This window comes from Nicotiana tabacum, chromosome 2 (genome assembly GCF_000715075.1).
Source record: "Nicotiana tabacum cultivar K326 chromosome 2, ASM71507v2, whole genome shotgun sequence".
Lineage (NCBI taxonomy): Eukaryota > Viridiplantae > Streptophyta > Magnoliopsida > Solanales > Solanaceae > Nicotiana > Nicotiana tabacum.
This window is the reverse complement of record NC_134081.1, coordinates 34,766,513-34,838,601: the sequence shown is the minus strand read 5'-3', so window position 1 is coordinate 34,838,601 and position 72,089 is coordinate 34,766,513. Positions and strand designations below refer to the sequence as shown.

The window sequence follows — 72,089 nt, the reverse complement described above, 5'->3', positions numbered from 1 at the left end:
TTAGGTGCCTTGTAATTTTTTACTTTTGTACCTCTGTATTTTGTTTAGGCCGTTTGGCCTTTGTAAAAATTTGCATATATATATATATATATATATATATATATATATATATATATATATATATAAGGCTTTCTTCCCTTCGGCAATTTTCAAGATTGATTCTTTTTGCTTTTTCTTTATGATTGCAAATATTTCGGATGCCTTAGCATGTAATAATTGGATCTTATTCGGAGGTTCAAACATTGCTTGTTTTCGATACTATTTTGCTTAAGGCTGGTGGGGGGATGGGGTTCGGTATGCCCGGAAGCTTTCCCCAAAATGTTCACTTAGGATTTTTATAATTTTGCCGAGGGTAACCTTCGAACCAGTTTAGAAATTTTGAAAGCCTTATGTTTTGGTTACGTATCTCGGATGTCTCGAAGCCATTCTAGGACGACCGTAGCCTTTTAAGTTCGGGTATTACCTAATGGGCTTGTTACCTCGAGTTATCCGGGCTTGACCAGGATGATAGTTTCAAATGGGGATGGCCGTAGCCTTTATAGTTCGGGCACTACCTAATAAGCTTTGTGCCGGGCTTCGAAACCCCGGGTCGCCCGAGCCTGTCTTGGACGATGGTCCCCGAGTGAGGGTGACCTCTTGGATCTAGATAGATATTACCCTTGGGCTCAATATCTTTAGGGGACCGAATGTAGAAATTTTTAAGGGACAAAATATTTATTCGCAAGGAGAAACTTTCTTTCATTTCCATACAAGGTTACAAATTTGTACATGCTTCGTGTCAGAGCTTGGATGGTCTATGTGGGAACGGTTCATTTGACCATTTGGCCCTTACAATAAATCCTATCCACCGAGCCTAGGTAGTTCGAGCATAAAGTCTTTCTCATTGCCAAAATTATTGTCCGAGGGTGATGGCCCCCAGTATCCGAGGTCGATCATAGAGAGGCCTCGGATACTGCTGATGTGCTCCTTGACTCCGGTCTTCGGTTCTATGTTAGCACGATCCATTGTTGCCTCATTAAAATCCTTACGAGAAAACCCATTAGAGACAAAATCGGTCTAAGGAAAAAAGAGTGCAACGCGTGCTTTCGGGCCTAATAGTCGTATCGTCCCTTGATCGTTACTTGCACGTGTTAGTCTAATATGTAAAGAAAATAGATGAATGGTGTCGTACCTCAACAGTATTATCATTTTATGTGGGGCCACGTTCCAGTTGTTTGGTAGTCATTTACCATTCATTGCTTCGAGTTTGTATGATCCTTTGCTGGTGATCTCGATAATTCGATATGCGCCTTCCCAATTCAGCCCCAACTTCCCCTTGTTCGGGTTACGGGTTCTCAACGTCACTTTCCTTAACACCAAGTCCCCAATACCGAAGTGTCGAAGGTTGGCTCTTCGATTTTAATACCTTTCAATTTGTTTCTTTTTAGCGGCCACCCGAACGAGGGCGGCCTCACGCCTTTCATCTAGCAGTTTCAGGCTTGTATTCATGGCCTCATCGTTTGACTCTTCGGTTGCATAACTGATCCTAAGACTTGGTTCCCCTATTTCGACAGGCATTAAAGCTTCAGCGCCGTAAACCAACGAGAACGGGGTGGCCCCGGTACTAGACTTCGAGGTCGTACGGTATGCCCATAGGACATCAGGCAAAATTTCTTTCCATTTTCCTTTGGTGTCGGTCAATCTCTTTTTGAGGTTTTGTAGTATGGTTTTGTTGGTGGACTCTGCTTGCCCGTTCCCACTTATATTCGAGGAACTTGCTTACTTTGCTGCCAATGAACTGTTTCCCATTATCGCACAAGATCTCGGTCGGAATTCCGAACCGGCATATTATATGGTCCCAAATTAAATTGATGACTTCCTTCTCCCTGAATTTTTCATACGCCTGGACGTCCACCCACTTAGAAAAATAGTTAGTCATAAATAATATAAATTGAGCCATACCGGGTGCCCATGGAAGGGGGCTGACAATGTCCATTCCCCATTTTATGAACGTCTAGGGTGATAAGACCGAATGTAGTAGCTCCCGGGCTGATGAATCATCAGATCATGCCTTTGACATTCGTCGTATTTTCGTATGAGCTCCTTCGCTTCCCTTTCCATGTCGATCCAGTAGTAGCCGACTCTGATTATTTTCCAAACTAATAATTCGGCGCCCGAATGATTTCCGAAGGTGCCTTCGTGGACCTTTCTCAGAACATACTCGGTATCTCCCAATCCTAGAAATATTGCGAGTGGGCCATCGAATGTTCTTCTGAACAGGGTACCGTCTCCGGACAAGTTGAACCGGGCCACCTTCGTACGTAGAGCCGTCGATTCATTAGGATCTGAGGGCAGTTTTCTGGTCTTCAGATACTCTATATATTTGTTTCTCCAGTCCCAAGTTAGGATAATTGAGTTTATCTCGGCGTGAACTTCTTCCACTACCGATCTCATGAGTTGCACGACTTCCCCCCAGTTGAACTCATCGTCATCGACTGACGATCCCAAATTAGCAAGGGCATCGGCCTCGCTATTTTGATCCCGAGGTATATGTTGTAAAGTCCACTCCTTGAACCGATGTAACGTTACCTACAGCTTATCCATGTATCTTTGCATTCGTTCCTCTCTGACCTCGAACGTCCCATTAACTTGGTTCACCACAAGGAGGGACTCGCACTTAGCTTCGATCACTTCTGCCCCCAAGCTTTTGGCCAGTTCGAGACCTGCAATCACGGCCTCATATTCGGCCTCGGTGTTAGTCAATTTTACAGTCCTAATAGATTGTCTAACTACATTGCATGTTGTTGGCTTCAATACGATGCCAAGTCCGGACCCTTTTGCGTTCGAGACACCATCCGTAAAGAAGGTCCAGATTCCCGAAGAGGTCCCCGAGTTTAACAACAAATCTCTTTCCACCTCGGGTATTAGGGCTGGCGTAAAGTCGACCACAAAGTTTGCCAATTTTTGAGATTTAATGGCGGTCCGGGGCCGATATTCGATATCGTACCCGCTGATCTCTACGACCCATTTGGCCAATCGTCCCGAGAGCTCGAGTTTATGCATTATATTCCTCAATTGGTAAGTAGTTACAACACATATGGGGTGATATTGAAAGTACAGTTTCAGCTTCCTAAAGGCTCTTAGCAAAGCAAGCGCCAGTTTTGCTATGTGAGGGTATCTAGTTTCGGCCTCGCCTAGAGTCCTGCTAACATAATAGATCGGAAATTGCGAACTTTCCTCTTCCCGTACCAGGACTCCACTTACCACTATCTCGAATACTGCTAAGTGCATATATAACTGCTCGTCTGTCATCAGAGTATGAAGTAGAGGTGGGCTCGAGAGATACCGCTTGAGTTCCTCCAAGGCTCGTTGGCACTTCGGGGTCCATGAGAAGTTATTCTTTTTCTTCAACAGTGAGAACAACCGGTGGCTCTTGTCGGAGGACCTCGAGATGAAACGCCCCAGGGCGGCTATGCTTCCGGTTAACCTTTGAATGGACTTAATGTTGTCCACAACAGTGATTCTTTGATGGACTTGATCTTATCGGGATTAATCTTGATTCCCCGGTTAGATACCATGAACCAGAGGAATTTCCCGGACCCGACTTCGAATGCACATTTCTCCAGGTTCAGCTTCATATTGTACTTCTTCAATATGCTGAAGGTTTCTTACAAATGTTTCAAATGGTCCTCTGCTGGCAGGAAGTTAACCAACATATCGTCAATGTAAACCTTCATTGATTTTTATATTTGTTCTTCGAACATCCGATTTACTAGGCGTTGGTAAGTGGCACCGGCATTTTTTAGTCCGAATGCATCACGTTATAGGAGTAGGTGCCGTACTTAGTGATGAAGATTTCCTGATCACCCAGGTCCATCCGAATTTGGTTGTACCCGGAATAAGCATCGAGAAAATTGAGTATCTCGTGGCCGGCCGTTGCATCGATCATGTCGATATTAGGCAAAGGGAAAGAGTCCTTGGGACACACTTTATTCAGGTCTTTATAGTCTAGACACATTCTTAGTTTGTTTCCCTTTTAAGGGACTACTACTACGCTTGCTAACCAGTCTGGGTACTTAACCTCCTGGATGGACCCTATTTTAAGGAGTTTAGATACCTCGTCCTTGATGAACACATGCTTGACCTCGGGATGGAACTTCAGGTCCAGGCTTAGCTTGTGAGTGGTTATTTCCGGCGGGATCCCTGTCATATCAAGGTGGGACCAAGCGAAACAATCTATGTTAGCTATAAGGAATTGAATGAATTTTTTCCTAGGCTCGGGACTCAACCTCGTGCCCAGATATACATTTCAATCGGGCAAGTGCTCGATCAGTACGACTTGCTCCAATTTCTCAATTGTCGATTTGGTAGCATCAGAATCGTCGGCGGCTATAAAAGTCCTGGGAACCCCGTAATCGTCGTCTTCATTGGTCCCTTGCTTCTCCAGTTCGGCCGGGGCCGGTGTAGGTAATTGCTATTTGGCTTCTTGTTTTACGGCGGAACCCAGACCTTTTGTCATTGTAAGTGCGGATATCAGGATCACCTCGTTGATCGTGAACATCTCCTTTGCAGCCGGTTGTTCTACATAAATTGTTCTTATCCCTCCTGGCGTTGGGAATTTCATCACTTGGTGCAGAGTCGAGGGTACCTCCCTCATGTTGTGGATCCATGGCCTTCCGAATAGGGCGTTGTACCTTATGACTCCTTCGATTACATAGAACTGGTCTTCCTGAATGGTCCCAGCGACGTTCATCATTAATGTTATCTCCCCTTTAGTGGTCTCACATGTCATGTTGAATCCATTTAGAACTCGGACTGCAGGCATGATCTTATCTCGTAGACCAAGCTGTTCCACGACCCTCGATCTGATGATGTTGGCCAAGCTACCTAGATAAATTAACACACGCTTAACTAGAGATTTATTTATGAGTACATATATTACCAGTGCATCATTGTGGGGCTGCACGATCCCTTCAGCATCCTCATCATTGAAAGACAAGGTTCCCTCTGGCACGTAATCCTGAGCCTGTTTTCCCTTGTGATGGATACTTTGGGGTGCTTCGGCATCAGCCCCTGGGGAACTTCAACCCCACTAATGATCATGTTAATGACGTGCTGACGTTCCTCCTGACCGATCTGTTTATTAGAATCTCTATTCCTAGAATGATTCTTGGCTCGATTGCTCAGGAACTCTCGGAGATGTCCGTTGTTGAATAGCCGGGCTACTTCCTCTCTTAATTGTCGGCAATCTTCCTTTTTGTGGCCGTGAGTGCTATGATATTTGCATATTAGGTTAGGATCCCTTTGGGCTGGATCGGACAGTAGAGGTCGAGGCCACTTGGTGTCTCTGATGCATCCGATGGCGGTTAGGATAGCTGCAACATCGACGCTGAAGTTGTACTCTGATAACCGTGATGCTTCCTTAGGCCCGGTGGGCCTGTTAAAACCATTTTTCCTTATAAGTCCCCGATTATTTTGACTCTGATCCCTCTCTTTTCATTTATCACAGGGTTTTGTCCAGATCCGTTACTCCTACGATAACCGATATACGGCTGATATCGGCCCCTATTGACCTTGGTTCACGATCAATGTCTCTTTTAGGTCTGTCACTGGCTCAGATAGGATTAATAGACCCGGAAGGGGCCCCGAGCTGATCATTTTCTACTCTAATATTTGACTGATATCGGTTATGCACATCGGCCCAAGTTACGGTTACATATTCTACCAGATTTTGCTTCAACTGGTGCGAAGCCAATGAGCTTCGAGTATTGAGTCCTTGGGTGAAGGCCTGAACTGCCCAATCGTCCGCGTACGGAGGCAAGTCCATCCGTTCCATATGGAACCGGGAAACAAATTCTCTGAGCATCTCATTATCCCTCTGTTTCACTTTGAAAAGTTCCGACTTCCTAGTCTCGACCTTGATAGCCCCGGCGTGTGCTTTTACGAAGGAATCTGCAATCATAGCAAACAAGTCAATAGAGTTAGGAAGTAGGTTGTGATACCATATCATAGCTCCTTTTGACAAGGTCTCTCCGAATTTTTTCAGCAAGACATATTCGATCTCATCATCTTCTATGTCATTCCCCTTGATGGCACACGTGTATGAGGTCACATGTTCATTTGGGTCAGTTGTCCCGTTGTACATAGGAGTTTTAGGCATGCAGAACTCTTTAGGGATCGGCTTCGAGGATGCGCTCGAAGGGAAGGGTTTCTGAACAAACTTCTTGGAGTCTAGGACTTTCAATATCGGTGGCGCTCCGGGGATTTGGTCGACCCTGGAGTTGTAAGTCTCCACCTTCTTGTCGTTGGCTTCGATTTTCTTTTCTCCTGTTTCCACCCGCATTTTCAATTCCTCGATCGTCTTTATTATTTCGGGGTTGGTTATGGATTCAACTTCATTTGGCCTATCTGCGACTGGTTCATTTTTACGAGTATTTTCCCGGGATGATTCGGGCTCAACTCTACTGGGAGCACGACTTAGGTTCTGCAATTGGGCTATCGCTGCCTGCTGGGCCTGCGACATTTCGAAGATCACCCGTAGGCTGATTCCATCTCCTTCACCGTAACGAGCATTTTGAGCCACCGACCGGACTCCCTGCGGATGCTGTTCTTAGGGTCGGTGGCAAATTCGTATTGATGGACACATGTGAGCTGGCATCGATTGGGTCCGCGACCGAAATTTCGTTGGGATCGGTGTGGGGGGGGACCTCATTACCGGGCTCTATATTGTTGTTCTCGCCATGGTGGCCAGACTTAGCATCCGTGTTTAGAGGGGCAGATTGGGAGTTCGACATTTTAATGCAGACATGAAATCAAAGGCACTTCAAAGAACAAGTGTGAAGTAGGGTGTGTTACGAAAATTTGTATCAAATCGTCGCTATTATCCTTAGCCCCACGATGGGCGCCAAACTGTTTATCTTCAAAATCGGATAACAATTAATTTTGTAAGTGATTTTAAAGATACACGGATTAATTTGATACAAAGCGATAAATTAAGTCAAATTTGAACAAACAAAGATAAAATGGATTCAAACCACGCAAGGAGGATAGTTTCAGCCTTAATGAAGTATTCGCCCTCGATCCGAGCTCACTATAGCCAGTACTGATGAACGAGAGAAAGAGCTAATAACAAAAAAAATAATAATATATTGCTTTAGAATACATGTTACAGTGTGTCCTTTGAATAAAAATCATCTCCTTTATATAGTAGAAGAGTTTCATCCCTAGTACAATTATTAAAAAGGTAAAAATCTTCTTTTTCGTTAATCACTGATCTGTTGCAGATACGGGCCGAGATCCGCATTGTGATATCCGGTCGGACACTGATATCACGGCCCTTCGTTAGTCGTGTGCAACCGTTTGGTAAGTCTTTTCTGAGGTCTTGGAGCTTGAACCGAATCCGGGAGGTGTGGTCTCGATGGCTCTGGTGGTAAGCGATCTGTTCGAGCCTTAGCACGAGAGGTATATCCGGTCGGTCCAGGACATAACAATGCTCTGTTGGACGTGCTTTATTGCCTGACAATATTCTTCGAAGTCGTTCAAGGCTAGGACCGATTCCGAACCATGACTCGAAGAGACTTTTGCCCCGATTTCGGCCGCCTGTCATCATGTCTCGAGCTTGGCTTATTATGTCGGAGACCGGGGTATACCATGAGCTCGATTTTAACCGTATACAAAGATATTATTTAGGCGATGGAGAATTTGATAGAGAGATTACGAAATGGAAAAAGATAGGGAAAAAAAGCATTGAAAGAGAGAAATCAAAATACCTATGTTTAATATAAGACTAAGAGAACTACTATGTAGTAAAACCACGTATACACATATTACGTCCAAAAGTGACAATCTTATTTGAAGATATTTTTATATTTTTCATTTATTAAGGAAAATATAATAATGAAAGACACAATTCATCTATGCTCTAATTCCAATAATGATATTTCACAGTTGCGATTTCATCAATATTTAAAATTAACTGAAATTTTTTACATGAAATATTTTATCTCATTTGTTTTGACAAAACTTATAAAAAAAATTTTCTAAATTGACTAATAGATAGAATTAGTATTCCGTATAATATAAATTGTACTTCTTATGTCGCAATTTGCTAGGTAGTTGCATTTGTTTTAGAAACAGTATGAAATGATTGTTTTTTTAAACAACTCCCTCAATAGAGTGTTCTTCAGATAATAGTCTAACGTCTACTGGTAATTCCTTCCGAAGGTACAAAACTTCATGTTTGGTTGGTATTTGATTTCATGTATTTACATTAAATTTCTCTTTTTTCCATTTCTTTAAGTATTTGCACAGTATGTATTTAGCTTTCTTTGCCAATATTTGTTTTCTTCACTCTCATTAAAAGCAAGTGTCTCTATTCGTTTTTTGAGCCGAGAGTCTTTCAGAAACAACCTCTGTACCCTCTCGGGATAGGGGTAAGGTTTGCGTACACACTACTCTCCCCAGACTTCACTTGTGAGATTTTACTGGATCGTTGTTGTTATTGTCATCATCTTATTAAAAGCAAAATTCTTATCTTTAATGTTTATTAAGAGTAATATGAATTAATGCATGCTATTTATTATAAGGCCACCAAGAAAGATACAATATACAAAGCATGCTGCGAGCAAGGTAGGCAAAGTCATAATTTCCTACCAACTTACAAGTTTGATCATGTTGACAACATCCTTTGAGAACAAGAAGATTTTGTAGAGAAGATATATACACACACACACACACACACACACACACACACACACACACACACACACATATATATATATATATATATATATATATATATATATATATATATATATATATATATATATATAGTCTTGGAGTAGAGTAGGTGATGTGACACCTCTCCTAGGCCAAGTAATGTATTTGTCTTTTTCTCTTTTCTTTGTAAACCTTTTATCCTTATTTTTCTTTAATTAAGGATTAATCTTATTCTACCTTATTTATTATATTTTATTAAATATTAAATACAAATTATTTAATTTCATTAGCTATAAGAAATCCTTTAGTTAATTTGTTATTGAAAAACATGTTTCAATAATCTCACGTGATTATTCAAAATCTTGTAAAAAAAAACTTGGAGTACACGTGCGTAAAATAAAAGGTAACCAATCCGTGCTATTGCTACTAATTTTATTTATGAAGTAATTCATTATTTAATGGGCTGACAACTAGCTCCTGTGACTATATAGTAGCGGTGCACCAGTCTATTTTCTTAGAGTTGAGCAAAGGAAAAAGTAAGAATAGTAGGCATATTTTGGCCCCAATAAATCAGCGTTGGCAACAGAAATTTTCAGTTTGCAAATATTAAGTTAGATTTTTGTTAGTGTTTAGAAATGAGAAAAATATATATTCATAGTACCGACTATGCATAATTGGAGAATATTTAATTATCTGATCTTTTAGCTCTCAACCAAATCTGTTAATCATTAAATCAAAACTTAATTGACAGGAATTGACTTTTCGAGTAAATGGGCGCTGGATGTCGACCATCCAAACTAATACTTATTAATGGGCAACTAATGAAGTTTGAAAATTGAAACGCAGGAAATGACCCATATTGTGAGGGTTCTTCTTACAAACTTCATAGCCATAGGCTAGCAGAACGGGAATTCTGATTAAGGGTATTCAAAATATAAACAAGTAGCTATATAAAGAATTTAATATGATTCACAAACAAAAAATATATAATTTTTTTGTCTATTTATATAGTGCAAATTTTAAGCGAATAGATCTTAATTTTTATGTTGCTCGAACTCTAAAAAATTGTTATTGAACTCATATGAGATCCTCCGAAAATTTAGGCCCCGTTTGTCTTCTTTTTTTTTCAAAAATATTCTTGTCCATGAAATTTTGTAAGTTTTGGAAAAAATTTCGAAAACGAGTTTTTCAAAAACCAAAAAGTGTATCCAAAATTTTCAGAAAAACTTTTCTCCTCGCTAACAAAACTGCAATATTTTTTCAAGTATAATGCATGTCCAAAAATAATTTTAAATTCTAAATTCCAAATATTATTTTTCAATTTAACTTTAAATACTATTTTTTAAAAAAAATTATATTAATTTTTATGTCCAAATAACTACTTAATACTTTTGAAATTCCAACACGAATTCAACTGATATTTTTAAAAAGTACACACAACGTAAGTCTATTCCCTTTTAAACCGAAAAAAAAAAGTCTATTCCCTTGAACAAAAATGGCTCCGCTTCTGACCATATGTTGAGGTCCGTCCATATGTCACACAAGGACGAGCGCAGGACAATTTCATTAATGCACCTTCCAGAAAATGCTAACTAGTTGTAGTTGCTGGCCCTCTGAATAAATCAAGGCATGTCAACTTTCTAATTTAATGCTTTACGAGGACGTGGCTCTCTCAGCTAACAACTGCAAATGAATTCAATTCTGCACCACTATTAATTCATCTTTTGGGACAACATTTTTACTTTTGAATACACCTGTGCATATGTACCCAAATAAAAAAAAAGGATACACATGTGCATGTAATTTATTAATTTCTCATTTCCAAAATGAATGACGGATTACAGTACCAGCAACAATGTTATTAAGTGAATTCGATTAATATAGCACTATTTTCTGGAAACTAAAAGCTCGTTTGGACATAAGAAAATTTTCACTTTTTTCGAAATTTTTTTACTTTTTTCGAAATCAGCGTTTGGTCATAAATTTTCCAATTTTCACTTGAAGATGCATTTTGGAATTTTTGAAAAATTTGAAAAACTCCAAAAAGTTATTTTTCAAAATTTTCACTCAAATCACTCACAAAACTTCAAAAACAACCCAAAATTATATTCATGTCCAAACACAACTCTAATTTTCAAATATCATTTTCACTTGAAAATTGTTTTCCCCCTATTTTGGAATTTTACAATTCTTATGTCCAAACGCCCACTAAATATATGAATTTAGTAAATAAACAAGAATATTTTAAACCATAGTTTTCTATTTTATAGTTAGAAATGCTCAGAGATTCGAAAAAATATTCAGGAAAAGAAAAACCTATTTAGTTCTCGAATTAGACATAATATCATGTAAAATAATATACTCTTTGTGTCACGATCCAAAATCCGAACCATGGGATCGTGATAACACCTAATATTCGCTTGCTAGGCAAGCCAACATTAGCTAAACGATTAAAGCAGTTTAACAATAAAGACAAAATAATAAGGAATAAAGAGTGATATCTCATGAAATGTATAATAAATCCACAACCATCGCTATTTAAGACTATTCCCAGAATTTGGTGTCACAAGTACATGAGCCACTAAAACACTACATATAAACTCTGAAGGAAACACAACACTGTCTGATACAACATAAATAACAGAAAAGATAGGAAGGGGACTCTAGGGTCTGCAAAAGCCAAGTAACACTACCTCAGTCTCCTGAAACAGGTCCGAGACTAAACGCATCTGGGACTAATACCGGGATCTGCACAAGAAGTGTAGAAGTATAGTATGAGTACAACCGACCCTATGTACTCAGTAAGTATCGAGTCTAATCTCGACGAAGTACTGATGAGGCTATGACAAGACACTCACTGTAGACCTATACGTATAATAAGCAGAAAAGGCAATAACAACATAGAGAAACAAATAGCTACATAATAAATGGGATAAGAAAATAAATGACAGAGGGCCCGAGAATATCATTACATCACGTTCTCACAACATGATATAGTAGCGGAATATAACAACCAAGAATAACTGCAATACATTCTTTCCGTTGCGGCGTGTAACCTGATCCAAATATCAATACCAATATTGTTGCGACGCGCAACCCGATCCCAATATATATCAATAACAATATCGTTGCGGCGTGCAACCCGATCCAACTATATCAATAGCAATATAGTTACAACGTACAACACGATCCAAATATATATCAATAACAATACCATTACGGCGTACAATCCAATCTAAATATATATCAATAACAATACCATTACAACGTATAGCCCGATCCAAATATATCAACAATAATACTATTGCGGCGTGTAATCCAATCCAAATATATAGCAATAATAATACTGATGCAACGTACAACCCAATCCAAATATATAAATAACAACCACATATGCCGACTCTTACAACGTACATAAGAGATAGCTATTACAACATAATCTACCAAAGAAATACGAGCGCGAACAAAGAAGGTCCAACAATTCGATGTTCATAAACCAGTCTCACACTATATGTCAACAAAAGACTTCGACAAGCAGTAAACACGAGAACAATCCAAAGGTCACATAATCCGACATAATATAGTAGAGTAGAACAAAATGAAGTAACAACAATAAGGAAAATAAAAGCATGAAATAGTAAAAGTATCTATCTAACAACATGTGAGAGCATGTGTGACAACCCGATAGGTCGTTTTGAGTACTAGCCTTTATTTCTATATTCTAAGACCTCTATTAGCTCCATTTGATGTTCTTTATTTGTGTGCATGGTCTGTGTCATTTTCTCAAAAGTTTTTACATAAATATTTGAAGAATTTAGGCTTAAAACGGGACTTGAGTTGACCGCGGTCATCATTCTTGGTAAATAAACTCGGATCGATATTTTGACAATTTTAGTAGATTTGTATGATGTTTTAGACTTTTACGCACTTTTGGTTGGGGTCTGGGGTGACCCGAGCGCATTTCGGCGCGTTATGTGAAAAATTGTGAAAAAGAGTTTTCAAGTTGAAAATCACGAGTTTTGATGATCGATTCTTGTTATTTGATGTTATTTTGATGATTTGAGGTAGAGAGCAAGTTTGTAGGATGTTATTACACTTATGTGAATATTTATTTTGGAGCCCGACAGGCTCGGGTGAGTTTCAGGTGTGTTGCGGATGAGTTTGTTTTGAAGATAGTTGGTGCAATTCTTTTGCTGGTGTCCAGTTGCAGATTTGCATTTGTGAGGTATGGCTCACATTTTCGAACCTTGATTTTACGGTCAAGGGATCGCATTTGCGAGCATGGGCTGGGCGTTGGGTCTTTGCATTTGCGAAAAGGATGCCGCTTTTGCGAATTTCACTGTGCTCGCTTTTGCGACAAAGGCATCGAATTTACGATAAGGTGTAGAGTTGGGCCAGCTTCGCATTTGCAAAGCTAAGCTCGCATTTGCTCTGGGTGGGTCATTCGCATTTGCGATATGTTGATCGCATTTGCGACCACTACTGTCTGATGCACGGATCGCATTTGCGATCAATGTGTCACATTTGGGGGCATCGCATTTGCAAATAAGAGTTTGCAAACGCGACACCTGAAGTTGGGTAATTGAGGGGGAAAATGGGACTTAGCTCATTTTACACTATTTCTTAACCCTAAACACTCCAGAGGCGATTTTGTTGAGAGCTTTTCTTCCTAAAATAATTGGTAAGCAACTCTAATCCACTTTCTTTCAATTTTCCATTACTTTTCATGAGTTTTTAACATCAAATCTAGGAATTTCAAAGTAGAAATTAGGAATCTGGGTATATTAGGGAATTTTATAAAATTGATATTTAGACCTTAAATTGAGGTCGGATTTCGAAACAAATCACAAAAACTGGCTCGGGGGGTGAATGGGTCATCGGATTTTATCCGGATATCGAATTTTGACCATGCGAACCACGGGTCCACTTTTGTTGGCTTTTTTAATTTCATCAAAGATTTAACCTTTTTCTTCTGTGGGTAGTTTCTAAAGCTTATTTTGAATTGTTTGAACAATATTTTGCTAGATTTGGTTGGTTTAGAGGCTTGTTTGAAAAGAAAAGTCGTGGTTGATTGTTGAGTTTGTTACGCAAAGAGGTAAGTGTCGTGTCTAACTTTGACTTGAGAGAATTATGACGTGTTGGTGTATTTGTTATGTGAATTATGTGGGAAAATGGCGTATATACGAGGTGATGAGTGTATATGCGCTGTCATGTGATTAAAGCATGCGGGATTGTGCTATTTACTTCCATGTTATATCTTGATACATGTTTTTATTGCTACATGTCCTTATTTGTTATCCAGGCTTTACTTGTTATTTGTTATGTAATTGTTAATTGATTTGATTTGTTCATTTCTCACCCAATATCTGCTTACCTGCTACATGTACCTACTTGCATTAATTGTATATTTTTATTATCTCATGTTTTTACTTGCTTTTGTTGTCCTTATATTACTTGATGTACGTTATTATGTTATTCCGATTATGTGAGAGATTTAGCTATTCTTGTACTAATGAATTGTCAAGATTTAGGATTACGAGGTATTGATTATTCTGTTCTTGTATTGGTAGTCCCTTAATGTTCCGCACGTTTCATTTTCCTTTTATGTTGAGATTTCGTATATAGTGGTGTTGAGTTGTTTACGTTAATGAGTTGATATTGGGAACGTATTGCACGCCTCAACGATATTGAAATAAATTGATATTGGGATTGAGTGCCACGCTGCAATAGATAATGATACGATATGGTATTGGGATCGGGTTGCATGCCGCAATAGATATATAATAAATGTTGGGATCGGGTTGCATGTCGCAATATGGTATTGTGTTAATTGTTGGGATCGGAGTATGATGTGTTACAGTTGTTTGTAGTTGTAGAGTTTTATCTCGGTACTGTGATATGAGATTTGAGATCATGTTATTCTGGGGTCCTCTGGTAGTTGGCCTTCGGGTCTGTTTATATACTGCTTTATTTCTATTTTTGTATTCTGTTATATTATTCGTACAAGTTTATTGTGAATGTCTTGCCATAGCCTCGTCACTATTTTGTCGAGGTTAGGCTCAGCACTTATAGAGTGCATGTGATAGGTTGTACTCATGCTATACTTCTGTACTTCTTGTGCAGATCTCGGTGATGGTCCTAGCAGCGCGTAGCGGAGACTGCTTGGATTTGATTGCTATAAGAGATTTGAGGTAAGGCTACTCGACGTTAGCAGTCCTTGAAGTCCCCTTCTATCATGTTTATTATTTATCTAGTTTTAGATAGTTTTACTTCATTTTAGACCATATTTATAGTATTCTAGTTGCTCTTATATTTGTGACTCTGGATTTCTAGGAGTAGTTTAGTACCGCATTATTTTTATAGAAATACTTTATTCATTTCCGAGTTTATCAATTATCAATTATTATTACTCTATTTTAAGTTGTTAAAACTTGTTAAGTAATTAGATAACATTGGCTTGCCTAGCAAGTGGATTTTAGACACCATCATGATTTCACGGTTGGGATTTCGGGTCGTGACAAGTTGGTATCAGAGCACTAGGTTGCCTAGGTCTCATGAGTCATGAGCAGGCCTAGTTGAGTCAAGAGGATTGTTATAGAGACGTCTGTACTTATCTTCTAGAAGCTATAGGGCTTTAGGAAAATATCACTTCTTTCTTTCTCTATCGTGCGATTTTATTCTGTCATTGAAGTTTGAACCATTCTACTTTTGTTTTCTCGCAGATGGTGAGGATACACACAACATCCACAACCGGACAGGAGACAGAGCCCCAGGTTGCAGCTACTACCAGGGATAGGGGCCGCGACTGAGGTAGAGGCAGAGCTTAGCCTAGAGCGCGTGTAGCAATGCCCATTGCAGAGCCTCAGCTCGAGAAGGAGGAGGATATCCTTGTTCAGACTGCACCAGTTGGACCAGCTCAGGTCCTCGAGGGGTTTATAGCCACTCCCGTACTTCAGGACGCTCTATTATGCCTGGTTGGCCTTATGTAGAGTGAGGCCCAGGCCGGAGTATTTCCCATGGCACAAGCTGTCTCTCAGGCTGGGGGAGGGGCCCAGACTCCCGCTACTCACATTCCGGAGCAGATATCTCCCATATATCAGACTCAAGCGATTCTAGTAGTTGGAGTAGTTCAGCCCATTATTGTTACACAGTCTGGGAAGAGGCTCGCGATGTATTCTGCAGGGCTAAAGAGGTTGGATAAGTTCACCAAGCTCTTTTCTATTCATTTTGGTGGTACACCTTATGAGGACCCATATGATTATTTGGACTGTTTCCACGAGGTGTTGCGCAATATGGATATTGTGGAGTCCAATGAAGTCGAGTTCGCAGTGTTTCAGATGACCGGCTTTGCCAAGACATGGTGGCGGGATTATGTTCGAGGTAGACCAGCAGGTTCACCTCCACTCACTTGGGATCTGTTCTCACATCTATTTTTGGAGAAGTTCATTCCTTTTATGCTGAGAGAGAAGTATCGTAACCAGTTTGAGTGTCTACAGCATGGTAGCATGATTGTTACCTAGTACGAGACCAGATTTGTGGAACTAACTCGCCATGCACTTATCTTGATCTCTACTAAGAGGGAGAGGGTGAGGAGATTCATAGTTGTAGGACTTTCGTATTGTAGAGATTGCTAGACAAATTGAGATGATTTGTGGTTAGAGTAGAGAGGCGATATCTGACAAGAGGCCTCGTTATTTTGGTAGTTTCTGTGGTTCCTCATTTAGAGGTAGGGGTTCATTTGGTAGATGCCATCCTCACATGCCGATTCAGTCAGTGCTTTAGGTAGCACATAATGCTTCGGGCAGTCATAATTCTTATGGGTCTCGCCCTGAGCATCCAGTATTCAATACACCTTCAGCTCCTATCAATACAACACTGCTACAGAGTTACTACGGTGGTCATTTGGGTTATCATGGATCATTTTAGACTCAGCAGTTAGGCCAGTCGCGGGGTTGTTTTGAGTGCAGAGACGCAGGTTATATCAGGAGGTATTGTCCTAAATTGAGGAGAAGCAGACCACAACAGGGTACTCGTGCTATGACTCCAGCACTGATTTCTCCACCATCCGTACAATCGGCTAGAGGCGGGGGTAAGGCAGCTAGAGGTGGTGGTTAAGTCATTAGAGATGGATATTAGCTAGTTAGAGGTCGTCTGAGAGGCGGAGGTCGGAGTGATGGTGCTCAGCCCTATTTTTATGCATTCCTAGCTAGACCCGAGGCAGAGTCATCAGATGAGGTCATCACAGGTATTATTCCAGTTTGCCATAGAGATGCATCAGTTCTATTTAATCTGGGTTCCACTTATTCATATGTGTTATCTTATTTTGCTTCATATTTGGATATGTCTCGTGCTTCTTTGAGTTCTCCTGTTTATGTGTCTATGCCTGTCAGAGATTCTATTATGGTAGATCGAGTATCGTGTTTGTTTGGTTGCAATATAGAGCTATGATACTCAAGTAGACCTTCCACATCTTGATATGGTGGATTTTGACATGATCTTAGGCATGAATTGGTTGTCACCTTATCACGCTATTTTGGACTATCACGCCAAGATTGTGACACTAGCCATACTGGGGTCGCCTTTATTAGAGTGGAGAGGGAGTCCTGGCCATTCCATTCCACTAGCAGAGTCATTTCAAATGTAAAGGCTCGGCATATGATTCAGAAGGGGTGTCTATCATATTTGGCCTATATCCGTGATCTTAGTGTAGAGGTTCCTTCCATTGATTTAGTACTAATTGTGCGCGAGTTCCTAGAGGTATTTCCTACAGATTCGCTGGGGATGCGACTCGACCCGACAGAGATATCGATTTTTGCATTGACTTGGTTCCGAGCACTCTACCCATTTCTACTGCACCATACCTATGGCCCCAGTTGAATTGAAAGAATTGAAGGAGAAGTTGCAGGATTTGCTTAATAAGGGATTCATTAAACCTAGTGTCTCGTCTTGGGGTGCACCGGTGTTGTTTGTGAAGAAAAAGGATGGTATGATGAGGATGTGTATAGATTACATGCCGTTAAACAAAGTCATTATCAAGAATAAGTATCTGTTGCCGAGGATTGATGACTTATTTGATCAGCTTTAGGGTGCCAAGGTGGTTTCCAAGATTGAGTTGAGATCTGGATACAATCAGTTGAAGATTAGGGCATTAGATGTCCCTAAGACAGCTTTTCGGACTCGGTATGGTCACTATGAGTTCTTGATGATGTCATTTGGCTTGACTAATGCCCGAGAAACATTTATGGATTTGATGAACCGGGTGTTCAAGCCCTATCTGGATTCTCTGATGATCGTCTTCATTGATGATATTTTGGTTTACTCCCGCTATCGAGAGGAGAACGAGAAGCATCTGCGGATCGTACTTCAGGCTTTGAGGGATCGTCAGTTATATACCAAGTTTTCAAAGTGTTAGTTCTAGTTGGACTCAGTTGCCTTTTGGGCCGTGTTGTATTTTCTGAGGGCATTAATATGGATCCTAAGAAGATTGAGACAGTTCAGAACTGGCCTAGACCTACATCAGCTATAGAGATTCAGAGCTTCTTGCGTTTAACGGGTTATTATCGCCGGTTCGTTTAGGTGTTTTCATCTATCTAAGCCCTATTGGCCAAGTTGACCCAGAAGGGTGCTCTTTTCAGATGGTCCGACAAGTGTGAGGTGAGATTTCGGAAGCTCAAGATTGCATTGACTACAGCCCCAGTGTTGGTGTTGCCTACAGGTTCGGGATCTTACACCATGTATTATGATGCATCGTGTATTGAGCTTGGAACGGTGTTGATGTAGGACGGTTGGGTGATTTCCTACGTATCTCGTCAGTTGAAGGTTCATGAGAAGAATTACCCTGTGCATGACTTAGAGTTTGCAGCCATTGTTCACGCACTGAAGATTTGGAGGCACTATCTATATGGTGTTCCATGTGAGGTTTATACTGACCATCAGAGTCTCTAGCACATGTTCAAGCAGAAATATCTTAATTTGCGGTAGCAGAGATGGTTAGAGTTGTTGAAAGACTATGATATCACCATATTATATCATCTGGTGAAGGCCAAATATGGTGGTCGATGCATTGAGTAGGAAGGCGGAGAGCATGGGTAGTTTGGCATATTTACTGGTAGTAGAGAGGCCAGTAGCTATGGATGTTCTGGCTTTGGCAAATCGATTTGTGAGATTGGATGTTTCAGAGCCTAGCCGGGTTCTTGCTTGTGTTGTGGCACAGTCTTCGTTGTTGGAGCGTATCAAGGCTCGCCAGTTTGACGATCCTCACTTGTTGGTGTTGAAGGATACGATGAAATAGGGTGGTGCTAAGGAGCTTGTGATTGGTTAAGATGGTGTTATGCGGATTTTGGGCCGGATTTGTGATCCAAATATTGATGGTTTGAGAGAGTTGATCCTTGACGAGGCTCACAGTTAGCGCTATTCCATTTATCCAGGTGTCACAAAGATGTACCGTGACTTGAAACAATACTATTCGTCGCAAAGGATGAATAAAGACATCGTTGCTTATGTATCTCGGTATTTGAATTGTCAATAGGTGAAGTATGAATATCAGAAACCGGGTGGATTGACTTAGAGATTGGAGATACTAGAGTGGAAGTGGGAGAACATCACCATGGATTTTGTGGTAGGCTTACCACGAACCTTGAGGAAGTATGAAACAGTTTGGGTTATTGTGGACTGGTTGACTAAGTCTACACACTTCATTCTGGTGGTGACTTCTTATTCTTCAGAGCGACTGGCTCAGATTTACATCCAGGAGATTATCCGCTCCGCACGGTGTGTCCATTTTCATTATTTTTGACTGAGTCACACGGTTCACATTACATTTTTGGAGAGACGAGCAACGTGAGTTGGGCACGCCGGTCGAGCTGAGTACATCGTTTAATCTTCAGACGAGCAAACAGTCCGAGCTCACTATTCAGATCTTGGAGGACATGTTATGCACCTATGTTATGGATTTCAGAGGTTCATGGGACCAGTTCTTACCTTTAGCGTAGTTTGCCAACAACATCTATAAGTCAAGCATCCAGATGGCTCCGTACAAGGCCTTATATGGGAGGTGATGTCGTTCACTGATTGGTTGGTTTGAGTCCGGAGAGGCTAGATTGTTGGGCACTTATTTTGTCCGTGATGCTATGAAAATGGTTAAGGTGATATAGGAACGACTTTGTACAGCTTAGTCCAGGCAGAAGAGTTATGCGGACCGGAAGGTTCGAGATGTAGCTTACATGGTGGGTGAGAAGGTTCTTCTCTGAGTATCTCCTCTGAAGGGCATGATGCAGTTTGGGAAGAAGGGCAAGTTGAGCCTGAGGTTTATTGGCCCGTTTGAGGTCTTGGAGAAAGTTAGGGAGGTTGATTATAGGCTTGCATTGCCTCCTAGCTTAACAGGGGTACATTTAGTATTTCACGTTTCCATGCTTCATAAGTACCATGAGGACTGCTCACATGTTTTGGACTTCAACACGGTGCAACTTGATGAAATTCTGGCATCTGAGGAAGAGACGGTAGCTATTCTAGCAGGTTCACAAGTTAAGTTCCAAGAGTTTTCCTTCTATGAAAGTGCAGTGGAAAGGTTAGCCGAGCAAGGTGGTTGCGTGGATGTCTGATTTTGATATGCGGAGTAGATTCCCCCACCTTTTTACTAGTCAAGGTAATTTTGTATGTCCGTTCGAGGACGAACGTTTCTTTTAGAGGTGGAGAATGTGACGACCCGATAGGTCGTTTTGAGTACTAGCCCTTATTTCCATATTTCGAGACCTGTATTAGATCTATTTGATGTTTCTTGATTTGCATGCGTTGTCCGTGTCTTTTTCCGATAAGCTTTTACTTAAACATTTGAAGAAAAAATAATTTTAGGCCTAAAATAGGACTTGAGTTGATCACGGTCAACATTCTTGGTAAACGATATTGGATCAGTGTTTTGATAATTCCGGTAGGTTCCTATGATGTATTTGGACCTGTACGCACTTTTGGTTGGGGTCCGGGGTGACCCGAGCGCATTTCGGCACATAATGTGAAAAATTGTAAAAATGAGTTTTCAAGTTGAAATCATGAGTTTTGATGATCAATTCTTGTTATTTAATGTTATTGTGATAATTTGAGGCAGCGAGCAAGTTTGTAGGATGTTATTACACTTGTGTGCATGTTTGGTTTGGAACCCAAGGGGCTCGGGTGAGTTTTGGTATGTTGTAGATGAGTTTGGATGGTTTGAAGATAGATGGTGCAATTCTTTTGCTGGTGTTCAGTTGAAGATCTTGCATTTGCGAGGTCTGGCTCGCATTTGCGAGCCTCACATTTGCGGTCAAGGGATCATATTTTCGAGCATGGGCTGGGGGCTGGGTCTTCGCATTTGCAAAGAGGATGTCGCTTTTGCGAAGTTCATTGTGCTAGCTTTTGCGACAAAAGCATCGCATTTGCGATGAGGTATAGAGTTGTGGCAGCTTCGCATTTGCGAAGCTAAGTTCGCATCTGCGATGGGTGCATCGTTCGCATTTGCGAGATATTGGTTGCATTTGCGACCACTGGCTTTCTGATGCAATGATCGCATTTGCGTTCAGTGTGTCGCATTTGCGGGCATCACATTTGCGAACAAAGTTCACAAGTGCGAGACCTGCAGCTGGGTAAACAAAGGAAAAAAGGGACTTATCTCATTTTACACCATTTCTCAATCCTAGACACTCTTGAGGCGATTTTCTTGAGAGATTTTCTTACTAAAATCATTGGTAAGGAACTCTAATCTACTTTCTTTCAGTTCCCTATTACTTTTCATGAGTTTTTAACATCAAATCTAGGAATTTCATAGCAGAAATTAGGTATTTCGGTAGAATTTAAGGATTTTGTAGAATTGAGATTTAGACCTCAAATTGTGGTTGGATTTCGAAACCAATCACATAACCAGGCTCGGTGGATGAATGGGTAATCGGATTTTTATTCGTATCTCGAATTTTGACCAAGCGAGCATAGGGTTGACTTTTGTTGACCTTTTCAATTTTATTAAAGGTTGAATCTTTTTAATTCCTAGGTAGTTTCTAAAGCTTATTTTGAATTATTTGAACGATATTTGGCTAGATTTGAATTGTTTGGAGGTTTGTTCGAAAGGAAAAGTCGTGGTTGATTGCTAAGTTGGTTGCACAAAGAGGTAAGTGTTATGTTTAACTTTTACATGAGAGAATTATGACTTGTTGGTCTATTTGTTGTGTGAATTATGTGGGATAACGGCAGATATGCGCCATCATGGGATTAAAGCATGCGGGATTGGGCTATTTACTTCCATGTCTTCATTTATTCCATATTATTTCTTGTTATATGCTTTAACTGCTACATGTCCTTACTTTTTATCCATGCTTTACTTGTTATATGTTATGTAATTGTGACTTGTTTTCATTTGTACATTTCTCACCCGATATCTGCTTGTCTGCTATATGTTCCTACTTGCATTAATTGTATATTTTTATTGTCTCTCATTTTTACTTGGTTTTGCTGTCCTTATATTACTTGATGCACGTTATTATGTTATTCCGATCATGTGAGAGATTTAGCTATTCTTGCACTAATGAATTTTCAAGATTTAGGATTACGAGGTATTAATTATTCTGTGCTTGTATTGGTAGTCCCTTAATGTTCCGCACGTTTTATTTCCCTTTTATGTTGAGATTTCGTATATAGTGGTGTTGAGTTGTTTATGTTAATGAGTTGATATTGGAAATGAGTTGCATGCCACAACGATATTAAAATGACTTAATATTGGGATCGGGTTGAACGCCGCAATAAATAATGATATGATATGATATTGGGATCGGGTTGCACTCCGCAATAGATTTGGGTACTAAGAGACGTATTCGGCAATTCCCCTCTTCATGCTATTACTCCATTCAACTATTGTAGATTGTGATATATCTTGGTTGGCCCTAGATGAACAAAATACCGGGATTGGTGAATCTCTGCCAAGATCTGCCTTCGGAGTCCCCCGATATCGGGCACACATAAGTGGTCTTGGTATCTAAGGACTTTGTCTTCGTATAGCTCGAACAATTGTTTCTTTTGAAGGGGAATGCTTTATTTTATTTTCACCAAGGCTAGATCATCAAATTGTTGTGATTTTACATCAGCTACTAGCGAGGATTCGGCAGGAGTTCGAACTATGGCTCCTCCGCTACCGGTGTAAAACAATTGTACATTTAAATTAGCCATCCAGTACAAGTCCTTGGTCTCCTCCAATTTATCACCTTCCACATGTCGTAGACAACCCATGGATTTCCGACTTAGCGCATCGGCCACAATGTTAGCCTTCCCTGGGTGGTAAAAATATCAACATCGTAATCGTTTAACAGTTCAAGCCATCTCCGTTGTCTAAAATTTAGCTCCCTTTGTTTAAATATGTACTACAAGCTCTTGTGGTCGATGAATATGTCGACATGAAATCCGTATAGATAGTGACGCCATATCTTCAAGGCAAATATAACAGTCGCTAGCTCCAAGTTGTGAGTTGGGTAATCCTGGTCGTGTTTCCTTAGTTGCCTCAAAGCATAAACAACAACTTTCTTGTGCTGCATTAAAACTCTGTCCAACCCACTCTAGAGGCATCACAATATATAACGTATCCCTTGGACCCTTCGCGAAGAGTTAGAGCCAGTGTCGAGGTTAGCATGGCCTTTAAATCTTGGAAACTCTTCTCACAAGCATCGGTTTACCGGAATTTCACTGCATTATGCGTCAACTTCGGTAATGGAGAAGCTATGGATGAGAAATTTTCCCCAAACCTTCGGTTGTAACTGGGTAAGCCCAGGAAACTACGTACCTTTGTAGGCGTTGTTGCACCCTATTTTGCACGAGTCAAGACATGATTCAACTTGTGGTTTCTCTGTTGTTGATGAAAGAGAGTCGCCACCTAATAATTAAAGGTATACTAGGGTACCTATTACTAAGTTATGTTCATTACAGGTCTACAAACCGGTGAGATTATGGGTAATGGTTTTTGTTCTTCTAAGGGGAAGGTGTTAAGCAAACCTTAAAATCTACCTGAGGTAGCTCCATAGGACCTAGACTAATTTTAAGGACTCAGTTATTTATACTATGCTTTAATTATTACTAAGGCAGGGCTCGCTATATACGGAAGGAAATGTATGTGTAAGACTTAAGAAGGGTATGGGAATATAAAAGAGTTATTGGAGGCTATGAGAGTTTTGAAACTGATTTATATTTTAAAGCTTAAGTTATTAAGTTAAGAAAAGTGATTATATTTGAATAATAGACGCTAGAGTAATCTTTGTTTGTATAAAAGATGATTTTTAAATGTACCTTGGTTTTCAAAAAATCTAAAGAAGCGAGTCTTTGGAAATTCATTTCAGACTGTCCGTTACTGCCTTTTTATGAAAAATCTGACTTCGTTCTTTGTTAGTGAAAATCAGTGACTCTTTCCTAATTTTCTTTGAAAAAAGGCTGACGTTTTGATTAAAGACATGGGCTTCAAAACCTCAAAGAAGAGTGAGTGTATAAGATGAACAAGTTGGAATTAACAGGAGGTGAAGATCAATTGCTAGCTATTTCCTTTTAAGTCCTATATTAAGTAAGATTTTCCTAATTTTTATGTAATACTAGAGCATAAAAGAAAAACACATAATCTAATATATGAGTATTAATACATGATAATGAAAATGCGATAAGATAGCGAAGGCAAGAAGCGAAAATAAGTAAGGCAGTAAACTAAGCTAGGGAAATAATGGGCAGTAATGAAAGGAGTAAGGGAAAAGACTGGCCTCTGAAGATTGGGCCACAATAAAGTAGGCCCAGTAATTCGAGAGTCGCGACTATGGCAAGACTGGACTTTTCAAAGATGCAGCAAGGCTGGTTTGGGCCTGAGTTCCTCAGGAATTTAGCAGGCCCAAATGTGTACATGTCCAAAACAGTAAAATAAAGTTATTAGAAATATACTCTATATTCTCAGCATATTCAAATACACATGACAGATATATCGAAAAAGAATTAAAACAAGAAAATAATCAACACTGTGGGAAATTATATTAATGTGATGGATTTACTTAGCAAATAATCCACATTGGAAACCTTTCATTGTCATTGAATATTAAACCCATAAAGAACTAAATGCGTCAATGAAATAAGGGCAAAGGAGGAAGCCCTACTCAAGGTCGATGCCTCCTTTGGACCCCCCTACACTTCAAAGTTCCCAATGGACTCAAGGCCAGGGCAATGCTTGTGCCGGGGAGGGCAGCCCAACTTAGGGTCGAACCCCACTCCCAAATATTCCTAAACACTAACAACATATTTTTTTACAGGTTTGAATGCCAATGAGGCCCTTTCAATGCAAATTAAATTCTAAGGTATTACTTATCACAAAATATACTTTTCTTCCTATCATTATAACATACAATCTATACCGAATTACCAAAAAAATATGTATTCACATGAATTCTAAAGATCTAATTCTGAAACTCATATAGGCCAAAATCAGAAACATCATAAACATGTTACAAAAGGCTAAGTCTATAGTGATGCAATACTCCAAGAGAAGGTAAAGCTATACATCAACAATTCTTCATATATATAGAGGTTTCACAGGTATTTATGACATGATTAACTTTCTCAGTAGGTCCACTAACTTACAGACTACAACAGGGAAGTCTGAAGCATCATTCTCCTAATGGCATTGACTTTAAGCAAATCATCAAAGCTCAGATAGTATCAGCAAAGACCCTCATGAGACTTTAGAAATTAGACTTGGTTTTGAAATTATTAAGAGAATAGAGACTAGGATAATTCTGGACAGAATGTATAACCAAGAATTAAGTAAGAACTTGCAGTAGTTAACCAGCTACTTGAACATCTTAGGTTAGTAATGACCTTATGTAGACAGAGGTATCCTTACATGTTTTGAGAGTTGGATCAGGCAAAGTTACAGATAAGGGATAGGCATTGCATCAGGACAATTTTAACTCAAACTTAATTCTAAGTTAGCACATGGATACAAAGATGATAATGCTTCCTTTTTACAAGTTATTACTTAACTAGGGCAAAGTAGCAAGGTTCTTTAAAAGAGAAAGATGCATGATAACACTAAAGATAAGAGATAGAAGATATCAAATAAGAATGCTGTTGAGAGTGTTGATTAATCAAGAAAATAGTTAAGTTCAGTTTATCCAATTACCGGTCTTTATAACAGAGGGGAAATGATAGAATCCTAATCACATTATGAGGAAAGATGAATTATCCTTAACAGGTGTGTACAGCGGGATTATAGAGAGAAGACAAGAGAGGTTTAGTTCAAATAAGATCATGTCAACAGAAGCAACAAGAAACTAAACAAAATGAAAGATCATAGCAGCAACAGTCTAACTGCCTTAAACAAAAGAGATGGCATATGAACACTTAGAATTTCTGCCCAAGGTTTAAAGGGATACATATATAAACTGAAACACCTTAAGATCCATTCAATCATAGTCATCAGAATATAGCTTCAACTTTAGAAACTCACAAGCTGCAAAAATGCAACAGGCAAGGAACAAACATGCAACATGTGAGGATAAGGGTTAATGCATGCCAACAAAGCTTATAAAGTTCATGTGAACAAGGACATATAACAACTTAAACATGTAGACTGTTGGAGCTCAGGAAATAAGATCAACAAGAGTCAATTATGGTTTAATCAACCATCATTTAAAGACTCATAGCAAGATAACTAATCACACATAGCCATTAAACTAACAGAGCATAAATACTAACATATTAAATACCATAGGACAATTGCAATATACAGAACCTAACTTGGCATATTTGTATCATTGAAAGAAACATACAAAAGAGAAAAGTGAGAGAGGTGCTGACCTTTTTGAGAGAAGCAGACCAAACGAGAGCTCTTTTCATCTGCCTAAGATCCCAGAACACTCAAGTTTAGACCAGCGATAGTACTCAGCAAAAAGGAAAAGGAAAACAGTGAGAAACCTAAGGCTAAACTTCTTAGTGTTTTTTTTGTGTGTATCTCTTCAGTGTTAGATAGTTGGCTCATGATTTTTATCTTGTTAGGTGGTGGTCAATGAGAACATTAAAGGCTTCTATTTATAGTACCATTAAGGCTCTAGAGTTCAGAGAATTCAAATCGGATAGTGGAGAGTGACTCATGGTAATGATGCTAGCAAATCGAATGAAAATCAGAAGATAGAGGGGAAAATTCAGTATTGAGTTTACCTGAGTGAAGGGTAATTGGTTGTTGAAGCTTCGAACCAACGGACAAACACTAAAACCCAGAGATCACTACGTTTGACATCCGGGCATAAGATTCCATGATGATTTTCTGAATAAGGCTTCATGCATGCTCCGATTTGACGGTGCACGAGAGGATTCAGGCGATTTGAAGTTACACCTTCATGCTAGGGTTTTCAGACTTGAAGGGTTTGAATTTTTTGATTGAAAAATGAATTTGCAGTATGATTCACGAAGTTCAGGAGACGAGAGGTGATTTCACGCTTTGATTTGAAAGATCATAACAGAGCTCAGGCGATTTGAGCTTTTATCTTTGAGAGAAGGTTTCAGAATTAGGGCGTTTGAATTTGGTGATGAAAATGGAAAGATAACAGTAGGATTCGCGGATGTAGAGAGGCAAATCGAGTGTTTGTAGTTTGATTTTGTTGAACTTGCACGGATTTGTGCAAGGTCTTGTGACTGATGGAGGCTGGAGAGATGAGAGACAGAATAGAGAAAAGGGAAAGGGGAGGCAGCTGTGATGATGCAAATGAATTAGGGTTGCTAGGGTTAGACCGTTTGGTCTCTGGATTAAAGAAGTATGGTATTTTGGCATTTAAAGGGATTTTCGGAGAAAATTTCGTGGCTGTTGGATTGTTATATTTTGGACGGTGAGGATTAGATCTGTAGGTGTATTAAAAATATTTAAAAAATGGGGTTTAAATCATGGGCCGTTGATTTATGGAATGGACGACCCAAATGATCTTGTGTTTCTTTTGTGAGTTACAGAGATGGGTGATGTGGCAGGTTGTGATTGGTTTAAGGAGAGTGGCATGTATTGCCAAAGTGGAGAAGGAGATGGGTGTTGGGACTGGGTTATTTCGGATTGGTCCTTGTATTTGGGCTAAAAATTATTTAAAAGGTAGCCATTTTATTATTGATTCAAGAATTGCAATTGTGGCCTTTTGGTCTTTAATCCCTTTTGAAATTAAGTTAAATAAACTTAATAATTTCAATAAAATGTAATAAAAATTATAATTGTCAAATACTACTAATTATTATAATTAATGGTTTGTAAAAGTACTTCATCAGGACATTAATTTTAATATATTGAAATGGTAAACTAATTAGCTATTTTAAGAAGTAATTTATTGAATTAATTATTTAACTTACGTATATTGATTATATTAATAATCCTAAAATAGCAAATATAATTTGTGATTACATAATACTAATGCCAAATGATTAATTTTGAAACTAATACTGAATTAACTTGTAGAAATAGGTATTCATTACTTGGAAAATACTTTAAAAATTTTTATTAAAAATTATTAAGTATAAATAAATTAATTTTGAAAGGGAGGGTCAAAATTGGCCGTCAACAGCTGCCCCTCTTTGAGTGGAGATGATGAAATAGTTTTCGGGCAACGAAATTGAACCAAAGCCAATTTTGTCCCGACTTTAGGCAGGTATTGCAGGAAATGGTGATGGTGAATTTGCAAGATTGAAATAAGGAAGAATCTAGAAAGGTTCGGTAGTATCAGGCCGAATTCTGGCTTTGAATTGCTTACATACCTTGGGCTTAATAAGGACCAGGCCTCATGTAGTTCTGGAGTAGGGATTTTGGGGAAGCGGCATTCACAGTAATTGCCCAGTATCGTATTGCGATGATACAGCGGGACGGAAGATTGGTCACTTATGGTAGCTTGAATTTTGCGGCCTGATTTGAATGATCCAAAATTTTGAGCTCGATGATCGTCTTGAGCTGGGATCTTAGGCCCGCTACTGGGTTGGATATACCCATAGTGTTGTAGTTCGGTCTGCTACTAAAATAAAGTTCCATGTTGCGGTGTTTGTTCCTGCAAGACAAATGAAATACACACATATTAGTATATTGTAATACAGAATATATTAATATGCAATGTAAATGATGCAGGAATGATGTTAACTGGCTGCCAGTGAGCCGTTATTTGGGATTGGGATGATGGGATACTTGATCCTAACTCGATTTGTTAGCCGGACTGTGTATCGTTTCATAGTTGTCGGAGCATTTGAAAATTGTTTCCGCTTGTTGGGAGAGCTTGATTGATAAAGTGTGTCTCCACTTGTAGGGAGAGCACGATTTGTAGAGTGTGTCTCCGCTTGTTGGGAGAGATTTGCACAAAGATATACTCTTGAAAGCGAAGCTAGGTTGAGGTCATCGATTGGCAGGATGTTGGTCACGGGATTTGCAATTGTCTGTCCCGGCGTCCGTGATTGACGGAGCGGTGCTGCGGATTGCTTTTGTTGGCGAAGCTTGCAGTTTTCTATATACAAGGCTCTAGTTGGCGAAGCCGACATTCAATATGTACAAGGCGCTCCGATTGATTGAGCTGACAGTTTGCTATATACAGGACTTCGATTGGTGAAGCCAACGTGCGATTTGTACAAGGCACTCTGATTGATCGAGCTGACGGTTTGCTATATTCAAGACTTCGATTGGTGAAGCCGATGTACGATTTGTACAGGGTGCTCCGATTGATTCAGCAGGCGGTTTGCTATATATAAGACTTCGATTGGTGAAGACGGCGTTCGTTTTGTACAACATGCTCCGATTAGGTGAGCAGGCGGTTTGCTATGTACAAATTTTCGTGTCAGCTGTCTAATTCCAAGGCACCTGCAGAGTATTCAAGAGTTAGCTTTAGTTGTCCTCGAAAATTTTAAGTAAAAGGAGGAGAGATAATCTTAGGCAAGTGGCGGATCCGTCATTTGCCCCAGTGTGGTCCCATCGATTCCTTATTCCCTGTTGACCCTGCACTCAAAGAAAACTTCTTAGTGGGGGGGGGGAGTTGGTTTGTGTCGACCACACACACACACACACACACACACACACACACACACACACACACACACACACACACACACACACACACACACACACACACACACACACACACACACACACACATATATATATATATATATATATATATATATATATATATATATATATATATATATATATATATATATTCTTTTAAGGCAAACTTCATCGTGCCGGATTATGACATGTTACGAAAGGTTCTCCACAGGCGAACGTATCCCTTTTAGAACTTCGTCCTGTTGATGTCGATCTTCCGTGATGTCTTTGACAACGCGACTACTTGCTGTTATGACTGCATCCTAATTAGAACTAATGCATTTCAAAGGTTTTTCCAAGGATATGACCGAACCATTTCAGGTTGCCTACGTATCCAAAACGGAATCAAGTTTGAACGTAGTTCGATTACAACAGATGCAAAATGATGAGACTAAGAATGAAAATGGCCGAGTCTGACTCAGATATCCTACGTATCCAAGTGGAATCAGGCTAGAATGTAGTTCAATTACAAAAGACGACTGTATCCGATGAGGATTGCCTACGTATTCCTTTCAGAGGAAATCAAGTCTGCGTAGTTCCCGAACAACATACAAAAGTGATATTTGGTTTTTTCTATTACAAGAGAAAGGGGGGAGAGAAACCGAACCCTACGTGGGTTGCTTACGTATCCTTCCATGGGAAGTCAGGCGTAATATCTCTTGATTGTGTATGAGTTGATAGGCTTCGTGCTGACTCTTCCATCCATTTTTGCCAAGATTAGAGCTCCACTAGATAGTGCTCGGTGAACCACGTAAGGACCTTGACAATTTGGTGCAAACTTCCCTTTAGCTTCTTCTTGATGGGGAAAGATTTTCTTCAGAACCAATCGCCCCGGTGTGAATTGGCGAGGCTTCACCCTTTTGTTAAATGCACTGGCCATTCTATTCTGATATAGTTGTCCATGGCATACTGCATCCATTATTTTCTCGTCAATGAGCATGAGTTGTTCGTGCCCGACCCGTATCAACTCTTAATCGTCCAATTGTTCTTCTTGAATGACTTTTAAGGACTATATCTCGACTTCTGCGGGTATCACCACTTCAGTGCCGTATACCAACATGTATGGTGTTGGCCCAATAGATGTTCTCATGGTGGTCTGATAACCTAATAAAGCAAAGGGTAGCTTCTCGTGCCATTGTCTGTGATTGTCCACTGTCTTTCGCAGAATACTCTTGATATTCTTGTTGGCTGCCTCGACTGGTCCATTCATTTGCGGTTATAGGATGATTGCGGTGGACAATTCTGAACTTCTCGCAGATTTCTCTCATGAGTTCGCTATTGAGGTTAGCGGCATTGTCAGTGATGATGGACTCCATTATTCTAAATCTGCAGACGATGTTGTTTCAGACAAAATCCTCCACTACCTTTTTTGTGACAACTTTGTAAGTAGATGCCTTGACCCATTTGGTAAAATAGTCGATAGCTACCAAAATGAGATGATGTTCGTTTGATGTTGCAAGCTCTATGGGTCCTATCACGTCCATGCCTTAGGCGGCGAATGCCCAGGGCGAGCCCATTATATTTAACTCATTTGGTGGAACCCGGATAAAATCTCCGTGAATTTGGCACTGGTGACACTTCTGTCACTTAGGTATGGATACTGTCTCTTTCCATAGTCATCCAAATGTATCCAGCTCTCACAATATTTTGGCTAATGCGAAACCATTCATGTGGGGTCCGCACGTCCCTGCATGTATTTCTTCCAACAGTCTGGTTGCTTCAGTGGCATCCACATATCTCAGCAAACATAAGTGTAGGGTCATCCTGTATAATACTTCCCCGTAGAGGAAAAAGTGGTTTGCTAACCTCCTGAGGGCTCGCTTTTGATAATTAGTAGCATTTTCTAGGTACTCTTGGGTCGCAAGGAATTTCTTGATGCCGTGATACCATGGTTTACCATCTGGCTCTTCATTCATATGGAAGCAATAGGAATATTGATCCATGGTCCCTACCTCGATAGGGTCGATGTAGTTCTTGTCTGGATGCTGAATCATAGATGATAAGATTGCAAGGGCATGGCGAACTCGTTCTGAATTCAGGGGACGTGCTTGAACTCAATCTTTGTGAACTTTCTGCATAACTCCTTCACGCAGTGCAGGTAAGATAGTATCTTGACATTCTTGGTGGACCATTTCTCCTTGGACTTGGTGTATCAACAAATTGTAATCTCCTATGACCAAAAGTTCTTTGATGTCCATGTCGACTGCCATTCTGATTCCAAGGATGCATGCCTCGTATTCGGCCATATTATTGGTGTAAGGGAATATTATCTTTGTTGATGCTGGATAGTATTGTCCAGATTCCAAAATCAGGACTGTCCCAATCCCGACTCATTTGAAGTTTGCTACTCCAACGAAAAATATTCTCCATCCAGGATATGATTCTGCAATATCTGTCACGCCCCAAACCTGGTGAGGCGTGGCTGGCACCCGGTGCTGTACTGGCCCGAGCGAACCACTCTGTAACTCATGATCATTCGACCAAAACTAGAACATACATAGGTGAATTGGCTGAACTCATTCCTTTTGTGTCTATCATGGGCAAACATGGCCACAACTCATAATGTACAAGCGTAAGTGGGAAAAACACTGTATCACTAAATCATTTTTCTTAAAACATAAATACATATGGGCCGCCAAGGCCTCTGACATACTGTACAAAATGAACCTCTGTCTACAAAGCCTCTAAGATTATTTGACATCAAATGGGATAGGGTACCGGCGTACCCATAAGTCTGTAAAAAAACTCTGACACGATGACTCATAGACTCGGCTGCACTCCGACTGAGGTGGAGTCTTACTGATCCTTCGCTGAATGCCAATTTCGTCTACTATGAGGGCTCGTAAAACTGATTCTACCCATCTATCAGGACCTGCAGCACGACATGCAGCGTCTACAAATAAAACGGACGTCAGTACGAATAATGTACTGAGTATGTAAGGCAGGAAAGCATAAGTAAGAACAGTAATGTAACCAGAGATAGAGAATATATAACCTGTGACATCTGGGTACTTCTGAGGGCTACTGACATGAAATACATGATACATACATATATATACATAAACTTTTAAAACATACGCCTTTGTGGCATCACCATCATCATATCATACCCGGTCGTAATAGGCTCGGTAAAACGTACCCGGCCATCATAGGGCTCGGTAGAATCGTACCCGACCACGTGGAGCTCGGTAAAACCCAACTGATCAGTGGTTGCACAATAGGTGCCGTACCCGGCCGACTATAGCGCGGCTCGGTAGAGTAAAATAGATACATATATATGATGCATGTTGGACTCATTGGAATCACATTTTGAACCTTTCGGAGTGACGTAAGGTCGGTATCCTTCGTACACGTTATTAGGATTAACTCTTCATCAAGAATCTTATAAGAATCAGGAACTACCAACAACATTGATAATATAAGAATAAAAGAAGTAACATCAATATCAATCGTTTCATAAGAAGGGCAGCAATGTAAGTACTGCTAGCTTCTAAGAGTAGAGTATCTTTGGGAGCTCGTTCATTACATTATGTACAATCGGAGTCGTGCAAAAGAATGAAGGGGATAGCCTCACATACCTGGAGTAGGGGAAAAATCTGTATGATATTCTTGAAAAAGGTTGCATCGTACTCCTTTAGAATCGCAAAATCTCACGTTGCTACGGTGCTAAGAAATCTCGTTGGAATTGTTTTGTCTCAAGATTAATTTTCGTTGAAGCCAAAATAATCATTGGAATTGTTCTTGTTGGATTGAGATTAACTGATACAGCGGTCTTGTACCTATTACAGAGTTATCGTTGTACACTCAAAGACACAATGTCATAAATTAGACTAATAGAAATTTGATTCCTAAAAAAAAAAACAGTACGAAAGAAGAACTGCCGTCTCTGCACTTTGAGGATCCTTGAACGTGACATAAGCAACTTGAGATCGCTCATTATCACTTCTCATCTCAACAAATTCGATATCCCCAGAGAATGAAAAGAACTTCTTGATATCTTGCTCTTTAGCACCCAAAGAAACATTGCTCACTTGCACTGTCTTAACCGACATCGATACAAAGCAGACCGCGAGATCAACCCAAGAAAGATTTGGGGACTATCGGAAAATTAATTTGTAGGAAGAATCCAAAACGAAGAAGAGAGAGAGGTACAATTGTATGAATATTATGGAGGGGTGGGCTAGAAATGAACGTGTTATACGCAAGAGTTGGCAAATGGACACCTTCTTTTCCTTTCCAAGCTATGAGTCATTTTAATTTGAATGGGGGGACTGCCACCTCATGCCCTTAATCCTTATCCAATATAAATCCTTAATTAATTGGGTAATATCCTATTATCCAATAATTAACCAATGACCTACATAATTAAGAATTATCTCAAAATACTACTCACTTTTAACACATTTTATACATCTTACTATCATGATCATGTGGTATAGAATAAATACATACATTATTATTTAATTAAAATATCCATATAAAAATACACATATTTTCTCAACTTTATAATTTTCCTAATCTCATATAAAGAGTAAAAATTCTCGTACTCTTAATTCTTAAATTGGTAAAAGGATAACTTTCTTTTCTTGTGAGAAAATAATTTCTATATTGACAATAAAGAAAATCTCATAAACTTTCTCATATTATGTGTATAATTTAAAACATATTCGAAAGTAGTAATACTAATAACTATATACAATCATATATTTTTTTCAAACTATTTTACAAAAATATTCCACTCAAAATACCATATCAAATGTATATATATCGGTATCAAGGATGTTAAACTTACGGGGTGTAACAATATCTTCCCCGTCAAATAATACTTCTTCATCAAGGAAATACGTAGTAAGAGATTCGTAATCCCCATTCACTAGATTCTCGGCCAGGTGGTCGGCTAAATCTTACCCTTTGATAGCCTTCTGAGTTATGTACACAATGTCAAATTCACTGTGGAGAATTTGCCATTTAGCTAGCTTTCCGGTAGGCATTGGCTTCTGAAAGATGTACTTGAGCGGGCCGAGCTGAGATATCATATGCAAAGTGTATGCCGACATGTAGTGCCTTAGCTTCTGAGCAATCCAAGTCAGAGCACAACAAGTGCGCTCTATCAGGGTATACTTGGCCTCACATGGTGTGAACTTCTTGCATAAGTAGTAGATGGCCTGCTCCTTTCTCCCAGTTTCATCATGTTGGCCAACAGATAGCCAAAGGCATTGTCCAAGACTGACAAATAGAGCACCAATATTTTCCCTGGTTTGGGGGGAACCAACACTGGCGGGTTTGTAAGATACTCTTTGATTTCGTCGAAGGCTTTCTCACACTCCTTCGTCCATTTCGTGGCAACAACCTTCTTTAGCAGCTTGAAAATAGGTTCACAGATTACCGCAGAATGGGCTATGAAACGACTGATGTAATTCAATCTTCCTAGGAAACTCATGAAATCTTTCTTGCTCTTTGGTGGTGGTAATTCCTAGATGGCCTTGATTTTTGATGAATCTAGTTCTATCCCCTTCCTGCTTACGATGAAACCTAATAGTTTCCTAGCGGGGATTCCGAACGCACACTTTGCTGGGTTCAAATTCAAACTATACCTTCGCATGCGTTCAAACAAATTTCCTCAAGTCGTCCAAGTGCTTTGAACTCTTTCGAGACTCTATGATGACATTATCCACATACACTTCAATCTCCTATAATAGGTGGCACCGACGTTCTTGAGACCGAACGGCATAACTCTATAATAGTAGACTCCCCAAGGTGTGGTGAAAGTTGTCTTCTCTGCGTCTTCCTCGTGCATTAAGATTTGGTGGTATCCAACGAAGCAATCCACAAACGGCTGCAATTCATGATTCGCGCAATTATTGATAAGGATGTGGATATTTGGCAGAGGGAAATCATCTTTTGGACTAGCTTTGTTGAGATCTCGGTAGTCCATACATATTCTGATCTTTCTGTCCTTCTTGGGAACTGGGACGATTTTTGCCAACCAGCTTGGATAGTTGGTGACCCTTACTAAGTTTGCTTCTATATATTTGGTCACTTATTCCTTTATCCTCAGACTTAAATCAAGTTTTAACTTCCTAGGCTTTTGCTTGACCAGTGATCTGGTAGGGTCAGTGGGTATTCGATGCGAGACAATGTTGGTGCTTACTCCTGGCATGTCATCATAGGACCATGAGAACACGTCGACGTACTCTCGGAGGAGCTCAATCATCTTTTCCTTCTGCTCAGCTCCTAGGTGAATGTTGATTCTGGTTTTTTTACATCTTCTTCATTTCCAAGATTGACTATTTCTGTTTCTTCGAGATTGGGCTTCTTCTGACTCTCCAGTTGTTCGATCTCCTACGGGAGATTGTCTGGCATAATACTCTTGTCATATTCCTCATTATCCTGGTCGTTGCGCTCAGTTGTTTTGTTACATGTCATAATCATGAAACACGGGTTTTTATCGGTTTGATTACTGAAAAGAAAACATAAGTATAAATAAAGCGGTAAACCAAAGCTGTGATATTTAAGAAAATGATTCTTTTATTTCATCAAACGGGGAACGTCTTAAGCGTTCACAAGAGACAAATGACAAAAAGGTACTGACATGGTACATGCCTCAATTGACCGTTCTCTTTCAAAAAAAAAACTTTTACAGTTCTATACTACCAAGACTCTCGGCGAACTAAAGATGGACTGGTTGTCCAATTCTGCAGCTCTTTCCCTGGTTCGGCATCCTTGATAGTCGGTGTCTTGATGTTATTTCCTTCACAATATTCTTCAATCATATTCATGAACAGCTTTCCCATCCCGTCGATGATATCATATTCGGGTGTTGAACTCTGTCCCGGACTTGCAACATGCTTTGGCACAAAAACTTTTTCCTCGGAACTAACAGTGCGAGTTTTCCCTTCTGGAGGCTGATATCCTATGCCGACCCTTCCTTTCTGCCCATTGTGTTCAATTGGCTCTGTGATTCCATCTGACTTGCCTCCCAACCCTATTCCTGTCCTGTATCCATATTTCATCATCTCCCTCATAGCCATCTTGAATCTATACGGTGACTGCATTCCCAAATTTTGTTTAGTCTCCTCCATCTCAGTAGTCTGCATGATTTCCACAGCGTAGAAGGCAATCCGTCCAGCCATTCAATGAATGGGACGGCATATTCCAGATAGGCAGAGTGACCCCACTCTCCGTGAACCACGATCTCTTGGCATCCCCACTCGAATTTTATGCATTGGTGCAAAGTAGACGGCACGACCTTTGTCATATGTATCCATGGCCTGCCCAGCAGCAAATTGTAGGAATAGGAGATATCCATCACTTGGAATAACACCGGAAAATCGACCGGCTCGATTTGGAAAGCTAGATAAATTTCCCCATTAAAATCCTTTTGTGAACCATCAAAGGCTCTCACCCTTACGTGGCTTTCCTTGACCTCCCTCAAATGAATTTCCAACTCCCGCAGTGTGGAGAGCGGACTAATGTTGACTCCTGATCCTCCATCAACCAGCACCCGGGATACCACTTTGTCCCCGCATTTGAGAGTGATGTGAAGAGACTTGTTGTGACTTGCTCCTTCCACATGAAGTTCGTCTTTTCTGAAAGTAATCATGTTTGGTTCGACCATTTTTCCAATTGTCGCGGCCAACGCCTCACTAGTGGCGTTACTTGGTATACTTACCCCACTTAGTACTTTCGACAGAGCGTCTTTATGAGTGTCAGAGCTCATTAATAGATCCATGATAGATATCTATGTTGGAGTTTTCTTCAACTGCTCTTCCACATAATACTCTTTGCTTGACATTCTTTTCCAGAATTAAATTAGTTATGCTTATTAACTAGCAATAAATGTGGTAAAATATTTTCTAATCAATAATACCTATTTTTCAAAAATATAATAGATAATAATAATTAATATTGTTGATTTAATAACAGTTTGTTATTTAATATTATTAAATAAATGACACTTATTATTTTGGACTATTAAAATAACATTTATATTTTAATAAAAAAGTTTTATAATTAATTCAATTAATTAGTCATTAATTTATAACTATACTACCTTTATTACTTTAATTAGCCAAATTTAGTTTCATAATTCAATAAATAAAATATTATAGCAATTAATAATTAATTATAGTAATTAATAATACATTTGATAATGATGTTTTATTGTATTTTATTATGATTAATTAAGAATGATTAAATTGATTTAAAAAGGGGTTAAAAGCTCTAAAGGCTACAATTGCAATTAACCAATTAAACTCAATGTGACTATGTGTTAAAGGCCATTTAATTTGTTTTAGCCAAAAACACACATGCCCAAACACTTTGACCTGGTCCAGACACACATCCTCTATCCTATGTTGGCGATCGTGTCACCCCATATGAGCCAATTAACAAATGCCACATCACCCATCTTTTATACTCACAAAAGAAGCACAAATGAATCTGGACCGTTGATCCAACGTATCGACAACCCATAATTAATCTTTGTTTTTCTTTTATTTCGAAGCCCTTGCGAGATCTCATTCCAACCGTTGGATCACTAAGATCCAATGACCGTCCTTTTTTCTCATAATAAAACTTTTATTACTTTTATACTCTGAAATATCAGGGTCGTTGATAAAACGAGCTAACAGCCCAGATTCATTCATGCATCTTAAACCAACCAAACACCCCAAAACCCTCATTCATTCCCAACCCTACACGGCCGCCTCTCTCTCCCAAATCTCTGTCTTTTTTCTCATCCCAACTGACCCCGTCAGCCACAAATCCTAGCACAAATTTATGCAAGGTCACAAATTCAAACTCCAAATCATTCAATTTTTTCCCTACATCCGCGAATCATGCAGATACTTCTGTTTTCATCACTAAAATTCAAAAGCCCTAATTTGAACCCTAGACTTAAATTGTGCTATTGAGAACCGTTTGTTATCCCACCGCTCTTTTAATTCTATGGCATGCATTACCATGTATTTGACTTCAATATCATTATTCTTTGTCCAGAGGTGAAACGCAGTGACGTATGGACATTGGGCTTTTTTTATGGGTCTTCGCGTTCAACGACCATCTCTTCATGCCCAGGTAAATCCATGTTACTTTTCCCCTCCGTTCTTCACCAATTTCACCTCTATTGCTATAATCATCTATGCCATCATGAATTTCTATTATCGATTTGAAATCTAACCAGAACCTTAAGGTTTTATCGGCACTATAAAAGGGGCATTCAGTGTCCTCACCAAATAGACATCTAATACGATCAGAAACACAAAAGGAAAGAACGAAAAGGATTAAAATTTGAGGTTTTCTCGCTTGTCCAGTAATGCTCTTTGATTTTATCCATTTTCTTTCTCTTTCATTATCCAGCGTGAGTTCAACTACTGTTGGTCTTGAGTTTGGATCCATAAACGGTTGTTGGATGTTCCCTACTTGGTTTGCTTCTCCATAGAAGGTCAGTACATACTGACCCCCCTCCCCCTTTACATTGGAATAATCGTTTGGTTCTGTATTTTCCTATTTTATTCTCTAATTGTTTGTGCTAGATATTAAAATTGTGTTTATCATGACTTGTCTTTCTATGATGTTCTCACTGTTAAGTTAGGGATTTCTTCATCTAGTTATGTTGTATTGTTATCAAGCCATGCTGTCAAATTCTATTCTTATCATCTGATTAATAAAAATGCTTCTATGCCGAGTAATGTTCTTATGGCCAGGCCTCTATGATTAGTTAAGGTAATCTCTATGTTGAGTTTGTGTATAGATATCCTCTGTTAGTAAAGTAACAATCATATATTCTTTATCATGTTAGCTGAACGAGTTGAATCATGTTCTTGAACATTTCTTTGTGTTTCTGTACCTCCATATCAACTTGATCCTTCTACTTGTGATATTGTACTGTTCCTACAAATGTTTTCCCTGAAGCCTATGTTTTTGACATGATAACTACCTGATAATTTTGTAGTTAATAACTTGCGCATTCTGCATATTCAATGGTCCATATATGGCTATTATTCTTAGACCCTGTTAAAGCTTCATTGATCTAGATCCTATATTGATGATGTTATATGTATTCTTTTCTGCTAACCAAGTAGTTGAGATAAAATTAGGTTGCTAAAAATTTTCTTGAGAACATTGTTAATACTTGCCAACACTAAGCCATTTGATACTTGTAATATTCTGCTGTTTTGATTAAGTTCTTACCTTTCATGCTATCTTGTTAGACTCTAAAAAGAAGCATGCTCATGTCATTATAGTAGAATGATCTCTATGTGCCCTCTGTGATAACTTGAAACCATGCAATGAACCTTGTTAATGTATTAGGAAAATTGCATTCATGACTGAACATAGTTTGATTAGGATAAAACTCTATAGTGAGTACTGACACTTTCCATCTGGTGACTGTTTGAGCTCTGTGAGACTTCTGTTGTTATGTTATAAACCTTTTACATCTGAGTCCACACCTGCCATTATTAATTTGGTTAAGTTCACAGAAAAACACATAATTTTAGTTTAAAGTTTGTATGCTTGCAATTATGTGTCACAATTCTGACCTTACTGTGGTGATACACTGTTTTGAGTTTATGAATATTGTTTGTCAAAAGGCTTGTCTCTGATGCTTAGAATGATCTCTTCTTATGACTCCAACTATTAGGCTTAGCCATGACTTCTCACAATCCTGATTCCTACATGTTTTTCATGTTAACCTGTATACAAACCATGTGTTGAGATTTGTTGAGATACTATACTAGTTTACATGCTCAACTGTTAGCCCAATATGTCATGTCTGTCTTGATAAGTTAAAGTGAATGTCACTCACCAGTTAGGCTTGGTCTTAACTATACTGAAGCCTTATCTTTTAAGTGCTCGTGCACTGTTCTTTTACCCTTAACCTATATAAAAGAACTTTGAGCATCAAACCTCTAGTGTCACTCACCAGTTAGGACCGGTTACCGGTTTCAAAATATCGGTTTTATCGGTTCCGTGCATGGCCGGTGAAAATTTGAACGGAACGGTTCCGGGCCTAAGGGGCCGGACCGGACCATTTTTTTTTTGTATTTTAATTTTTGTATAACTATCATAATTTATATTACGATAAATTAAAAATATAAAATATAAAAATAATCTTATAAAAAGAGTGTTAGAATAAATTTTAATGGCTTTAAAAGCCTTATATTTCAATATTTCATTAAAAATTTAAGATAATACATTAAAGACGGAAAAGAATTTAACTTATAATTTGCAAATTCTTTTTTTAATTCAAACTTGCAAATTAAAGTTTACATTTTACAATAACTAAATTAAAGAAAAAATAGTAAATTCAAATTTGAATTATTAAATATTAATCAAGAATTTCAAAGGTTTTGCATTGCCTTAGTAAGTTCTTCATAATCAATATAAACTTCTTGGCCATCTTCTGTAATGTTAAATTCAGATGGATTACCATGTGTTAATATATCTCCATGTTCCTCGTCTTCTGGTCTATCAACATCTTCTCGCCCCTGATTTCTTCGTTCCGATCTAATCCAATCTCTGAAACAAATAAATACTTCCAAAGTATTGCTTCCCAATGAATGGCGGGTGTGATCTAGTTGTTGTCTGGATTGACTAAATGCACTCTCTGATACAACAGTTGAAATTGGCACATTTAGCACGTCCCGAGCCATAGCGGAAAGAACAGAAAATTGCTTTTCATTCTCATGCCACAATCCCAACGGTGAAAATTCCTTTGTGCGAAGCTCTGTTTGCTTTTGCAAGTAGAATTAAAGTTCATCAATGTTCCTCCTACTGGTTTGAGTGAAAGTAAATGTAGACCAAATATTATAACCATCAAGGCCTTCATCTTCATCCATAGTAGCAGATGCAGTGCAAGTAGTACAATGCATAGTGGGATTAACATTACCTGCATTAATAGCAGCATCATCAATTATATTTGCATAATAATTATATAATTATTATAAATAATTATTTAGCTTGTTCATACAACAATATATATCTAGGGTTTCAGTTGGTCCAATCTTCATATAAGCATATAAAGCATTGATTAATTTGTGACAATTAGACATCTTAATAGAATGATTTAAAACAACACCAATTAAGTAAATAGGAGGAATTGGAAAGAAATATTTTTTAAATTTGCTTGCATTTTTTCAACAGCATCCTTATATTTTTTTTTCTTCTTAAATTCAGAGAGTAGAAATGAAATTTCAGCTATATGTACTAAAACCATAGTAACAGTAGAGTAATATGCTCCAGAAAACTCAACAGTAGCTGTATAAAATTTATGTAAAAATATAACAACATCATTAATGGCCTCCCAAGTATTAGTTGTTAACATACGGTTTGGATCGGTACAATGCGCATTAGCAACTTCAGTTATCGGCAATCTATATTTGTAGCAACATTTTTAAAAATAAGTATGTATAATTCCTAGTAACAATTTCATCTAGCATGAATCTAGGGTTAAGGTTATGTTTGGTACACTTAGTCTTAAATTCCCTAATTCTAGATTGTCTATTATTTTCTTGAATAACACCAACTTCTCTTCTAACATGAGTACCCCCAGTGAGCGCGGTCGACTTATAGCGCTTGGGCTGAAGAAGCCCCTCCGAAGTCTGTACACACCCCCAATGAGCGTAGATGATTATATATATTCAGGATGGACTTCCCAGGACATGGACTTGCCTTACTTACGATGATTATATATATATTCGGGATGGATTTTCCCAGGGCATAGACTTGCCTTACTTATTTATATTGTAATGAATTTAATTGGACATGGATCTTGTCCATCTCATTTGCATTTGGGGATAAATTACCCCAGGGCCGGATTGGCCTTATACGGTACTGGGTGACTGACTGTCAGTCGATGTGTATATATATACGGGTTGGAACACCCCTGGGCTGGATTGGCCATAAACTGTACCGAGTGACCGAATAATTTGTGACCAGTATTTACATGAGGTCTTTTTTTTTTACTGAGATGTCATATTCTTCATATCATGCAGTATTGATCTATTTCACTTGTACTGAGTTTAACTGTTAAATTTGAAAGTATGTCTACGTTTTGTACCATTATTTATACTGGACTGTACTTGCGGAGCTCGTCATTGCTTTCAGCCCAGAGGTTAGTCTTGTTACTTATTGAGTTAGTTGTACTCATACTACACTCTGCACTTCGTGTGCAGATCTAGGTGCTCCCGGATATGAAGACTGTTAGAATTCGAGGTTCTTTCCGTTGGAAACTATCAAGGTAGCTGCTTGAAGACCGCATACTTGATTCCCTTCATGTTTAATTATTGTACTGTTCTATATTTCAGACAGTGATTTTTTCCAGTCAGACTTTGTATTCATTTAGATGCTCATGTACTCAGTGACACCGGGTTTAAGAGTGTTTATATATGTATTTGTGAATTTTCTTCCGCTGAATTTAATCACTTTGATTTAAACATAAAAGATATGGGAGTTTATTGAGATTGTCGGCTTGCCTAGTATTGAGATAGGCGCTATCACGACAGATGAGATTTTGGGTTGTGATAAGTTGGTATCAGAGCTTTAGGTGACATAGGTCTCACAAGTCATGAGCAAGTTTAGTAGAGTCTTGCGGATCGGTACGGAGACGTCTGTACTTATCTTAGAGAGGCTGCCGAACCCTTAGGAAAATTTCACTTTCTTGTATTCTATCGTGCAGAATTGATTCAGCTTGAAACATAACTCTTTGAATTCCTTTCACGCATTCGTATGCGCACATGAGCGCTCGGTATTAGTTGTGCATCGCCGGCTTGTGATTCTATGGTCGATGTTTGAGATGTGGATTTTGTATTTTGGTGATGGGCCAGTCTGGAGGACTTGAGGCCAAGTTTAGACCGCAGCTTAGGCTCGGTAGCTTCAATTGTAACATGTACATTTTGACTCATATGTCCGGTAATGTCCCTATGAGTGGAATTTGTGGCTCGATGAGCGGTGGAAGTGACTATATGAAGAGTATGATGTGAATGTGGCATGTGTCGGATGGGTTAAATGTGACGAATAAAGTTTGCTTATGACTCAAGAGTTTGCTATTGGGTACTTGATTTGACGGATAGTCTCGAGTTGTGAGTGTATCGAAGGATCTTTCACGTTGTTAAATTGCAGGACAAATTAAATTCTCATGTCTTGTCAATGAGTTTGGACTTAAGAAGAGTAAGTGATTGTGTAGTAATTGTGGTTGCAAATGGGCATTTCTAATGTTGATGGCTCGAGGAAGATGATCTTCGAAAAGGCTTAGAGTCGGTAACAATTTATTAGTTCATGTACTACAGATACGCATTTTGATTTGATGCAACAGTTGGGGGGAATATTATGAGGGAAGACATGATAGGAAGTGTTTCGCGGTGGTTGAAGTACTAGCAGGTCAAGCAGGAGAAGTAGAGGTTGAGAAGTTGCTTAAAGGAGATGGTTTAACCGAAGTAAGAGTGGCAGATTAGCATATGGATTCTGTGGTAGGGTACTCGCGTGCCTTGGAAAAGTGTTAAACGGTTTGGAATCGTGATAGAATGTGATTTGGCCTACAGACTTTATTTGGAGTGATGGTTACTGTACAGAGAAAGATTGAATATGGCAGAAAGGAGTTTGTTTGAAATGAAGAGGGATGTGAAGATCTGATTATCATTTCAGGCGCAATCTGACTTGAGTTCGGAAGGTATTGGTTAACTTTCAGTTGATGTCAATAGGGAAAGTGCAGACTATACAAATGGTGGGCGAGCATGAGCTCAGGAGAATTTACGGATTACGTAGTCGTTGTACCCAATGCGACATCGTTGGAAGATGTCGGTAAGGAATTCCACAGGTGGGTTATCTCTTGTGAGCAATTAGCGGTAGCGTGATGTTGATGAAGCTTCTGCGAGGAATATAACTTGCTACCCGGTAAGAGGTCGAGTGTGTGACTGTGGCTGGTGATTCAGAATGTTCATGAAAAGCTTAACAAAAGACTTTGAGAAGTCTGGCGGGTTAACGGTGCGAGATTATGGTAATTGAAAAGGAGAAATCCTTGCGGGTTCTAAGTTTATATAATTGCAGCTTAAAGCTAAGTGGGGGAGCCTGATATTGACAATTTGATTTCATAGTTATGTGTTAAAATTTTAGTTTGTCGGAAACATACTTGTGGATCAGTTATGACTTGTAGAGATGGAGATCGAGGATGACTCGAGTAAGGAAATTCCTGAATGCGGGATATATGGCACTTTATAGAAATACGGAAATGATGGAATGCTTAAATTGTTATTCTAAAGAACGTAGTGCGCACGAAGTATGAATTTGACTGGTGGTGTTAAGGCATGGTTACTTCTTTGAGTGTTGATGTGCTAATGGGGCACATGTCTTTTGGCCCATTTGGGAGGTGTAATGTGAATTAGAACAAAAGGGGGCGACTCTCGAGAAAGTTCTAATGGATTCGGGATTAATATGTAACAATTGAGAATTTTTGGCAGATTTGTTTATGGCTAACTATGAGATTTAAGTTGGATGGTGTCGAGACTTGTGGCACTTTTGTGTAGCATTATGGATTTTTATATTTCGGTATCAGGAAGGTGAATGAAACGGCCTTAGACTAAAATAAGTTATTTTCAAAGTGAGTGTTTTGGTTGTGGTATTTATAGGAGTAATTATGATGTGGTGAGACTCTACAGATGTTTTGGTGGCAATATTTTTGGGTTTTGGTGACCTACATGGTTTGGTCAAGTTAGAGAAATTTAGTTCTAATAGCTTGATTATGTGCAGATGGATTTCAAAGTGTTCTTGATGGTTTCTACCATGGTTTGAACCGGATATTTTCTGCTGGTGTGGGAAACGCATTGTGTATTATGATTTCCTCCTGGAAGGAAGCAAGAGGAAGGTTTCTAACTAACCGGGTATGTAATTTGCTGGTGACTCAGAGTTAGTAATAGGATTCTTGTGCTTGTCATGTGATGGCATAATAGATGTGGTGTGTTGTGCGGAATTAGAATTTACATGTACAAGGTGACAGTTCAGTCTTGAAGAGGGGGTAACGAATGTTAGACAGCATGGTGAGTTTCAGATATTTAGATGAATGTTATAACTGCGCGGTAATCCCTGAGAAGGGTGTGCATTTTGAAAGGCGCATTGTGTTCTAACTTTCAGATGTCATCGGTATTGTGATACTCACCTAGGTAATAGGCTACTGATATATGAGTTATTGATATGTGGCACCGAGGAATTATGGAATTATTCCTAGTGGGATGAACGTGCATGAAGGATGTGATAGTTATGCGAGTGCTGGAGTTGTGATCAGTTACGATGGTTCATGTGTACTTATTTGATTGCTCATGTATAATATGCTTGGATTAGAGGCATGTGACCATGCCAGGAGGATTATATTTTTGGCACGTGAGTTGTCCGTGCAGGTCCAGATATTTATATTATTGGCACGTGAGGTGTCCGTACGGGTCCAGATATTGATACTATAGCACGTGAGTTGTCTGTGCGAGTGATGTTAATGTGAGCTCTAGAAGAGCTGGTTACTGTTACTAAATTTGTGTGTCTTGGTTCTACTATATATAATGAGCTTATAGCATTACAGTTGTAGTGGTTCTTGTTGAACTTGCAATACGGTTATCTTCTTTGAGACATCTCCCATATTTGGGTACACAGATTGTGCAGTTGTGGCTTGAGTTATATTGATGTGGCGTGTCTGGGGGACAGTTGTGTTTTACAATATAGGGTCATTGGACCTAGAATGGGTACTATCAGGCTTGATTATGGTATATTCGAGAGGTTAATATTGAAAGTCGGCTTAGGAGAGGATTATGGTTATAGTTAGGGCGAGAGAGCTCCATGACTTGTTGATCTGATAAGGGGTCATGAGATTTCTGTGTGTTTCTTTTATTATTAACAGCGTACGAATGTGTTGGGATGAGGTTTTGTTCGATATGGGGTTTAATGCTAGTACTTGGATGGTTTGGAGTAGTTACTGTGATCAGGAATAGTGCTACGAGCGGGCGAGTTATGTAATATGCTGGGTGATTATATCTGTGATTATAGTTATAGCTCGATGCAGCTTGTTCAGACTCATACAGTGTGTAAATGTAAGATTCGTGTGTTGAAAAGAAATTCCGAAGGTTGGGAATTGAATTCCAAGGTTTTTGGGCTAAAGCTAAATTAAGGATTTCCAGTTGTATTGTGTTGCCATGCCTATGTGTAATAGGGTGACGTGGGATCACCCCAGATACGCACGTGGTAAGATGGAATAGTGATTTGATGACTTGGAATAACTCTTGGCATGTTCGAGGACGAACGTATATTTAAGTGGGGGAGAATGTAACGACCCGGCCGGTCGTTTGGAGTATTACAGCCCTGTTCCCCCATTTACTACGCAATTTATGCCTTACAATTGATATATGACTTATCGGGTTAGTTGGTTCGGGTCCGGAAGGAATTCGGACTGAAATGAGACACTTAGTCTCATAATTAAAAATTTAAGATAGAAAAGTTGACCGGATGTGGACTTATGTGTAAATGACCTCAGATTCGAATTCTGATTATTCCAATAACTCCGTATGGTGATTTTGGACTTAAGATTGTGTCCGAAAAATTATTTGGAGGTCGGTAGAGGAATTAGGCTTGAAATGGAGAAAGTTGAATTTTTGGAAAGTTTGACCGGGGGTTGACTTTTTGATATCGAGGTCGAAATCTAATTCTGAAAATTTGAATAGCTCCGTTATGTCATTTATGACTTGTGTGCAAAATTTGAGGTCAATCGGACGTGATTTGATAGGTTCCGGAGTCGTTTGTAGAAATTTAAAAGTTCAAAGTTCATAGATTTTGATTAGGTGCGATTCGACGTTTGGATGTTATTTTATGTGATTTGAGGCCTCGAGTAGGTCCGTGTTATGTTATGGAATGTGTTGGTACATTTGGTTGATGTCCCGAGGGGCTTGGGTGTATATTTGGATCATTGGTTGAGAGATTAATAAAGTTAAGAAATTTGGGAGTTTGGCCATGGTCAATATCGAGTTAAGATGACCTCGCCCAATTTGGGAGTTTGGCAGAGTATTTCGGACCGCACATAAGAGTGCGGACCGAAACAGAAAAGTGTGGACCTCAAAGGAGGGGCGCGGACCGCACAACTCTGTCCGCGGCCGCACTCCAGGAAGTTCTGCAGATTCGCCGGTCCGACTTCGGAAGCTTATATCTTTTGATCTACAATGAATTTTGAAATGATTCACAAATGAAAGTTGTAGCCCTTCGTGTCTAGTTTCTAAAAAGGTATAGAAGTCATCATTTTGACATCTTTAGAGAAAGGTATGTCCAAAATACTAAGTTGTGGTAGTGTAATCACCAAAAGGTGCGACCGCAGGAGCTGGGATGCACGGTCGCGCTTGGAATTGTGTGGACCGCACATGGTGAGTTCAGAGAATGTGCTATATAACCTAGGTTTAGGTTATTATTTTATTTTTGGACTTTGGGATCTCGGTTTGAGACAATTTTTCGTGGGGTTTTCAAGAAATTTATCGGGGTAAGTGATTCTAACTCAGATTTGGTTAACATACATGAATATATCATTGTTTTCATCGTGTAATCAGTATTTTTAGATGGAAATTTGGAGAAAATTGTAGAAATTTCATAAAACGAATTTTTGGGAGTTGAACACCGATTCAGAGTCGAATTTGAGTGAAACTAGTATGGTTGAACTTGTAATTGAATGGGCTTACGGATTTTGTAACTTTTGTCGGGTTCTTAGACGTGGGCTCCACGTGCGATTTTTTAGCTAAATTTCAGATTTTTATGGAAAATTAGCATTTTCTTATCGAATTAATTCCAATGAATTTTATTGACTGTAACGAATCATTTGTGACTAGATTCGAGGCATTCGGAGGCCGATTTGCGAGGCAAGGGCATATCAGAGTAAAGAATTACACGGTTTGAGGTAAGTAACACTTATAAACTTGGTTCTGAGGGTATGAATCCCCGAATTTGGTATGATATAAATTGTTTGGAGGTGACACTCATGATAGGTAACGAGCATGTGGATGTGCACCATATAAATTGCGTCTTGAATAAATCCTGTGCAATTGTAAAGATTAAAGAATCATGTTATTACCTGAACATGTTAGAGAAATTGAGCCGAGGCTCCTATTAAAGATCATGTGTAGGCTACGTGCCGATATTTTGGGACCCATGGGGTCGTATTGCTGTTGAATTAATTGTTTCAAAAATATACATTTCATACTCAGTCGTATTCGTCCATTGTTCTGGATCGGGGCTGCCCGCCTGCAGTAGGCCTTATAGGCTTTATTATTATATGGATCGGGACTGCCTGCCTGCAGTAGGACATATTGGCTTTACATCACGCTTGGGCTGAAGGAGCCCCTCTGAGAGTCTGCATACCCCCCCAGTGAGCGCGGTCGACTTATAGCGCTTCGGCTGAAGGAGCCCCTCCGGAATCTGTACACACCCCCAATGAGCGTAGATGATTATATATATTCGGGATGGACTTCCCAGGGCATGGACTTGCCTTACTTACGATGATTATATATATATATATATATTCGGGATGGAGTCTTACTTACGATGATCATATATATATATATTCGGGATGGATTTTCCCAGGGCATGGACTTGCCTTACTTATTTATATTGTAATGAATTTACCTGGATATGGTTCTTGTCCGTCTCATTTGCATTTGGGGATAAATTACCCCAGGGCTTGATTGTCCTTATACTGTACTGAGTTACTGACTGTCAGTTGATGTGTATATATATACGGGTTGGAATACCCCTAGCTGGATTGGCCATAAACTGTACCGAGTGACCGAATAATTTGTGACCAGTATTTACATGAGGTCTTTTTTTTTTACTGAGATGTCATATTCTTCGTATCATGCAGTATTGATCTATTTCACTTGTACTGAGTTTAACTGTTAAATTTGAAAGCATGTCTACGTTTTGTACCATTATTTATACTGGATTGTACCTGCGGAGCTCGTCATTGCTTTCAGCCCAGAGGTTAGTCTTGTTATTTATTAAATTAGTTGTACTCATACTACACTCTTCACCTCGTGTGCAGATCCAGGTGCTCCCGAATACGATAGCTGTTAGAATTCAGAGTTCTTTCCATTTGAGACTATCAAGGTAGCTTCTTGAAGACCGCAGACTTGATTCCCTTAATGTTTACTTATTGTACTGTTCTATATTTCAGACATTGATTTTTACCAGTCAGACTTTGTATTCATTTAGATGCTCATGTACTTAGTGACACCGGGTTTTGGGAGTGTTTATATATGTATTTGTGAATTTTCTTCCGCTGAATTTAATCACTTTGTTTTTAAACATAAAAGATATGGATGTTTATTGAGATTGTCGGCTTGCCTTGTATTGAGATAGGCGCCATCATGACAGGTGAGATTTTGGATCGTGACAATTTTGTTTATGTCATTATGAAGAATATGGATAATCCTCAAATTATGTTTGGATCAAAGACCAATCATGAATATATTTGTGTAATTGATAGTAGAACAACTCATGTCGTATTCAAAGATCAGAAATGCTTTTCTTATTTGCATAAGGAAAAAGAAAATATTTCTACTATTTCTGGTAATATAAGTTTGATTGAAGGCTCCATAAGAGCTACTATATTTCTGTCTAAGGGAACAAAACTTATAATAGACAATGCATTATTCTCCTCCAAGTCCCGAAAAAACTTGTTGAGTTTATAGATATCCGCCGAAATGGGTATCATGTTGAGATGATAGATGAAATGAATATGGAATATCTTTGTATTACAAAGAATGTTTCGGGCCAGAAGTGCATTGTAGAAAAGTTACCAACTTTATCTTCTGGCTTATACTATTCAAAGATTAGTACAGTTGAAGCACACTCTATCATAAACCAGAAGTTTACTGATTCAAATATTTATGTGCTTTGGCATGGTTGTTTGTGCCATCTTGGATCAATAATGATGGGACGAATTATTGAAAATTCGATTGGGCATCCATTAAAGAACCTGAAGATTCTTACCAATAATGAATTTTCTTGTGATGCTTATTATCAAGGCAAAATGATCACTAGACAATCACCAATAAAGATTGGCATTGCATCCCTTGCCTTTTTAGAACATATACAAGGGGATATATGTGGACCTATTCACCCACCAAGTGGGTTGTTTAGATATTCTATGGTCCTAATAGATCCATCTTCAATATGGTCTCATGTGTGCCTACTATCATCTCGCAACTGGCGTTTGCAAAGCTATTAGCCCAAATAATTCGATTAAGGACATAATTCCCATATTATCCTATAAAGGCTAGTCGCCTTGATAATGCTGGAGAATTCTCATCTCAAGCTTTTGATGATTATTGTCTATCAGTTGGGATAAAAGTTGAACATCATGTAGCTTATGTTCATACTCAAAACGGCCTTGCAGAGTCATTGATTAAATGCCTGCAATTGATAGCAAGATCAATACTTATGAAAATAAAATTGCCCACTACTGTTTGGGGCCATGCTATCTTGAATGCAGCATCACTTATCCGTCCCAGACCGACACATTATAATAAATATTCTCCGTCACAATTAGTTTTTAATCATGAACCAAATATTGCCCATCTACGAATTTTTGGATGTGTTGTATATGTGCCAGTAGCACCACCACATCGAAGTAAGATGGGCCCGCACAGAAGGTTAGGAATATATGTTGGGTTTGAATCACCTTCTATTATTCGCTATCTTAAACTATTGACGGGAGATTTATTTACTGCTCGATTTGCAGATTGTCGATTTAATGAAACAAATTTTCCATAATTAGGGAGAGAGAAAAAGGAAATCAAAAGAGAAATCGTGTGAAAAGTTTCATCATTATCTCATTTTGATCCACGTACCCCTATATGTAACCAGGAGGTCCAGAAGATCATCCATTTACAAAATATAGCAAATCAAATGCCAGACACGTTTACTGATTTGAAAATGATAACTATGTCACATATCCCTACAGAGAATGTGCCTATACGAATTGATGTCCCAGCAGGACCATCTACTAGTATAAGAACTAGTGAACCTAAAGTACGCCTGAAGCATGGTAGGCCTTTGTCTAAGGATCGAAATCCTCAAAAAAGAAAATCGACAAATGATCAAAATGATAAAATAAAGGGATCTCCTAAAGAGACCCAAGATCTGATTAGTTCTGAGATCTGATTGGCCAAAAGGGCAAGAGGCAATTCAATCAGGGGGAGGATATAATTTTTTCTTATAATGTTGCACTTAACATTATGCAAGATAGTGAGAATTTTGAACCCCGATCTGTCGAAGAATGTCAACAAAGATCTGATTGGCCAAAAAGGCAAGGGGCAATACAATCAGAATTGAACGCACTTGCTAAAAGAGAGGTCTTTGGACCAGTAGTCCAAACACCTGCTGGTATAAAACCAGTTGGTCATAAATAGGTTTTTGTGCGAAAAAGGAATGAACAAAATAAAGTTGAAAGATACAAGGCTCGCCTTGTCGCACAAGGATTCTCACAACGACCTGGAGTTGATTATGAAGAAACATATTCACCCATTATGGATGCCATAACATTTCGATATCTCATCAGTTTAGCCTTACGTGAAAGGCTTGAAATATATATGATGGATGTGGTTATAGCTTATCTGTACGGGTCACTTGATAATGAGATTTACATGAAAATCCCTGAAGGATTTAAAATGCATGAAGCATATTTGAAATCTCGGGAAATGTATTCAATCAGATTACAAATATCTTTGTACGATTTAAAGCAATTTAGGCACATGTGGTATAATCGCCTTAGTGAATATTTGGTGAAAGAGGGTTACATAAATAATGTTATTAGTCCATGTATTTTTATAAAGAAAACGACATCAAAATTTATTATACTTGTTGTTTATGTTGATGACATAAATCTTGTTGGAACTTCAGAAGACCTCCAAAAGGCAATTGAATATTTTAAGAAAGAATTTGAGATGAAAGATCTTGGAAAGACAAAACTTTATCTTGGACTGCAAATTGAACATTTAGCAGACGAGATCTTTATGCATCAATCTGCCTATACAGAAAGGGTCTTAAAACGTTTTTACATGGACAAAGAGCACCTATTGAGTACTCCAATGGTTGTTCGATCACTTGAAGTGAATAAGGACCCGTTCCGACCTCTAGAAGAGGATGAGAAACTTTTTGGTCCTGAAGCACCCTATCTCAGTGCAATTGGTGCACTTATGTATCTTGCTAATTCTACAAGGCATGACATAGCATTTTCTGTTAATTTACTAGCAAGATATAGCTCTTCTCCTACTCGGAGACATTGGAATGGGATTAAGCATATTTTGCGATATTTAAAGGGAACTGTTGATATGGGTTTGTTTTATGCTAACAAAGGTAGTGCAGATCTTGTTGGTTATGCAGATGCAGGTTATTTATCTGATCCCCATAAAGCTCGATCTCAAACCGGGTACGTGTTTACATGTGGAGGTACTGTCATATCATGGCACTCCACAAAGCAGTCAATTGTTGCTACTTCTTCAAATCATGCTGAGATAATAGCTATTCATGAAGCAAGTAAGGAATGCGTATGGTTGAGATCGGTGATTCATTTTATTCAAGAAAAATGTGGTTTGGAGTGTGAAAAAAGATCCATAATTTTATACGAAGACAATGTTGTATGCATAGCCCAATTAAAGGGGGGATTTATAAAAGGAGATAGAACGAAGCATATTTCACCAAAATTATTCTACACACATGATCTTCAGAAAAATGGTGACATCGATGTGCAACAAATCCGTTCAAGTGACAATCCAATAGATTTGTTCATTAAATCTTTACTAACTTCAACTTTTGAGAAGATGGTATACAAGATTGGAATGCGGAGACTCAAATATTTGAAATAAGGTTTTCATCACGGGGATGATATACGCGTTGTACTCTTTTTTCCTTACTAAGCTTTTTCCCATAGGGTTTTCCTTGTAAGGTCTTTAATGAGGCATCTAGAAATGCGTATTACTAAATATGTGTACTCTTTTTCCTTCACTAGGATTTTTTCCATGGGATTTTTCCTAGTAAGGTTTTAACGAGGCACAATACCTTTTAATGAACATCTAAGGAGGAGTGTTATGAAAATAATTATATTGTGGATGTCTATTTATTACTCCGCTATAGATAATCTTCCTGAAGAAGATTATCCATTTAGTACTCTGTTGAAGTTTATCTACAAGCAGCTGATGCAGACAGGTTGCAAGCAGCTTAATGAAATGATTTGCAACAGCTTCTTATTAAACAGGTTGCAAGCAGCTCATGCAGACAGCTTACAAGCAGCTAAAGAAAAGCCTTGCAGGTGCTTCCTGAAAAGCCTCGCAGCTGCTTCCATTCTTCTATAAATAGAGGAGTTTTCAGTTCATTATGTACATAAGTTTGAAGTTTGAATAATATATCAGTTTCTCTCTATACTTATTTTTACTTTACAGTTTTTATTTTATAACAGGTCTTAGTTTTTGTCGCATTTTTTTCTTCTTTTTTGGGGGGCCCGTTGAGGGTTTTCTTTCTTTTGTTATTTTAATATAAATTCTTGTCTTGACCCAGATAGCTTTTGTATATATTATATAATAGCATAAATAGCCTTTGCAATTACATTCTGGTTCTGATCAATTATCGTTTGTATTTAGGTATCTCTTTCATAATATATTAATCTTTTATACCAAAGTATCCATTGATGAGATTATATATATATATATATATATATATATATATATAAATAAAGCAAATATCCTCACATTCCCTTTTCATATCTCTTCTACTTGGCACGTGTAGAATATTAAATTTTGGTTTTTAATATTCAAAAATTGCATGAATAGGGATTTCCCGCCAACAGTCTTCTCTTCCTATCACTTCACTTCATTCTAGAAATCTGATCTCAACGAAATTCACGGTTCGGCCGATTTTTTTGGTTCGACCGGTATTATGTCCACCCCTATGGATACCGGCCCACCATCAAGTCAAACAATCTTGCGGATATAGATCTGAGCCAGCTGCTCTAAAGAATAGGTAGTCAACCTGACCACAATCACCCATACCGCATCAAATTTTCTCTCAGTCTGTAGGAGTCCAACAACGAAGTCCATGGTAACAAGCTCCCATTTCCACTCGGGAATCTCAAGTCTCTGAAGCAAACCGCCCATCCTCTGATGTTCATACTTCAGCTGCTGATAGTTTAAGCACCGAGCTACGTACTCCACTATGTCTTTCTTTATTTTACTCCACTAATAGTGCTGCCTCAAATCTTGATACATCTTAGCGGCAGCTGGATGAATGGATTACCGCGCACTCAATCCATCCACATTGGGCACACATAACCGGCCCTGGATCTGCAACACACCATATTGTATTGTGTCCTTAAGGTAAAGCAAATGGGGGTCGTCATGTTGACGCTCTCTTATACGATCATATAGGGAAGATTGAGAATCCACGCAAGCAAGAACTCGACTGGGCTCTAAAACATCCAATCTAATAAACTGGTTGGCCAAGGCCTGAATATCCAAAGATAGTAGCCTCTCTATTGCTGATAGATATACTAAACTACCCAAACTCTTCGTCTTTCGGCTCAAGGCATCCACTACAAAAAAAATAGTGATTAGCGATGGATTTTAGCGACAATGTTTGTTTCGTCGCTGATTAACGACGATTTGGCTACAGAATAATAGTTTCGTTGTAAAAACAACCAAAAAATATTTAGTATCTAATATTGCGACGAAAGCAAAAATTTGTCGGTAATTATTGGTGTTAAATATTGGCGCCCTCAATTTACCTATGGATTTAGCGACAAAAGGTGAGTGACAAAATTTGTTTAATCACAGCGACGTATTTCGCAATGGAAAATCCATCTCTTGACTTAATTTATTTATCAAAATATTTTAAAACTCCTTGATACAGAAACTTCCGTCGCTAGTTTTTTAAAAAATATAGAAAAATAAAGTTATATCTGTATCTGTAGCTAATCTGTCGCTGATGACCACTTATGTTTTTTCCTAGGGCACAGATGTGCTAAAATACTTGGTCTCTTCTAAAACTAAAGAACACACACAAGAGAGCAAAATCAGTTGGGGGATAAACTGGGTAAGGTATTTCAAGAACAAGAGGAAAAATTAGTAGCCAACGTGAATCAAAGGTTTGTAGATGGCTTTGTTTCTTCTTCTCTTTCTTATGCTTAGTACTAATTTTGGGTACCAAAATAGATAAGCCACTAATTTGTATATATTATCAAGTATGTTTTCCTAAGAGATATTTTGTTAATATATGAAACTAACAGATTCTTTTGGTGGCCTAATTAATCTTCTCTTGCTTGTCTTCTTAATTTTTTGTCCAGATGTACAAAAAATTTCTTCACACAGCTTTATATAAATTTTGTATTAGAAATTTAATTTATGTTTTTTGTTTCATAGGATGCTTTCACCGCTTGTGATGATATGTGAAGCTCAGTTTCTTCTTAATTAACATCGCCGCCGCTTGTACGAGTAGTTAAATAAAGTTTAGGTAAACTCTCTCTACTTCTATCTCTCCCTCTCTCTCTGTGTATGTTTCTCTATATTTATCTAGAGATCTCTCTGTGCGACCAGTTCCAGGTGAGTAGCCAGTCAGTCTATTGTTGAAGAATGTGATGCTCAGCTGATGTTTCTCTACACCTACCTTCATGTTCATTTACAGCATTGTTATGGTGCTCATTCCATTGGACCTTTCATGTCTAATTGGTTGTTCCATTTCTTGCAGGGACCAAGCAAATTTATCTTATTTTTTATGTGCTTAAAAATATATTTACCCTATTTCCTTTCAAGTTAGCAGCATTGATTAACAAAATGTTTGAAAATCTTTAGTGGTACACAACTTTATGTTTCTTCTTCCACATAAAGAGGGTAAATACTATGCTAGTGTGTGGCAAGATCTGATGTCCACATCACACTGTAAGATTACTGTAAATTTTTCTGGTCTTCCTGCGTGAGAACGATTTACTACTTTGCTTTGGTTGGGTTCTCTTGGCTGAACTCGATGTGCCATCTAGCATAAGCTAATCTTTCTTCTTTGATACATCATTTGTGGAAAGTGTTATACCCTTTTTGTCAACTTCGGTACTAGTATTGTTTGACATCAAGGAAAAAGCTCGAATTTGTAATTCAAGGTGGTTAAAGATTTAAAATTTTAATCAACAATTAAAGGTGCAAAGTTTAATATGTGCGAGATTTGTTTCACAGCCAGTAGTAAAAAATAGTCGTTGTTTTATACTGGTTTAAGATCTTGGAAAATTAGCCATGATACCAATATTTTCTATTTGCAGGAATTTAATTCTTGACTTATACCAATTTATGACTCTAATTTGCTTACATGTATTTTATTTGTAGATATGACTCGAGGGAGAGGCAGAGATAGGATAGCTCGTGGAGGCAAGTCCTCGGTTAGGGGTAGGGGTAATTCTTCTATTCGTGCAAATATGCCTTTTGTTCCCGTTCCCATAATTAGTCCTCAACAAGGTGGTACGAGTTCTTCAGGTGGGCGAGATCACATAAACCAAGTACAAATATTAGCTCCTAGCAATACGACACCCGTTCAAATTTCAGGTCATGGTAGTACCCCAACCATCCATTATGAATCATCTCCTAATACACCTGATCAGAGTAACCCAATAGGTGATGACATATCTACTCAAAGCGACACAATCGGCGAAGATGAGTGCACCAGTAGTCGTGGGCAGCGGACACTTGTTACTCTTGCTCCTACAGGGTTAGTCCATGTTTTTACTATTAATTTTTTATATAGTATTTTTGATTTAGGCCTTCAACTATTGTCTTCAAATTTTTTGGGGTTAGAACTTAGTAGATTCTGCTCCAAGAATATATTTAATACTTTCAAGCAAGAACTTGATCCCAATGGAATCAATTGGAAAACTGTCTCTCACGAGATAAAAAAAAATTATTGGGGAGAATTCAAGGTATAACTTCTCATGGTATAATGAATTTAGAAAGTGTATTAACTGTTATAAATAAGATATTAATGTTATTACTTTATGAATTATTTTAGAAGAAATTCTATTGGGACTCTTCCATTGATTGTGCAGTGAGGAGCCAATGGGAGAGTAAGGCATCAATAAGGTACAAAGATTTCATTTGGAAAATGAAAACTAAAAAGGTTAGGCCAAGAGGTGTTCCAGAAGAAGTGTGGGAAAGTTGGGATCAACTTTGGAAAAATCCCGAGTGTGTTGAAAAGTCAGAAATAAATGCAAAGAATCATTATGGCGGTAGGAGTGGAGTCTCCACTGGGACTCACACAGGCGGCTCTATCTCCATTGGGGAGTATCACAAGAGACTTGTAAGTATATCATTTATGTGCTATCTAATAACCGATAGTATGCAAGTACAACTAATCACTGGTATGTGGTACATTACATGGTTCCATCTTACAAGTACATTTTGACTTGGATTAACGAAGTGAAAGACGATATTCCTTATTGGATACCAGAGAATATAGGAGCTTTCACTTGTAAATCTGTGTGGAAAAAACTAAGAAGAATTTGTAGATCTATCACTTCGCCCATACTACCTTATCACTAGCTATCTTTCTGCTTATTCTAATAACTGATTGCTATTATATATTCTAAATTACTACTACTGTTAATGTATTCCTGAACAAACTGCTTTAGAGTACCAACTTAATAATAACCTGAGTTTATTTACAGTTGATGTCTTTCTATCAAATAGTTTGAGGTCCCTTTGTGCTTCTTTCTCATGTTCCTTAGGTAGAATTTTATTAAGCTTCATTCTGGTGTTGCTAATACAATAGTCATCCCCATGTTCGAAAAATCTTCAATGTCATTTCCAAAGAAAATCACTCTTTGAAGGGAAGAATGAATTATTAATCTTACTTGACTGTTATTTTAGAGTATAGACTATAACTGTTGCCAATGTTATTTAGATGCAAAGGAAGAAAACTAATTACTACTACTTCTTACTGCTGCGACTGTTACTTATTTTAGAGTTTAAATTGTTGTTTCTCCATCATTTATTAGCTATCAAAAATTTTTAACTTTTGTTACTGCATAGAAACATCTCTAAAGAAGAAAAATACATTATATTTTGTATAGGCTGTTGAAAAGGGTCGAGACCCAACACCAAGTGAGATACATTTGTATGTCCATACACATGGGCATGATGGAAAATCTTTTCTTGATGAGATAGCTCGAATCGTGCATGTAAGTCCAATATTTTATAATCTTATTTACTACAATGTAAAAAGAGATGGTGAAGTTTCTCTCTATCAACGTGTTTACTTTGTGGCATTTAAAATGAAAATTTCAATATTTTTTTTATCTTTTCTGGCAACTACTATCCAATTTGAAATGGTACTTCTTCCTTGAGGTGGATTCCAAAATTAGTGTTCTGTAAGTGGCTTTTGCATTGTTTGTTGGTATAGCTAATGAATTTGGTACATCCAAAACCAAATTGCATCTAATGCTGCCAACAATAACGTATCTTTGGTTATGTGAATGAACTTTAGAATATAGTGGTTTAGAGTTCTGAGATATTTTATCTAAGAAAAACAAAGGGTGGAGCCATTAGCTCAATATTTTGGCTCCCTCTAAATTGATTTTAACGACTTGTTTCTGATAATTATTGGAGTGACAAAAACCAAATCAAGAAAGCATTGTTTTTCTTCTTTGTTATGCCATGGCAGAAGAAGATATCTATACCAAGGACGAGACTGTGGATAATCGGAATAAGCCTGCAAATAGGAAAAAAAACATGAACTTGGAAGGTTCTAGCTTAATTTTCCATTATTAGGATGTTGTAGATAAAGATTAGATTATAATTATAGTATCATATAATATTTTGTTGGGACTTTTGTCCTCCCATAGTTTTGTCCTTGCATATAGCAGCAAGTATGAAAAGTTGCATCCTCTCTGTTGGTTAATTAAATGCTCAACATTCTTGACTGTTTTAATTTCACTACTTGTTACACCTCTTTTACAGGAAAGATATCAGGAAATATTACGGGAACAAACACAAACTCAGTCTGATATTGATCAAATTAAAGCATATTATGAAACCGCGGGAGGGGAAAAGAAGAGGAGTATATAGTCTAGGATCTCAAGCAAAATGCTATTATGGGCCGAATCTTCGTGGCTCTTCTGGATCAGATCTTCATCATCAATACCACCTTCGAGTTCTCAATCAGCATCAATAGGGAATCTGGATGAGTTAGTGATGCATTTGATTCCTGAACTAACAGGGCGCATAGTTCTTGTGCTAACTGATCACATGCTTCCGGTATTGACTGAGCGGGTGCGTGAAATGATTTCTTCACCCTCACATCAGCCTACTTCTACTGACCACCCATCAGATGTGGTACCAACAGTTCATACTCCTACTACTGCTAATGTTCATGGGGTTCATCGATTTTAGATGATGACCTCAACCCCTAAACCTCGTATTTGGTAACATTTTTGTTTGAACTTGATTGTTGGTGTTAGGGATAATTAGAACTTAATTGTAATAGCTATATGCATTTTGATATCATTTTGGACCTTGAAGTATGTTTATTTATATGAACTTTAGCCATTATTAAGGATATCTAATAATTTACATTCAAAATGCATGAGTAGAGAAAATTTAAAATAATAAATAAAAAAGATCTAAAAGGGAAAAATATTGCGATAGATATTTTTCGTAACAGAAATAAATATATAAAATAATATAGCGACAGATTGGAATTGATGATTTTTGTCTCCAAAAGCAAAATGAAATGACTCAAAATATTTGGCGACGGATTAGCGACCGACTTTCCATCGCAAAAGTATACCAACGACGAAATGCATTATGAATTTAGCGACACAATTTGCTAATATGGCGATGGAAATTTTGTCGCTAAATCTAGCAACGGATAGTATTTGTCGCTAGAACGTCACTAATTTTGCGACGAATTTCATTTTTCCGTCGCTAAGAGCTTAGTAACGAGCAAATCAGCAAAAGAGGGAAATCAGTCGCAATTCCGTCGCTAATTCGGCTTAGCGACGGAAAAAGGCTCTTTAGCGACGCATTTTGTCCGTCATTAAATGTTGTTTTTTTGTAGTAATCGACTACCATATTGGCCTTCTCTAGATGATATAGAATGATGATAACATAGTCTTTAAGCAACTCTAACCATCTCCGCTAATACAAGTTAAGATCTTTCTGTTTGAACATATGCTGTAAACTCCGGTGGTCGGTAAAGGCCTCAAAGGGAACACCGTACAAATAGTGCCACCAAATCTTCAAGGCATGCGTAGTAGCTGCCAATTCCAATTCGTGGAGTGGATAATTCTTCTCATGGGTCTTCAACTGCCGTGGCACGTAGGCAATCACCCTACCATCTTGCATCAACATCACGCCAAGACCAACATGTGACACATCACAGTACACAGTATAAGACCTTGATTCTGTAGGCAACACCAACACTAGAGTTGTAGTCAAAACAGTCTTGGGCTTTTGAAAGCTCGCCTCGCACTCCTCAGGCCATCTGAAAGGAGCACCCTTCTGGGTCAATCTAGTCATAGGTGCAGCAATAGATGAGAAACCCTCTACGAAATGGCGATAATACCTGGCCAAACCAAGGAAACTCCGAATCTTAGTAGCTGAGGACGGTCTGGGACAACTCTAAACTGCTTCAATCCTCATCGGGTCTACCTTGATCCCCTCACCCGATACCACATGACCCAAAAACGTTAACGAATCAGGCTAGAATTCACACTTTGAGAATTTTGCATACAACTTCTTTTCTCTCAAGGTCTGAAGCACGATCCTCAGTTGCTACTCATGATCTTCCCAGCTGCGGGAGTACACCAAGATGTCGTCAATAAATATAATGACGGATGAATCAAGATATGGTTGAAATACACTATTCATCAGGTACATAAATGCTGCTGGGGCATTGGTCAGCCCAAATGACATCACAAGGAACTCGTATTGACCATACCTAGTCCTAAAGAAAGTATTTAGAATAGCCGGATCTCGAATCTTTGGGTGATGATATCCTGACCGCAAATCAATCTTTGAGAACACTCTAGCACCCTGTAGCTGATCAAATAAGTCATAAATACGTGGCAATGGATACCTGTTCTTCACTGTAACCTTCTTCAACTGTCGAATATCAATACACATGTGCATAGAACCATCATTCTTCTTCACAAACAAGACCGGAGCACCCCATGGCGACACACTAGGGCCGAATGAAAACCTTATCAAGCAACTTTTGCAACTGCTCCTTTAACTCCTTCAACTCTGCCGGGGCCATACGGTATAGTGGAATAGAAATGGGCTGAGTACCCGACAATAATTCAATACTAAAATCGATATCCCTATCGGGCGGCATGCCCGGAAGATCCGCTGGAAATACATTTGCGAAGTCTCTCACTACCGGAATTGACTCAATGGTAGGAGTATCAACACTGACATCTCTCACAAAGGTTAGATAAACATCACACACCTTCTCAACCATCCGCTAAACTTTTAGAAATGACACAACTCTGCTAGGAACATAATCCAATGCACCCCTCCACTCTAACTATGGCAAACCTGGCATAGCCAAAGCCACAGTCTTGCCGTTACAATCTAGAATATGATGATAGGGCGACAACCACTCCATACTCAAGATATCATCAAAGTCTACCATACTAAGTAACAATAGATCAACTCTGGTCTCAAAACCACCAATAAAAACTAAACACGACTGATACACACGATCCACAATAATAGAATCTCCCACAAGCGTGGACACAGAAACATGAGAGCTCAAAGAATCATGAGATATATAAAAATACAGAGAAAAGTAAGATGACACATATGAATAAGTGGGTGCCGAATTAAATAAGAGTGATGCATCTCTATGGAAAACCAGAACCATACCTGTAATGACTGCGTCCGAAGAGACTGCCTCCGTCCTACCAGGAAAAACAGAGAATCTAGTCTAGCGTCCCCCTTAAGGGCGACCTCTACCCGCCCATCCCTCACCCCTAGATGTGTGTGCGGGTGGAGCGGCAACTAGGGAAGCAATCATGGCGTGAGAAGTCCGTGGACCTGACTGAATCTGTGGAGCCCGAGTAGTCTGTGGAGGTGCACCCCTCACAAGTCTGGGGCAGTCTCTAACTATGTGGTGGGTATCACCACACTCAAAGCAAGATCTCAGTGGGCGTGGCTGCTATGATGGCACAGCGGCTCATACTTCGCCCGCCATGCATCCCTAAGGGTTTGGGGAACAAACTCTCTCAAGAACAACTCTGAATACCGAGCCCATATAAGTGAAGATGCATAAGATGGGCTACCCTCCTCGTACACCCGCCACCACTAATATGCTGCTCCTGATAGCTGGAAAGTAGTGAAAGCAACCCCGCTCGTCTCCACAATACCCATGGTGAAGAGAATATTGTGACACTCCTCTAGAAAATCATGTGCATCCTTTGAAGCCAAACCACTAAAAGTAGGAGGGTGATACTTCTCGAACCACTCTAGTATAAGCTGCTCCTCCTTAGATGATGTTGCCCTAATCGAATGCTGAACTGGAACAACAGGCTATACTGGTATAACCTCTGGGACCTGGTCAACATGGACCCGCTGCTCTAGAGTACGAGCCACGAGAGTTTGAGCTCCTCCCCCAGCCTAATATGTGACTGGTGAAAGTGCAATCAACCCCACTTGAGCTAGAGTACCAAACATTCTCAAGAACTGTGTGAGGGTCTCCTGAAGTGCAGGGGTGGCAACAGGCGTCTCGGGTGCCTGCCCCACAACTAGAGATACTGGTGGCTCATCCATCGCAGCTCGGCCTCTGCCCCGACCCCGGCCTCTCGATGCTCTAGCAGGGGGTGCGGGTGTCTGATCGTCGGATCCAGTTGTGTATGTCCTCACCATCTGTGAGAAAATAGAAAGTCAAAGATTCAGTATTTGAAGTCAACCAATTCACACGATAAGGAATCAAAGAAGTGACGTTTTCCTAATAGTTTTGTAGCTTCTCAAAGATAAGTACAGACGTCTCCGTACCGATCCGCAAGACACTACTAAACCTGCTTATGACTTGTAACACCTATGAACCTAGAGCTCTGGTACCAACTTGTCACAACCCCAATTTCTCTCTGTAGGATGTCGTGATGGCACCTAGTCTCTACGACTAGGTAAACTTAATATTTGATAATAGCTTGAAAGAAATAATTAACAGAAATACTACAGCAAGTCTAATACTAGAATATCTACTATATCACTATCTGAATGAAAATATAAAAGGAAGTAAAGTTAAGGGAAGGTGACTTCGAGGGTTGCGGACGCCGAGCAAGTATACCTTGAAGTCTTCGGAAAGCAGCTAATAGTCGATCACTAACGTTCAGCACGAGCAGAAGTGTCTGGATCTACACAAAATGATGTGCAGAAGCCTAGTATGAGTACACCACAACAGTACCCAGTAAGTATCAAGCCTAACCTCGGTAGAGTAGTGACGATGCGAGGTCAAGACAACTACTAGGATATAATAAACAGAATAAAAATATAATAAGAAGAAGTAACGGAAAAGCGGAGCAATAAGTAATATGAAACAAGTTAATAACATAGATTAATGAAAGGATTGTAGGCATAGAGATAACATAAGGGAAGCAATTGAAAAGAACCACAATGTTCATATATGGACAATAACTGATGAAACAAGAAAGAACAAAACAATAAGAAGTGTTCCAACCAAATAACGCTTTGCAACATGAGATAAAAAACAAAATTACAACGATGCACCTGTCACGACCCATAATCCACCTAGTCGTGATGGCACCTAACTCAACCCGTCAGGTAAGCCAATTTACAACTAACAAATTCGAATGAGATTTATTATGAATAGAAATGAAATTACAACCGCTTTTATACAAGAACTTCCCAATGACTTGTAGTACAAATCATGAGCTTCTATGATTTGAATTTACAAAACTGGTGTGAAATATAAATACGTCATCTGTTTGAAATATACATGAACAGATTAAAAATTCTCAAGCTACCATGAACAAGAGGCAGCAACAGCTGGAACGCAGTTATATCTTCAGATCGAGCTCCCGTCGTACGCAGCAACATCAACGTCAAAAATATGCATGCAAGGTGCATACGTGTAGTATTAGTACAACCGACCCCATATACTCAATAAGTAACAAACATAACCTTAGGTTGAAAGTAGTGACGAGCGGGTACATAAGTCAAAGCCCGACACCAATAGCCAACAATAGCTCATAACAATATAATAAAAAGTGGTACATGAAATAACTCAGAAATATAATGTTCAGATCGTCCACAATTCCAAAAAAATAGGCATGATTTTCAGGTATATCAGTGAAAACCCAAATCTTTTACCGAAAGCACCAAAATATGAGTAAGTTTGTAAAATTGTGATTTTCCTTCCGAAACTTTTCAACAGGTAAAAGTTTCATTATCAAATGGAATGAGGAAAAGTACATCTCTATGCCTACATGTCAATGTGTATGAGAAGTCATGAATGAGGTGATACCGAACAACATGAGAAAAAATGCGTCTCTATGCTTGTATGTCAAGTGTGCATGCCAATGCATTACAACATAGTGAACAACCATATGCATACTCTCAGAGTATCAATCCAGCCAGTCCTCCCAATCACTCGGCACTCGCACTCGCACTCAATAACTGGGGGTGTGTGTAGACTCCGGAGGGGCTCCTTCAGCCCAAGCACTATAATCCGCACGGACAACTCACTTGCTACACAGACAACTCACGTGCTATAGTATCAATATCTGGATCCACACGGACAACTCACGTGTTGCACAGACAACTCACATGCTATAGTATAAATATCTGGATCAGGCCCTCGGCTTCACTCAGTCATCAATCTCTCTGGTCTCTCGGGCCCACAATCCATGAAACTAGCCCAAAATGATGATATGATGTGTCAATATATAGCAACAAAGACTGAGATATGATAAGAAATGAATGAACATGGCTCAGTATGAAATTGCAATGCAAGCAAATTACTCAACAGCAATAATGACCTCAGTGGGTCCCAACAGAATAAACATGTAGCCTAGACATAGTTTCTAAATGGATCACAGCTCAATAACTCTAGTACGTAGAGATTTCGTGATTACAAATAAGTTCAAGTAACTACACAACACCACATAAATAACGGAGTTATAATTCACATGGTGCACATCCACACGCCCATCACCTAGCATGTGTGGCACCTCAACAGCAAACACAAAACACGAAATTCGGGGTTTCATACCCTCAGCACTAAGTTTATAAGTGTTACTTACCTCGAACAAGACAATTTCAATTCCGAGCAAGCCCATCGATGCTCCAAAATGCCATCACGCGCGTACCGACCTCTGGATGGCTCAAAACTAGACAAAAGCAACTCAAATACATCAAATAAAGCCCAAGGAAATAATTTCAAATGATAAAGGTCGAATCTTAATCAAAAATCCTAAATCGACCCAAAGGCCCAACCCGGGCCCGCGCCTTGAAACCCGATGTAACTCACAAAATCCGACAACCGATTTAATTATGAGTTCAACCATACTAGTTTCACTCAAATACGACTCCGAGTCGACATTCAAAACTCAAAAATTCACTCTATGAAACTTTATGCTAAAATCCCCAATTTTATCTTTAAAGCCCATAATCCAATTACCACAAATGAAGATGAAATCACAAAATATAATTAACACCGTGTGTAGAACACTTACCCCAATCCTTGTGTTGAAATTTGCCTCCAAAATCACCTCAATCCGAGTCCCACATCCCAAAATATGAACAAAAGTACCAAAACCTCGATATATAGCTTCTGCCCAGCATTTCCGCATATGCGGTCACATTGTCGCATCAGCGACCTCCGCTTCTGCGGAAAATTCTCGCTTCTACGAAGCCCTCCGAAGACTAGACTTCCGCACCTGCGGAGCTTTCCCCGCTTCTGCGCACACGCAAGTGTGACAAATAACTCCCGCTTCTGCGGCGAGTCTCACGCTTCTGCGAACGCGCAGATGCGCCCTTACTTCAACTTCTGCGGTCTTCTTCCCCAGCTCACACCTCACTTCCGTGACTCCTCTGTCGCTTCTGCGACCATCGCACCTGCGCAACCCAGCTGCAGGTGCGATCACACTAGATCTGCCACCACCAACTTTAGCCAAAAATGATCCAAACAAATCCAAACCTCGTCCGAAACTCACCCGAGCCCCTCGGAACCACGTCCGAACATACCAACAAGTCCCATAACATAATACGGACCTACCCGAGGCCCCAAATCACACATAACATATCGAAACGACGAAACACACCTCAAATCGAACTTAATGAACTTTGAACTTTTCAACTTCAAAAACTCGCAACGAAACATATCAAATCAACCCGGAATGAACTCAAATTTTGCACACAAGTCCCAAATGACATAACGAAGTTATTCAATTTCCCGGAACTAGAATCCGAATCCGATATCCTCAAACTCAGCTCTCAGTCAAACTTATGAACTTTCCAAGCCTTCAAATTTCTAACTTTCGCCAATTAGTGCCAAATTCTTCTATGGACATCCAAATGTAAATCCGGGCATACGCCCGAGTCCAAAATCACCATCCGGACCTAACGGAACCATCAAAACACCGTTCCGGGGTCAAATTCACAAAAGTCAAACTTGGTCAACTCTTCCAACTTAAAGCTTAAACAATGAAATTCATTCTTCCAAATCGATTCTGAATAACCTGAAAATCAAAACCGACGATTCACATAAGTCATAATACATCATACGGAGCTACTCATTTCCTCAAACTACCGAGTGATGTGTAAAAGCTCGAAACGACCAGTCGGGTCGTTACATCCTCCCCCACTTAAACATACGTTCGTCCTCGAACGTGCCAAGAGTTGTTCCCAAGCCATCAACCCGTCGTGTAACCCTACCATGCACATACCAGGGCGTGATCCCACATCACCCTATTCCATATAGGCCCGACAACACATTATACTGAAGTTCATTACTTCAACCTTAGCCCTTAAACCACAAAATCCACTCTCCAACATCCGAAATTTCTTATAAGATCTGAATCTCGCACCTACACACTGTATAAGTGTGAATAAGTTGTATCGAGCCATAACCATAACCCAAGATGTAATCACATGATGTACCACGTAACTCAGATGCTCACAACAATAACTTTTGACCACAACAACTGCTTAAAACACACCCAATAACGGAAATGAACATCATATCAAACAAAACCTCGTTCTAAAACCTTCGTACACTGCCAATGATGAAAGAAACACGCAGAAATTAAAAATCATTTATCAGATCAACAAGTCATGGAGCTCCCTCTCCTTCGACATGAACTATAGCAAATTCTAAGCTTGATCAACGACATTATCCTTCCAAATATACCACAAACAAATTCGATAGCACTCATACTAGGTCCGATGACCTCATCTCACCACGCAACCACTCTAGTGACATGCCACATCAATACAACCTAAAATCACAACCCACGCAATCCATGCACCAATAAAAAACAACCCAAATGTACTCAATCATGGAAAATTACTCAAACAAGAGAATTATCCCGCAAGTTCAACAAGTACCACTACAACCGCAATGTTACAAACCCATCTTACATAGTAAAACAAAGACACATGAATCTAACACAAAGGATCATATCCTGACATAACTCAGCTACAATGCGTGACTCCATCCAGACACGGGTCCATATGGAATACCTCAAGCCACCATTCTCAAAATCAACAACTACACGCAATTCGACATCAAATACCCAAGGTGCATGACCATACACACGGAGAAGCAAATGACACAATGCCACACAAACTCGAAAGAACATAACCAATGCGCAATCACTCATGCCACACCTAAATACTCATCTCGCTAAAATTCCGCTATAAGGCCCAAACAAAATCGCGCCATGTGTGCTTATAACCAAAAAATCACAACCCCCGTAGCGTAGAGGAGTAACACATAGATCATATTAGGGCACGAATAAGCTCCACTCTAACCAAATGACATATCCCCCAACAATAGCAGTATAGAGTCAACTAATCCAACCCGGTGTAGAATACACATCTTCGTTGGGCCTACCAATGGGCCCCAAATCAACTCTGGTCATCCACAAATAGATAAATAATTCTCCGAAAGTCCACAATAACCTAACCACAACATATACTATCATATGTCTAGCTTTGGCCACGTTTTCATAGTCCACAACCACGAATCAATCCGCTTCTAAAAACTACTGGTCTACAAATCCGTTGAACCCACGAATCACCATATATTATCCCAACTTCACCGCCTGAATGTCTAACACATCTCTCATACACGACCATCCCACGAGGAATGTTTCTAAAATTCTTCCGTGCCATATAACAAAATCTGAATATCAGCAGCCGATCAACCAGGCGAGTACCGCAATATCAATGAAGCATCTGTACGTCAAAACACAATGCACCTTCTGAAATGTACACTCTCCTCGGGCAATACCAAATAGTTATAGCATTCATCTAAACTTGGGAAACCGTCCATGCTGCCTAAGAATTCATGACCTCCCTTTCAAACCTGCATCGCGCCATTGCACATACAAATCTCGATCCTACACAACACACCATCGTTATCATGACATCATATGAAAAGTACGAGAATCTCATAATCAACTCTGAGTCCAGCAGAAATTCATACTCAATTAGCCAGGAAACTTCCATTGATCTCATCCAGGAGAAACTCACAACACGCAACACGCTCCCTGCGCCAACAGGAATTTACACCTCGAACCGTGGTAGAAACCATTGAGAACACTTTGATATCCATATGCCCATAACCCAGTCATCAGAACTGAGTCCTTCCTAAATTGCTCTCAAGCTGACACTCCTCCTTGTTAGAATACCACGATGCTCACCCAACACTCACCACAAGAGATCCTAGCATAAAACCTCACGCTAAGGCCCATAAGTCGTTGTATTACCTCTCAAGCACCCCAAAAGTACCACAACCAAGACACCCACTCTGTAAATATCTCTTGTGAATCCAAAGCTGTTTCATTCACCTTCCTAATAGTGGAATGTAGAATCCATAATGATATAGAAATACCGCGAGTTCCGACACCATCCAATGTAAATCTCAGTTTCTAGCCATATACCAATCCGCAAATCCTCAATTGCTACATATAAATCTTGAATCCCTTCGACCCTTTTCGAGAGTAATCCACTCCGCTCAAATCTCAATTGCATCGATCAACGGGCTGAACGGCCTGTGCCCCATTAGTATAACAACACCCAAATAAGTAATCCACACCTTCAAGCAACCGAGCAATTTCCTACTCCACGTGCGCTGCATCTTTTGCGAATAACAACTCAATCATTCCATGATTTCCATATCCCCATAAGGTGTAACATAACCCGTATCCAGAAATTCCTTTACTCGAGTCATCCTCAATCTCAACTTCTACAAGTCATATCCGATCCTCGAGTATGCTTCAGACCAAAATCAATACAACGCGTAACAACGCAATCAAATCGTCGATAGAAGACTCCTCCACTTGACTTAAAGCCATAAACCAAAACACTCGTTAACTCATAATACCCATACTCTATTACCGCCATAGCCCCGCACTGAGGTTCAACTCAATCCTTCATAACCTCATGTAACACAACCATCTAGTACCTCCAATCATATGCAAATCTCGCATTCATCCACGTGACGATCAGGTCAACTTTCTAAACCAAATTCAAAATTCAAATCTCAACACATATACCCCGCTAGTAGAAAAGAAACTCCCCACACAATATTATAAGGCTCACATCTCCGTAGATTACTTCGCAGGAGATAACCCACCTGCTTAGCCTCAAACTGACATCTCTTTATACCCTTTCACAGCCACAACTACTACGCAATCGCTTAATCTTCCTGAGTATGAACTCACAAGAAGACTTGAAAATCTACTTCGCTCCACAATTAATCAACACAAAAAAATCTTTCAACAAACTCATAACTTGAGGCTATGCGTCACATCAAGACAATAATCTAGCACCCACATAGTCCTTTTTACATCCCAGGCAAACTCTTCTCGTCACAATCAAACCATCGAAACATATCCCGTAATCACATCATACTTATCGTATAACCATCCAGCCACTCATCGAGCCACAATTTCCACTAATAGGGAAACTTTCGGACATATAAGTCCAAAAGAACGTGTTCACACAACCGAAGTCCCCGTGCTCAAGCTACGGTCAAACCCCGTCCTCAAGTCCTCCAGACTGGCCCCTCATCAGCATACAGAAATCAAATCTCACACCTCATCCATGGAATCACAAGCCAACAATGCACATCTGATACCGAGCGCTCACATGCGCACATGAATGCGTGGAAGAAATTCAAAGAATTATGTTTTAAGTTGAATCAATTCCGCACGATAAGGAAAGAAAGATAGGAAAATTTATCCTAAATGCCATGTAGCCTCTCGAATAGGTATGGACGTCATCATACTGATCCGCAAGACTCTACTAGACACTTGCTCATGACTTGTAGAACCTATGAACCTAGAGCTCAGATACCAACTGTCACGACCCAAAATCCACCTAGTCGTGATAGCACCTAACTCAACCCGTCAGGTAAGCCAATGTACAACTAACCAATTCAGATGAGATTTATTATGAAAAGAAATAAAATTACAACCTCTTTTATACAAGAACTTCCCAAGGACTGGTAGTACAAATCATGAGCTTCTAAGATTAGAAATTACAAAACTGGTGTGAAATAAAACTACGTCATCAGTTTGAAATATACTAGAACAGATTAAAAATTCTCAAGCTACCATGAATAAGAGGCAGCAATGGCTGGAACATAGATACATCTTCAGATCCATATCCCGTCGTACGCAGCAACATCAAAGTCAAAAATCTACACGCAAGGTGCAAAAGTGTAATATGAGTACAACCGACCACATATACTCAATAAGTAACAAACCTAACCTTAGGTTGAAAGTAGTGACGAGCGGGTACACCAGTCAAAGCCCAACACCAATAGCCAACAACGACTTATAACAATATAATAAAAAAGTGGTACAAGAAATAACTCAGATATCTAATGTGCGGCTCGTCCACAATTCCAAACAAATAGGCATGCTTTTCAAGTATATCAGTGGAAACCTAAATCTTTTACCGAAAGCACCAAAATATGAGTAAGTTTGTAAAATTGTGATTTTCCTTCCGAAACTTTTCAATAGGTAAAAGTTTCATTATCAAATGTCATGAGGAAAAGTACATCTCTATGCCTA

The 72,089-nt window shown here is 39.1% G+C and overlaps 1 long non-coding RNA gene and 1 pseudogene across 1 annotated transcript; both read left to right on the top strand.

The window, feature by feature from the left end:
- Nucleotides 1-38,592: 38,592 nt before the first annotated feature.
- LOC107814530 (uncharacterized) lies at nt 38,593-43,201 on the top strand. Its single transcript, XR_001654567.2, has 3 exons — nt 38,593-38,860; nt 39,143-39,227; nt 42,961-43,201. It is a non-coding gene; the product is annotated as an uncharacterized LOC107814530 (long non-coding RNA).
- A 13,957-nt stretch (nt 43,202-57,158) lies between these two features.
- On the top strand, nt 57,159-60,210 carry LOC142166432 (uncharacterized; annotated as a pseudogene).
- Nucleotides 60,211-72,089: the final 11,879 nt, after the last annotated feature.